This window comes from Saccostrea echinata, unplaced genomic scaffold, assembly GCF_033153115.1.
Source record: "Saccostrea echinata isolate AGI-Se365-2 ecotype Australia unplaced genomic scaffold, CSIRO_AGI_Sech_v1 ptg000029l, whole genome shotgun sequence".
NCBI classification, from domain to species: Eukaryota; Metazoa; Mollusca; class Bivalvia; order Ostreida; family Ostreidae; genus Saccostrea; species Saccostrea echinata.
The window spans coordinates 7,744,761-7,816,849 of record NW_026889778.1 but is presented as its reverse complement, the minus strand read 5'-3'; the positions used below and the strand labels follow the sequence as shown (position 1 = coordinate 7,816,849).

General features: G+C 33.2%; 4 protein-coding genes and 1 non-coding gene across 7 annotated transcripts; 3 read left to right on the top strand and 2 right to left on the bottom strand.

Annotated features, from left to right (window-relative positions):
* The first annotated feature begins 20,515 nt into the window (after window positions 1-20,515).
* LOC133194211 (uncharacterized) lies at window positions 20,516-23,318 on the top strand. The gene is made up of 3 exons (XM_061330216.1): window positions 20,516-20,801; window positions 20,903-22,399; window positions 23,290-23,318. The coding sequence occupies exons 1-3, from the start codon at window positions 20,516-20,518 to the stop codon at window positions 23,316-23,318; spliced, it is 1,812 nt and encodes a 603-aa protein (XP_061186200.1).
* Window positions 23,319-26,093: 2,775 nt separating this feature from the next.
* LOC133194438 (peroxisome assembly protein 26-like) lies at window positions 26,094-31,614 on the bottom strand. 2 transcript variants are annotated; one of them, XM_061330395.1, is made up of 6 exons: window positions 31,404-31,614; window positions 29,027-29,167; window positions 28,167-28,386; window positions 27,925-28,027; window positions 26,889-27,026; window positions 26,094-26,640 (listed from the first exon to the last, which is right to left on the bottom strand). In XM_061330395.1, exons 1-6 carry the CDS (start codon window positions 31,592-31,594, stop codon window positions 26,585-26,587), a joined length of 849 nt encoding a protein of 282 aa, XP_061186379.1. In that variant the 5' UTR covers window positions 31,595-31,614; the 3' UTR covers window positions 26,094-26,584. The 2 variants fall into 2 exon arrangements, with proteins under 2 accessions (XP_061186379.1, XP_061186380.1); XM_061330396.1 differs by having other exon boundaries at window positions 26,094-26,627.
* A 189-nt stretch (window positions 31,615-31,803) lies between these two features.
* Window positions 31,804-31,892, top strand: Trnay-gua (transfer RNA tyrosine (anticodon GUA)). Its single transcript is given in 2 exon segments — window positions 31,804-31,840; window positions 31,857-31,892. It is a non-coding gene; the product is annotated as a tRNA-Tyr (tRNA).
* Window positions 31,893-33,849: 1,957 nt separating this feature from the next.
* LOC133195547 (universal stress protein in QAH/OAS sulfhydrylase 3'region-like) lies at window positions 33,850-46,724 on the top strand. Of its 2 annotated transcripts, none has more exons than XM_061331421.1 (4): window positions 33,850-34,172; window positions 38,619-38,714; window positions 39,161-39,267; window positions 46,302-46,724. In XM_061331421.1, exons 1-4 carry the CDS (start codon window positions 34,088-34,090, stop codon window positions 46,500-46,502), a joined length of 489 nt encoding a protein of 162 aa, XP_061187405.1. In that variant the 5' UTR covers window positions 33,850-34,087; the 3' UTR covers window positions 46,503-46,724. The 2 variants fall into 2 exon arrangements, with proteins under 2 accessions (XP_061187405.1, XP_061187406.1); XM_061331422.1 differs by having other exon boundaries at window positions 33,853-34,172; window positions 38,619-38,699.
* A 19,015-nt stretch (window positions 46,725-65,739) lies between these two features.
* LOC133195544 (ankyrin repeat domain-containing protein 27-like) lies at window positions 65,740-67,544 on the bottom strand. Its single transcript, XM_061331417.1, has 3 exons — window positions 67,277-67,544; window positions 66,679-66,902; window positions 65,740-66,517 (listed from the first exon to the last, which is right to left on the bottom strand). Exons 1-3 carry the CDS (start codon window positions 67,534-67,536, stop codon window positions 66,324-66,326), a joined length of 678 nt encoding a protein of 225 aa, XP_061187401.1. The 5' UTR covers window positions 67,537-67,544; the 3' UTR covers window positions 65,740-66,323.
* Window positions 67,545-72,089: the final 4,545 nt, after the last annotated feature.

Below are 72,089 nucleotides of genomic sequence, written 5' to 3'. Positions count from 1 at the left end.
TATGATGTCAAAAAGCCTGGACTTAATTTAACTTATCGTGAGGAATAGTTGTATAGAGTGTTGAAAAGTCGTACGTATTGATTTTGATAAAATTTTGCGATTTCAAATTGTCTAAAAGTTCCTTGGAGTTTTTAAGTATCCACATCTGATTTATACCATTATTATATTGTTGAATATATTGTTGAACAGTACTCCTGAAGTTTCTCCTTCACTGTTGTCAGTATTGCACTTATTCAAAATTTGCCCTGTACCAAAATTGTATAACTCATGGTCCCTGATTCAGGCCCCAGCGCTGAGCTGAGTTGTTTCTATTAATATTGAAATTATTATTATTATTATTTTTTAAATTTTGATAATCTTCATTACTTCTGGTCATGTAGCAGACAAAGTGTTTGCACAATTATGATTCTTATTTATTTATTTTTATAACGTACTTGACTTTTCGCATGCGGATATTGTTTCTGCTTTTACTCCATTTTCTCACCCTGACAGCATTTTATTTTTTTAAGTTTTAAAGAACTTTAATTAAAGAAGTTTCATTAGATCGCAGTTACGCCTAAAATTATCATTTACTTGAAAATGGGGCTTCCCATCATGATTTGATGAAAATGTTCTCAAAGAGTCTTTCATTTTCCCTGTATAGAGTATTTTCAATATATGAATGCTCGCCAAACGGCATTCTTACCATATATATTTGCTGCACAGTCCGTAACCAAATTAAGCACTCACTTCTTACAGCTATTAAGCTTACGATATATCAAGTTTAGACATAAAGTTGATGCTAATTTAGCTTTAAAAAGGAGTTTCATGTACTCATCCGACATAAAAATACATGTAATATTCATAGCCATTTTTAAAAAAAGAAAAGTAATATACATGTTTAAGTTAATTGTAAGGTCAATATGACCATTGGTAATTGATGAACCTGAATTTAGACAATCAGTTCTACCGTTTGACGAGTCAGGTATTCGTTATCATCCATTTAAATTTTTATTGGTGAAACACGTATATATAAATCTTTTCATAGTAACTAAGGTAGACATACATCTAATACTTTCGATTTGCATTTCATGGAAAAAAGTTAAAACAAATATCCATAAATATTTTTAGGAGGTATGAATTTATATCCAGTTTCTAACTAGTCTTCATGCTATATATAAAGTTTTTTTATGATAAGGCAAATTTTCACCGTCTAAGAATGTGCATAGTTTTGTATTCCTTCATATACAGGCCCGTAGAACGCAAGGGGGGACTTTTTCTGAGTATAGTATTTTGTTATAGTAAATTTTCCGTTATATGCTGATTGCCCCCCCCCCCCCCCACACTTTTTGTTGCTGTAAGGTCGAGCACTGGCAAATTCCAGGATTTGGACAATTAATAAGTTGTTTTTTTTTTGCTTGTGAGATTATTTTGGGAAGTCCCCCTCACTTTTTGATCAGTTTAGGTTTTTTTAATTGCTTGTCAGATTTTCTTGGGAAGTTGGCCCCCACCACACTTTTGAAACCGTTGCTATAGACCTGATATAGGCATAATACATCATCCTCTCAATGTCAGGGGTCAGGCATGAGTCAACTCGTGGCTGTGAGACTTCGGAGTCCCAAAGCCATGAGTGGACTCAGGAATCCATGAGGTTATTGTATATTGATATAATTATGTGACGTATATATTTTGATGGATTTAAAGGGTTCTAAGTTTTCGACTTGTCCATTTATGAGTAGCATAGGCAATTGACGATCTAAAGTTACATATGAATGATCTAAGGGGAATATGTATGAATCCTCCCCCTCCCTCCCCCAGGGGCCACTTGTTTAGGATGCTGTTCATACAGTACAGAGTTTGACTGATCTATTAACATGATTAATTAACTCACCAATAACGAATTAGTGTCCTGGTGATCACAATTCTCGATCTTGTTGGGAATCGCTGCGCTACACGATTTAATCGTATTCTTTTTCCTTTTGCTTCTTGGCATTGCCTTTATCCAAAAAGAAAAAAAAACACAGAGTAAATATATGTGATTCTATCTTGTATGAAATCACGTGATAAATATTTTAATGTTTATCCCCCCCCCCCCCCCTTTGCCATTTACCTTCACTTGTCTTTTAGTTGTTATTTCTGAAATGTGATAGTTTTAAATAAGTTTTTGATTGAATAACTGTAGATGGTCCTATATATCCAATCCTAAGATACCTAACACAGCCCAGCACTTTTTGGAATGTGGCATTGAAAACAGTGAGAGAAACTGTAAATTTTTCTGCCATACTTGCGACCAACAGGTGTGTAAACAATTCAAAAATGAACATCTGAGGTGTCCAGAAACAAAACACCATGAACTGGTTCTATACCAATACGAGAAAGACAAGTTCCTGATAAGAAAGACAAGATCCAAGATTTATTTCTTAGACTATTAGTGGCCTGATGTTGTCAAGAAAAAAAACTTTCAAAGATTTTCTCTAGATACCTTATTATTTATGGCTCTCAATTATGCCCAACCTTGGCTCATACATTCACGTTTCTCTTTAGGAAAAGGGAGTTTGCCTTATTGGAACAAGCTTGAATTCCTTTTATTCAAGAAAAGTTTTAGCACAGGTTGGTTGAAATATACATTTAGCACATATATAGGGGTTTAGATTTATAATTAAACAGGGACAATTCTTCCCATCATTATTTGAAGAAAATGTTTTCAAATAGTCTTATTTTTCCCAGTATAGAGTATTTTCAATATATGAGTGCTCGCAAAACGGCATTCTTATTAAGCACTCACTTATTACAGTTTTTAAGCTTACGATATATCAAGATAAGAAGTTGATGCTAATTTAATTTTAAAAAGAAGTTTCATGTAAATTCTTCTCATCTGACATAAAAATGATACTAATAGCCTTTTTTTTTTTTTTTTTTTTTATTATTATTATTATAAAAAAGTAATATACATGTTTAAGTTAATTGTAAGTGCAAGATGACCATTGGTAATTGATTAGGAAAGAAAATGTATATCTTTTTGAAAGGCAAATCATCTATTAAAAAAAAAAGAAAAGAAAGAAAACGTAGTATGATAAAAATCCTTAAAATCAATAGACAGTATCATTAAACCTTATGGAAAATATTGTGTAAGAGCTTTAGGCTACCTTGAATTTTCAGTATAGATCTTTGGTTAAGATCACTACTTTATCATTGAGGTTTAAAATAAATATAGTAACTTACCTCATTTACTCTTACTTTGAGATTTATCTTCATTCTTATTTATTTGTTTTTATATAGGAAATGATTAATTTGTTATTCTTCCTTCCTAAATCACATTACAACCTTTGCCGTTAAAAAATGCCACTAAAACAGGTTATTTATGCCATATTAAAAGATAATGTATAGTTTTTCCATACTAAAACATCATCGTTTGGCTTTTATATGGCGTGTAAAACGTTGCTTTATTCGATAATCTTGTGATGTATATTCAATATCTTGTGATGTATATTCAAAATCTTGTGATGTATGTAAGAAATCTTGTGATGTATATTCAAAATCTTGTGATGTATGTTCAAAATCTTGTGATGTGTATTCAATATCTTGTGATGTATATTCAAAATCTTGTGATGTATGTGCAAAATCTTGTTATGTATATTCAAAATCTTGTTATGTATGTTCTATAATCTTGTGATGTATGTGCTATATCTTGTTATGTATATTCAAAATCTTGTGATGTATATTCAAAATCTTGTGATGTATGTTCTATAATCTTGTGATGTATGTGCAAAATCTTGTTATGTATATTCAAAATCCTGTAATGTATGTTCTATAATCTTGTCATGTATATGCAATAATTGCATTGTGGGTAATATTCGAGATATTGAATATACATCACAAGATTTTGAACATACATCACAAGATTTTGAATATACATCACAAGATTATCGAATAAAGCAAAGTTTTACACGCCATACTTTTACAATAAGTTAATTCCGTACTAGATGAAAAAAAGCTAAATACAAAAGATAAATGGTTTTTAGTCGGGGAAAAATGACGAGTGACACAATATTTGAGGGTTTACGGACACTTCTGTGTTTTGTAGTGTCCGTATAGCCATGTATGTGGATATAAATTAGAATTCATTAAAACATATCGTCAATGTAGTAGGTATTTACCTTCTAACTGAGGAATGAAAAAGGGGGCAACCACTTGATGAACGTTATCAAAACTAAATTATAACAACTGGTTATGGACCCTACATTTTTTCTTTTCCTAACATTTTTGAAAATAAATTTGGTAAAAAAAAAAAAAGAAAAAGAAGGCATCTATACATTATAATGTATTAATTATGTTTCCTCCAAGGACTACAACTTCTGAGCCATGAATTTGATCATTATCAAATACACGAAAGTACATACTACACTCCCCCCCCCCCCCCCGAAAAAAAAAAAAAAAAAAAAAAAAAAATATATATATATATATATATATATATATATATATATATATATATATATATATATATATATATATATAATTAAATGGTAAATTTTCAAATGCCACTTATATAACGAACCAACCTTTTTGCCTTTTTATGAATATTTTCAATTATTTAATTTCATCATTTAATTTCAACTGAACAAACACCAAAAATTGATAAATTTTCTATCTTTTCACATACACACAAGCTTCATCTTTTTTTTATTTCAAAGTCTTAAAAATGCTTTCATGAGGAAAAAGTACAAGTTTTGAAGTGAAACAGCATAATAAATGAGTCTTTGCAGAACAGTAAATTTGAAAACTATTTATCAAAGAGCCGAAGATTTTTTCCTAGAACTTCTTCATTTGTATCTCAATATAATGATTTCACATTCAAAGTAATTATCTCTCTGACAAGTAAAAATGTATTAAATTACTTCATATAACAGGAAAAGCATAGTTCATACCACGATTTTTTTTCTAGATCGATTTTCTGCAATTGTGTTTTATTTCATAATGCGTTAATAATATCAACGGATCTGAAGGGGAAAAACCTCAGGAACGAACCTCTTTAAATTGCATGATATCTTTGATATTTTTTAAACAATCAATTCCATCGTTTGACTAGTCGAGTTTTTTTTTAACGTCCATTTAAATTTTTATTGGCGAAACGTGTACAAATCTGTTCACAGTAACTATGGTAGGTATACACATTATACTTTCGATTTGCATTTTATGGGGAAAAAGTTAAAACGATCCCTAGATATTTTTACGCGGTATAAATTTATATTCAGTATCTATGCAAACAGTTGAACTATGGTCTTTATTCTATAATAATTTTTTATGTTAAGACAAATTTCCATTGTCTTATAATATATATTTTTGTACACTGTATTCCTTAATATAGGCTAATATATCATCCTCTCAACATCAGAGGTCTGGAATACGTCCACCCGTGGCCGTGGGACCACAGAGTCCCAAGGCCACGAGTGAGCCCAGGCCAAGGAATCCATGAGGTTGTAATGATGATACATGTAAAAATATAATTATGTGACTAACAATTTTGACGGATTTAATGGGTTGTAAGTTTTGGACCAGCCCATTTCTGAATAGCATAGGCAATTTTGAAATGTTTTTGTACCTCAGACAATATCTTTTTCACATAAACAACTTTAGTAATATTCCTGCCTTTTTTAATTGGAATTTGAGCGACTATCCCGACTACCCCGTTAGAATAAAAAAAAATAGATTGTATAGAAAACCTTCCTTACTGTTTTGCCACGTTTAGCAATGGTAGGTCGTTTACTTTGTTTAGTGAGCCATATTTTGTTTCCCAGTTTTCTCTCAGGTTCATAAAAATGTAGCCAAGTTTCATCCCCGTAACAATTTCATACAAACGTCTTTTATCACATTTTCTGTAATTTTTCAATAGAAATTTGCAATCGCTTTCTTTTTTGCTCATCATTTAAAATGTGTGGGATCCACCTCGCAGATACTTTCCTGACTCCTAAACGGTCTTTCAAAATCTTAAAAATGCTACCCTATGAAATGTTCAGCTTCTTAACAATCTGGTTCACGGTCACTCTGCCGTCTCTGTCGATAATGTTTTTTACTGCTGCAACTAATTTCTCATTGATAACTGATCTAGGCCATGTTTGATATTTTCAACTGAAACCCTACCAAGTTTTAAATGCTTTATCCATTGATAAACGGTGTTGAAAGATGCAACAGAGAGCATATAATGACACGAGTTCTTTTAAAATTTCTTTTCCTGTAATATTCATTGGAAAACGATATTTGATATACGACCTGATGTTCAAAATGTCCTTTCGGGACTTTCCTTCTGTCTTCATGTTAACGGTGTCCTCAGGGTGGGTCCGAAAAAGATGCTTATTTTGAAAATTGCTTTATAAATAGGTTGTGACTACGTGTCAAATCAATAGTATGGAAGACAATAAACATTTCAAGAGATGTTCCAATTCAATCAAGTGTAAAATTTAAAAGGAGTACATTTAGTGTCATTTTTTAGTGAATAGCCCTCGTATATCCCTGTAAGCTTGAAATAAAACATCCACAGAGTCTGACACATCTGTTTCATATTTGGATATTTTTCAAGAAAAAGACGTTAATGGTAACCTAACAACAAAGCTTTATGATAAATGTGGATACTTCAACTTTTCAATCGTCAAGTTCCCTTACTTATGCAGCAATATACCCTTATCACCTGCATACGTGATTTATATCCCAGTTGATTCGATACGCAAGAGCATGCTCTACGTATGTACAATTTCTGAAAACGAGGTAAGTTGTTGACAGACAAGTTGATGAAACAAGGATATCATTTCGTAAGTTCCATGATCGATACAATGACCTCGTCAGCAAATACAATATATTAGTACTGTCACGGTAGCTCAGTTTGTAGAGCGCTCGCTCCGTGATCGGAAGGTCGTGTGTTCGAATCACGGTCGTGACTGACCAAAGTCGATAAAAAATAGGCAGCAACTCCTCCTTCGCCAAGCGCTCGGTACTTTGAAGAGAAAGTTGTGGGTCCTTCGGATGAGACCATAAAACCGAGGCCTCGTGTCACGGTAGGCGTTGGCACGATAAGGAACCCTCACTGCTCAATGGCTCTGAGTGCCAAGTAAAGGACTAAATTTGAAGACCTTCACCGGTATAGTGACGTCTCTATACGAGTGAAAAGTTCCGAATGGGACATTAAACAACATACAATCAATCAATCAATATATCATTAAGTCAAATGCTGACTGATGTTTTTCATACTAATTGTTAGGCCTTTATTGACTCACTGAATTTTCTACGGACTTCCCGATCATAACAAGGAGCAAACGGTGGGTGTGACCGGTCGGCAATGGATGCTCACTCCTCCATGGCACCTGACCCCACCTCTGATGTTTTAGAGGTCCGTGTTTGCTCTGCTCCTGATTTGTATTGTTTAAATGGCCTTTTGAGCTTGAAAACTGTTCGTTATCTCTATACATATTTCACCTTTTAAAAATAGTTTCCTGTATAAATCTATACAAAAAAGTCTGACATTTTCAATGTTTAACTGTTTTACTGTCAAAAAATCGATGTTGGACTGCGGAGTGAGATACTGAACCTGTCGATGAGATATTGGACCTTTATGACTTTTTCACAGTGTAGGCGGAATCAGCCATATATCTTATTTGCATTCGTTGGTGTTCCACAGATATGGAATTAACATATTATTCCAAACATGGAACCCAGCGCAAGATATGTCAAAATAAAAAGTAAAAGGTATTCCTTGTAATAAAGGATGATTTGGCTGTGTTCTCTCGCAAACTGCGTTTTGTCGGCCTACAGATTATGTTCTTAGGTTCGACAAAACGCATGTTGCCCGCCCTCGAACCCAGTCAATAAATGTTTTTTTTTTTTACCTTGGTCCTGCTCGCCGTTTTTCATAAAATATTAAGATTGATTGATTGATCCCTGACAAAAAAGTATTATAGTAAACTATAGTTTTCTATGGTTAACTATATAGTTTACTATAGTATCAAAGTTTTAACTATAGTAAATCAAAGTTTTTACTATAGTAATCAAGGTATATTTACTGTGAATTTCAGATCGTTTTATTTATTCTTTTAAATTCATACAAGCAATTTTTTTTTTAATATTTAAACATTTAAAAGGAAATTTTACTTGTATATTTCCATATTATTTCAAAAATGTACATCATTGGTATGCAATTTAAGAAAAATTAAAGCTCTAAAATTTCATGAAGTTCTGGAGTAAAGTTTCAAAGTAAATCAAAGTATCAAAATATTTACCATAGTTAACTATAGTAAATTTTTGTTAGGGATTGTTTTTTGTTTTACGTCCCGTTCGAAAATTTTTCATTCATATAGAGACGTCACCATTTACCGGTGAAGGGCTTCGAATTTAGATCTTTACTCAAGGAAAATGAGCAGTGAGGGTTCTTTATCATCTACCGTGACACAGGGCCTCGGTTTTTAAGGTCTCATTCGAAGGACCCACAACAACTTTCACTTCAATGTGCCCAGCGCTCGGCGAAGGAACAGTTGCTACCTATTTTTTATCGACTTCACAGGTGCTTGGGGACTGGAACCCCCCCCCCCCCAACGTTCCGTACCCCAAGGAATCTTTAACTTTTTTTTAAAATAAAATATTTTACTTTGACACATTCGCAAAGTATTACAACTGAAAAATCCAAAATATAATCTAAAACTATAGCCTTTTATAAAAATTCACACTCTCTGATATCAAAGAGTGTGAATTTTTATGAAAGGCTAGTTATATATATATATATATATATATATATATATATATATATATATATATATATATATATATATATATATATATATATATATATATATATATATATATATTCGAATTGGAAATAAAGTATTCGGATGTAATAGGAATACTCCAAATGACTGTATCATATCGTCATATGCAAAGAAACTCCGAGAATCGAATCTCTGGCCGCAATGTTGATTATTATAACGCTTCAACGTCTTCGTGATGAGTTTTTTGGCTTAAGGGCAGATGATAAAAACCTTTTAGCTCACCTGAGCTGAAAGCTCAAGTGAGCTTTCCTGATCACATTTTTTCTGTAGTCAGTCCGTCCGTCTTTCCGTCTATTAACTTTTTACATTTTCGACTTTTTCTCCAGAACCACTTTGCCAATTTCAACCAAACTTGCTACAAAGTATATTTGGGAAAAGGGAAATCAAGTTTGTTCAAATGAAGGGTCATACTCTCTTTCAACTAGAGATAATTAAGAATTATTGAAAATTTGGTGGCATCATTATAAAATCTTTAAATCTCAAGAACCACATTGCCACAAGTTGAAACTAATGTGAAACTTTCATAAATAGTGTAGATTCAAGTTTCTTCAAATCATGACCCCTGGAGGTTGGGTTAGGCCACAATGACCCCGGAAGTAGGGCGGGCCACAATTGAAGATCAAACTTTTACTTAAAGATATACATGAAAATTCTTTAAAAATCTCCCAAAGCCATGATAGGTAAAGAAATGTGGAAGCATCCTCAGTGTAGAGTGAAGATTGTTCAAATTATGCTCGCCTACCCCTCCTAGTTCCAAAACCTGAGACCTCTTATATTTTTTTTTTCAAACTTTTCAATACTGGATCGGTTTCTGCTCTTCTCTAGTCAAAGTTCTCAAGTGAGCGGCGTGGGCTATAAGTCACATTTTTAGATTGCTGTGCCCTTCATACAGTATAGAGTTGATTAACCTATTAATTCACCAATACCGCGCCAGTGTCCTGGTGATTACAGTTCACAATCTTGTTGAGCATCGCTGCGCTACGCGTTTTGATGCATTGCCGTTTATCCATATAAAAACACAGAGTAAATATCTTCGATTCCGTCTTGTAAGAAATCATATGACAAATATTTTGATATTTTTCCTCATTGATATTTTACTTTCACTTGTCTTTTATTTGTTATTTCCAAAGTGTGATAATTCTAATTAAGTTTGAATAACTGTAGATGACCCTATCCAATCCCAAGATACCCAGCACAGCCCAGCACTTTTTAGAATGTGGACTTGAAGACTGTGAGAGAAACTGTGAATTTTTCTGCAACACTTGTCACCAAAACATGTGTAAACAATGCAAAAAGGAGCATCTGAGGAGCCCAGAAGCAAAAAACCATGAGGTGGTTCTATACCCACTACGAGAAAGACAAATTCCAGGCAAGATCCAAGATTTATTAATAAGACTAGTAGTGGCCCTGATGTTGTCAAGAAAAAAATCTGGATAAAATTTCCCTAAATACATTACTACACATGGCTCTCAATTATGACCCCATCTTAGATCATACATTCAGGTATCTTCAAACCACGGGTTTGCACTACATAAGGATTATGCCAACTGTTAAAAATGTTCAAATTTTTTTGTTTTTTTTTTTAGCAATTTCACTTTCATACTCTTACTTAAAGCTTGAAGGATCAGTGGTTCAAGTGAAGATTTTCAATATTCACTATAAATATATCTTCTGGAAGAGGGAGGTGGGCCTTATTTAACTTTTAGCGCAGTTTGGTTGAGTAATGCATTTAGCATATTTATTGCGGATTGAATTTATAATCGAACAGGGACAACAGGTATTTCCAAAAATATTGTTTCTGAGGACTCAAGAACCAGACGAGAAGCAGAAAATACAGATATCAAAATTTCAACTAGTCAAGTAAGTTCAAATACTATCTTTACTGTTAATTGATGACAACTCGTGGAATATAACTGAGAGCTGGGTGGTTAGGTTCTTTATTGTGAATGCTGTTAATGAAATTACATGTAATATATGGATATATGATGAAAAAAAAACTTCCAGTGTTTTAAATGTATACAAGATGTAAAGACTTTCATTGATATATACATATAGAACATACAATCTGTGTATAAATATGAGATATCGATTCCTTAGTCTCCGAAAAGTATTAATTCTATTCCTGGGAGTGAGGAACGTGAAGACATAATCTATGAGACGTTTTACCACAAGAGCGGGAAGGAATTTCAATGTATGTACATGGATGGAATGAGATTATACTTAGATGACTGGGGATCAAAGGTAATCAGCAATGGAGAACACACCTTATTTGAATGTTCATCGATATGTATCATTTTTTTGCCCCGCCATGAATGTGGCCGAGACATACAATAGTGTTGTCATGTCTATTTTCTGTCCTTCCGTCCCTCTGTCAAACTTTGCATTTAGCTACATTTCAAAGAAACTTTTCAATATATTTTTATTAAACCTTATATGCTGATACATAATGGAGAGAGCTGTTCAACGTCATCGACAATTTTGACCTTGACCCTTTCCTTGAACTTAACCTCTCTTTTCTCAAAGTGTTTAGCTCAGTTTCAAAGAAACTATTCAAGATATTTTTATCAAACTTTATTTTCTGATACATATTGGTGAGAGCTATTCAACTTCATCAACATTTTTGACCTCTCCTATGACCTCGATTTTACTTTTCTTAAATCAGCAATTGGCTCAGTTTCAAAGAAACTATTTAAGGTATTTTTATCAAACTTCGTATGCTGGTACATATTGATGAAAGCTATTGAATTGCAGCAACATTTATTACTCTGACCTTTCCTTTGACCCCAACTTTAACTTTTTCAAATTTTTGTTCAAATTTGTGTTTAGCTCAGTTGTAAAAAAGAAATCAAGATATTTTCATCACACCTCATTTGCCGAAACATTTTGATGAGTGCCATTGAACTGCATCAATTTTTTTTTACCTTGACCTCTCCTCTGACATTGACCTCAATTTTCTTCAATTTGCATTTAATCAGTTTCAAAGAAATTATTAAAATATTTTTGTATATAAGCTTATATACTGATACATAATTTGGTGAGAATTCATTAACTTTATCCAATTGTTTTATCTTTACTTTCCCAATGACCTTTGACTTTATTATTTATTGTGTATAAAACTCAGTTTTAAAGAAACTATTCAAGATATTTTCACTAAATTTCATACACTAAAACAAATTTTCATGTTACATTACACATGAACCCTAGGCAGAGCATCTATGTCCTATGGACAAATTCCAAGTTCCATGCTGTAACAAATATGGCTTACATTGGTACTTTTTTTGATAGCATCTATAAAAATTTGAGCATCATTTCAATTTTGCTACTTTGATGAAATCATAGGCACCATTGAGTTTTTCTGATCAAAATTTCTCTGGAAGTCTGGAAGTATATACTAAGTTTGCGTCTAAAGAACAAGAAAGCTCTCGTTTCTCATTTCACTTTGCAGGCATTCTTGTAATTATAAATTCATGCAAGTGATAGACCCATAGAGTCGGAATGGGACAAAATTAAGGGTCCAAAAATGTTCATAGGAATAAGTGATGTCCTTAAAAAAGGGGAGTTAAATTTGTAAATGTAAAGCTTCAACATAATTAATGTTACTATGAGGTTTAACTAAGCTTAGCATCACAATTTATCTGTTTCTTTTATCTGCATATTCACTTCTCAGGATGTTAAATTTTGACACATTTGAGTATTTTGGTTCCATGTACTCTTGTTTTTAAAATTGCTAGTTAGTTGTTCAGCTTGATTTATATAATAACTAACACTGTCTTCTTAGTATTGTATTTATGTAGGTACAAATTATTTGCTTATAGGACTGGCAGCCGTTTCCTAAGAGATGGTATAACGAAGGTTTACTCATCACTAACTCACTCGTCAAAGACCAAGAAAATGTAAGATTTTTAAAATCAAGGTTAACTTTTGTGCCTAAAAATATTTTCGAAGAATGTTTGTACCTTTTTTTCTGTAACTGATGTCTACTACGATATGATGATAACTATTGTCTACACTATGGAAAAACCAAGAGAGTAAATTTCTTATTTGCAAAATATAGTGACTTTGAATTCAACATATAAGGCATCTATAAAACAGATGTGTGTCAAAATTTATTTTATATTTTAGTAATGGACATATGAGAGTGTGGGTAACAGAAGTAATAGTTTACATCAGGATCTACCTGTATTGTTCTTTTGCAAGAGGATGCTCCATTTTGTAGTGCCCTTGTTAAATTTTGTTGTTTTGTCATCAGGAGAAGAGTCGTCGTCAGCAGCAGCAACAACAGTCGTCTGGAGCGGAAGCCTCAGGGAGTCGTCAACACCAGCCTGGTTATAAACAACAATCGTCCAGTGGTCAAGACGACAGGGAGGGGGTACTTAATCACCCCAAAATGGGCCGCATTCCCACCTATATATTCCAAGTATGTCTGGAGTTAAATGAGCTTTACTTAAAGAAAATTAATAAAAATAAAGAAGTATCTATCAAAATCTAATATTCGTGAGTAAATATTACTGCTTATTCTCAACTTTAAACACTAACATAACAATATATTTTGACAAATTTGATATGAAACCTTCAAGGTATCAATATCCAAGGTAATACAGTTGTTGATAATCTCCAGAGAAAACACAACATCCAGTGCACTGTTTCTATGACCACACTCAAGGTCAGTGGATGCGGCTACCAATCGGATGGGAACTTCATCATGAAATGGTGGGAAAACTAGTGGACCAAGTTGAGGAAGCCCTCCCAACGTGGGGGGACAGGCAGGATATCCTTGCCCTACTCAGGCAGTGTAACTATGACCCCGATGAATGCATGTCTACATATCTACATCTGGAAGGGGATCGTAAGTGAATATTTATATACGGTGATTATGATAAAAACTAGGAAGGCGTCTGTCCTCTCATCTGTAGATCTGTCTATACATGTTCTTATTTATAATGCATCTGGAAGGGGATCGTAAGTGAAATTTTATATACGGGGATTATGATAAAAACTAGGAAGGCGTCTGTCCTCTCATCTGTTGATCTGTCTATACATGTTCATATTTATAATGCATCTGGAAGGTGATCGTAGGTGAAAATTTATATACGGTGATTATGATAAAAACTTAGCAGGCGTCTGTCCTTTCATCTGTTGATCTGTCTACATATGTTCATATTTATAATGCATCTGGAAGGTGATCGTAGGTGAAATTTTATATACGGTGATTATGATAAAAACTTAGCAGGCGTCTGTCCTCTCATCTGTAGATCTGTCTATACATGTTCATATTTATAATGCATCTGGAAGGGGATCGTAAGTGAAATTTAATATACGGTGATTATGATAAAAACTTAGCAGCCGTCTGTCCTCTCATCTGTAGATCTGTCTATATATGTTCATTTTATAATGGTGTTATCTTGCAGTTTATCAAATGAAGTAAACGTTTAGAAAACATACAGATACAGAATGTTATGCATGTTTCGAGTTTTACCTAAGATGGGTGATACTGAAGCTTTTACTAGTCATAAAGCCGATCAAAATGCAATCAATAGCTACAATCTGTAATTTTATTATTCAGGCAGAGGCATAAGTGAATATGATAGACACTTAGAATCTATAGAATATATTTATTTCAAACTCTGCAAGGCATAAATAGCTACTTCTACAGATTTGCAAAGCACATGTTGTCGTGATCATAAAAAGCTAGATAAACGATCAAAAAATGAATAATTTAGAATATGTTAAATCACGTTATCTTCTAAAAAAATAGCCTTTACTTAATAGGCGCAAAACTAATGAGTATTTCTATGATAGCTTCACTCTATACCCGGTATAATTTCAGCATGGTTGAAAGCCCCCAAAACTCAACAAAAATCCAAAGCAGCTGAAAAAAAGATGAGACGATCGAACAACTCCGACAGCAGCTGAAGGAGGCGGTGAGTAACATATTAAAGTGTATTCAAACAAGCAAAATTAAGTTTCAATATTTGAAATGAATATTTTAGTTGATGAACAAGGGGCATTTAGTCTGATTATTTCGTTATCAAATTCTTAATGCATTACTAAATCCCTTTGATTTCAAGGAATAGAAATTTAATTGAAGAATTTCCTAAAACAGGAAAGCATTTTTTTTTCCTTAACCATGGTTCAAAATATATTCTGTCACCACAAAAGGGCAATCTCTCAATTTCAAAATGTGCAAAGTTGTTTGAAGTTTAGTGAAAAAAGAACCAAAATATTAAATTTGATATTAATACCTCTATAAGTTTGTTCCTTCAGAAACCAAAGATTCCGCAATAAATCAGCTAAGAGGACAAAATACAAGTTTGTTCAATATTTCATTCTTGAATTCAAAGACAGCAATCTTGTCCTCACATCTTCTTTAACATTTACTCTCATCAGAAAGAAAGGATTGTGCAGCTAGAAGCAGAAAATCTGCAATGTAAGACACAATTAATTTCCGTCCAGGAAAATCAGCCCAAATCGACCCTGCAGTAACACAGAGTACCCTGACAGGTAAGAGAAAAGTATAACAATACAAACTAGTTTTATAAATAATTATACCATCTTCTAAATAAAGAATGTTTTTATTAATATTTATAATTATTTGATTTTGACCAGATGTTTTAAGTTAGTTTGAGCAGAAGTGGTTGCTGGTTTGAATTTTGATTAAAATTCTAAGAATTTATTTTTATAAAATTTTGTTTCTCCATATGCAGATCTGTTTATATTCATTTTTATTTACCCGTCACGGTAGCTCAGTCGGTAGAGCGCTCGCTCCGTGATCGAAAGGTCGTGTGTTCGAAACCGAGGCCCCGTGTCACGGTAGGCGTTGGTACGATAAAGAACCCTCACTGCTCATTGACCCTGAGTGGCGAGTATAGGTCTAAATTTGAAGCCCTTCACCGGTGTATGTTGACGTCTCTATATGAGTGAAAAATTCTCGAACGGGACGTAAAACAACAATCAATCAATCAATCAATATTCCTTTTTTTTTAAATCCTACCTGGATTTGCTTACGCTTGGTGTACTCTATAGGGGAAATTTCCGCCCCGGTTTTATTTTCACCTCTTTCAATCAAATTGCAAGTGGGCAAATTTTAAACGAGTTGAATGTAAAGAATAGAGCATTCTCTACGCAACACATTTATGTCTTGGTGAATTTGTGATGGGGCAAAATAGTTTGCAAGCGTGAAAGGGCGAAAATTAACGGGCGAAAACAAAATTGTCAACTTTACACTATTTTACAAACAAATTAAAAAGAGAGTTATCCTGAAAGACCTAATTATTAAGCAGTTACAATTAATTATTTGTAAGAATTTTGATCGAAAAAATGCATCTACGCCTACTATATTTTCTCTCTGAACTCACATAAGCCTATAGTCTATTCAGAAATAGGATATAGTGTATTCTTCCTCCTGTTTTATTCAAATCAGACCAAAACGAAAGAAGGAGTAGCATATAAAAATAATCTAGCAAAACATTGCTTTTCAGCAACCATGGAATATCCAGAATAGAAGAAAACGAGAGAAAGAATCTGCATCAGGATTTGAACTTTCACTTTAAATCGAGGAGTGGATGACTGTGTCAATTGCACTTCAAGATTAAGCAGTGAATGGCACTGTAATGGATGATCATTTTGTGTTTAAGACTGACCTCATCCAAAAAAATCGAAAAATCAAACAAACACCCGTATAGAAACTAATAAAATTACATGTATTTGTTTATCTTCAGCAGGGAAAGATGTTCTATCGTAGTTATCTCATATCAGTAAAGAAAAATCGTAAAATATATTTAGTTTGCATTAATAAATCGTCCTCAATTCAAAAGTTGGAGAAGTAGGATGTTTTCTAATTGTTTCTCTAATGCTTGGAAGAAGAAAGTGTGTGGAAGATGAGCACATCACGTCACTTTCTCTTGAATCCACCGCCTTAGCACAAGTTGGGAGTGTACATGTAATAAAAAGGTATATATGAAAGATTAAAAAAATTATGGAACACCTGAAAATGAATGCCGAAAAGTATAACGTCATAACGACATCGGTAACATTCTTGTACTGCGGCGATAAAAAAAGATATTTTAAAAAAAGTATTGCATATATCTGAATGATATTTTAAGGCAAAGATACAAAAAGGTAGAGGTATAAGTATATAAAATGTTGATAATTTTGAAATATTGTGTAGCAGTTGTGATATAGTTACATTGATGTAACTTTTGGATCAACCTCGTATGCAGAACTTTTTTTTCTATAAACAAGAAAAGCAGGGTTATGAATAGTAATACTTATACGAGTATGTAACCATCTTCATTATGATGAACTAAGCAGCTTGAATATATATATATATATATATATATATATATATATATATATATATATATATATATATATATATATATATATATATATATATATATATATATATATATAAAGCACTAAAAATTACCAACGACACGAACAGTTAAAAATTGTCAAAATTTCGGGACGCCCTTTCCCTTCCTCAGGACAAAGAAAAAAAAGTTAAGAAGTCATTTAAAACTGTTCATAAACTTCAAATTAAACATGAAACATATATATAGTGTTTGGTAGTTTAGTAGTGCTAGTTTTTTGTTTCTCTATTTCCTTTGAATATGACTTCTTAACTGTTTTCTTTGTGCAGGGCGTCCCGAAAATTTGACAATTTTTAACTGTTCGTGTTGTTGGTCATTTTTAGAGCTTTATATAAAATTCAATCTTTGACCTTATATCTATTCAATAGATCCGACACATAGAATAAATTAATATATATATATATATATATATATATATATATATATATATATATATATATATATATATATATATATATATATCGGTGTGTGTATACTGAGTCTCATGAAATTTCGACTCTCCTTTACGACTTTTGGGTAAGCCGCTAAATAAAATACCTGTGTTGTCAATTATGTGGAATAGATAAGACTCTCTTTTTTGTACCGAACTTTTAAATCAATATCTTAAAGGCAACACTTTTAAGAAATCTAAATCTTGATGTGTTAAAACGTCCGACTTCTGATGGTTTCATTTTCCATTCTAAGGGTTGTAAATATCAATTCCAAGTAAGAATTATATGTTTAGATCCTGTAAAATCTTTTTATGACTATTAAGCTTGGAACATTTACAGTTCAAAATGATGTAAAATTAATATGATACTTTGTATTTCATGGAAAAATGGTTAAAACTAACACAATAATTACAATTCGTGATTTTTCCCCATCAGGTGGATAAATTTGTGCAATCTATAATAATAGGACAAAGCCTTTCGGATATTTTTATGACAATAGTATACCTTAAGTGCTCAAAATTCCATGCTCTAGGGATGTATATATGTTTGCATTGCTTGAACAGATACTTTATATGACGTACTAGTATACATTACCATTGAATCAGTAGCTTAAGTGATGAACCAGATTAATTCATTACATGTAACAAAATATGGTTCTCAGTTAAATGAATGTTATACTGTGGGGCGTATGCCTTATATACATATGCATTTTCCCCAAAAGAAGTGAAGTTCACATCCTATTTCAATTAGTATAATAACAAAATCACCTGGATCAATTAGTACGGCCGCTCCACCAGGGGTGCTTACTCCTCCTAGCACTTGATCCCACCTCTGAAATTTCCAAGAGGTCCGAGTTTTATGCTTCACTTTACCTATCCTCTTTGTGTCCGCTGGTACATAGGCCCAAATACAATGCCTCTAACTGCCTCTGTCTTTGGCTGCTGCCCTCGCTGTCGCCCAACTATTCCAACCCAGCTTTAATTGTTCTTGTTCTGTTGTTCTACTCCATGTATGTTGTTTTCGGCGCCCTATTTTCCTCCTTCCTTCTGGATGCCATGTCAGTGCGGTGGTACAAATCCTGGTGTTCTCAATCCTTAGTACATGGGCAATCCAATTCCATTTCATGAGAGTTATTATTTCATTTGGTCTGGTTGTTTTTGCTCTATAGGTTTCTCCATTTGATATTTTATCGGACCATCTCACTCTTTGGATTTTTCTCAGGCATCTATTCTAGAGAGTGTCAATCTCCTTTTTGTCTTTCCATGTCTAACTTCCATACATGACAATTGAAAGGACCAAGCTCTGAAATAACTTTAGTTTGAATGGAAAATTTTGATGAGCTCCAGATTTTCCCTAGCCTTCTTAACTGAGATTTGGCTTTTCAAATCTGTTGGTAATGTACTCCCCAGATCCCCCTTTGTTGTTATCACGTCTCCAAGGTAACTAAATGTTTTACATCCTACAGGTCTTGTCCATCAATCTTGACTGGCTCTCTTATAGCAGAGTTGAGTCTCATCACTTTAGTTTTCTCAGTGTTTAAGGCCAGCTGGACTTCATGTAATCTTTGTGTCTTTTGTTGGATGTTCTGAAATTTTGAGAAAGGTTGAGCAAGGTCATCTGCGAAGTCTAGATCTTCAAATTTTGTGGTGCAATTCCATCTTATTCCTGTTAGTTCTATTCTGTAGTTCTTTTCATTATGAAGTCTATAACCAACAAAAATAGGAAACCAGACGTTGTGCAACCCTGCTTCACTCCTACTGTTACCCGGAACAAGTCTGATTCTTCACCATCTTCTAGGACTGCACATTGAAATGATTCATATAAGAGTTTCATCATTCTGACTACTTTTTCTGGGATGCCCAATAAATTCATGATAGACCAAAGGTTCTCTCTATAAATGGAATCAAATGTCCTCTCAAAATCAACGTAGTTTTTAAACAGTGCTGAGTTCCATTCGGTACATTGTTCTGTGATGTAAGGGAATGTAAATAGTTGTTCTGTTGTACCTCTCCCTCTTCTAAAGACAGCTTGTTCCTCACGTAGCTGCTTTCCCACTCCATCTTGAATCATTTGCATCACTATTCTGGAGAATACTTTGCTTGGCACATATAAAAGTATGATACTTCTATAATTATCACATACCGATCTGTCACCTTTCTTTGAAATCTTCACAATCAGGCCTTTATTCCAAACCGATGGTATAGTTTCTTGATTCCAAATAGTTGTGATGAGTTTTTCCAAATATCTTGCTGTTGCCTCTGTGTCTGCTTTTAACATCTCAGCTGTTATCCCATCAACTCCTTCAGCTTTCTATACTTTAGTTTCTTTATAGCCGATGATTTCTTCTCTCCTTATGGGGCTTACCTATCTCATCTACTACTTGTCCATCGCCTTCCTCTTCTAATGAGTGTTCAGGTTGTGGAAGTGCTCTTTCCATCTTTTCTTTATTTCATTTTGGCTGCTCAGGGTATTGCCCACTTTGTCCTTTATTGCTGCTGTCATTCTTTCCTCTCATTACTTAGCACTCTAGTTATCTCATACATTGTTTTTATGAGTCTTTTCCCCTTTTTCCAACTCAAAGTGTACAGTCTATTGTCTCGGTGTAGCCCTTTCTCATACTTTCCCAGATGTCTTCGACACTTTTCAATTCTTCTAGAACATGGAATCTATTTTTCAGCTCCATCCTGAATGCTCTCCCTTTCTCTAGTTGTTGGAGTTTTGTGACATCGTCTTTCTTTCTTCGTGCATGTGCATTTTGCATTAAAGTTTACAGTGTAAATAGAAACATTTACAAACTTCCTTACTACTTCTTATTACTTTAAATTCCATAACGTTGCATTGTATAAAAAGCCTACTATACGTTGTAGATTGCGGTGGTAATCTCAATGTCAGGAGAACACAGAATTCTACTGTAACACGCGTAAACATGATCTGTGTCTACAGAGTAAAGAGAGGCATGTTACAAAGTCAACATTCAAATATCATTAAATGGTGTTCCATAAAACCTCACCGTAGTGAAAGGAGCTTTACCAAACAATGTAAAGTACGACAGTGTTCTCAATGTCTGGAGGACACAGAATTCTACTGTAACACATGTAAACATGATCTGTGTATACAGTGTAAAGAGAGACATGTTACAGACTCACCAACCAAATATCATAAAGTGGTTTTCTATAAGGCCCACCGCAATGAGAAGAGCTTAACCAAACAATGTAAAGGTGTTTTCAATGCCAAGGGGACACAGAATTTTACTGTAACACATGTAAACATGACCTTTGTCTGAGGTGTAAAGAGAAACATGTTTTTGATTTAGATACCATATACCATGATGTTGTGATTTACCGTGAGAAATATAAATACACCACGAAAGAAGAGTCTTGTGTGAGACATCCAGACAGAAACTATGAAATGTTCTGTCTCTCATGTGAACTTCCGGTATGTTTCCAATGTAAAGAACACATAAAACACCCACTACTAGACAGCAAAATAGCATATGAAACAAGCCGTCAACAACACAGAGAAGTCATTCACAACATAAGGAGTGAGGCTCTCTATAACAGCTGTTTTCTCCTGGTAGGAATCAAAACTGATGTAAAAGCCTGCCCCAAAGAAGTCTCCAACCATCAATCAGAGATGTCAACAAAAGCCACGAGACTAAAGAGACTCATTGACACTGTGATATGTGATGTTAAAACCAGACATACAACTTATATAAAAGATATGCATAGATTTGAACTACAGAAGAGTAAAATGAACAGACACTTTGCCATAATAGAGAAATTTGAAAACAGATTTGAACAGTCAGCAAACAGATCAGTTAAATTCCTCTTATTTCTGAAGAAAACCCGCTTCCCCGAGAGAAGGCCCACTCCTAGTATGACAAAACCCGCCTTGCTCTCCCTATCTCAGGAAATCAACATACAGGATGTGATTAAGCTACTGAATGAAATTCAAATAAAAGAGAAAGGAAGACGACATGTCAGATATGAACCCATGCTACACAAATCTTTCACAGTGACAGAAGTTCATGATGTAAGACACATTTCTTGTGTGATGACAAACCGCTCTTGGATCAGTAATTGGATGAACATTCTCGTCTTGACAAACACAGAAGGTGAAACACTACAACATCTGACAGTTATTGATAGTTATTACAGAGGAGCACACACAGTGAATAATTCATGTGATCTTATTTATATACACAAGGACAAAAGTATCAAAAAACTATCTAAGGATAACACAAGGGTTACGCTGAGAAAGAAACAAAAAACATGGATACCGCAATGTGTCTACTGCTCTCCCTCCAGTGGAGATCTACTGGTTGGCATGCAAAATACAATGACGGCCATGGTAAAACGATATAACGAAAGAGGACAACATATACAGACCATTTCACAAAACGAAACAGGTCAGAAGCTGTACAGTAGTCCTAACTACATCACAGAGAACCGCAATGGGGATGTCATTGTGTCTGACGCAATTGCCATTTTCAGTGGTGCTGTAGTGGTGACAGAGCATGGAGGAAGACATCGTTTCTCCTACACAGGACCTCCATCAGGATCTGAACTAGATCCACAAGGAATCTGTACTGACGCGCTGTCACACATCCTGATATGTGATCGTAACACGCACACAGTACAAATGATTGATAAGAACGGTCACTTTCTGTCACTGATACTTACGCAACATGAGATTAGCGGACCACAGGCCCTGTATTATGATAGGAATACACACCTTCTCTGGGTTGGGTCATGGAGACACAACATAGTGGGTGTATACAGATATATAAATAAACAGAACTATCTTACAGGTAATTATAATTTTAGATACGTGTATACACAGAGGGACAGACACGGGACTATATAATAGGTCACTGAAATTAGCTAATTCGATACAAGTTCACATAAATACAAATGCAGTACTATCCTTAAAACATCTACAACTTTTTGGATTGTTTAATTAAAGCTGAACACGATTCGTAAAAGGAATGTGTCCGCCATATTCGATTGGATTTTCGCTATATCTAAGGGCCCCTATATAAAGCCGCTGACTTGGTCAGTGTCCAGTGTAATCAATCGTCACCGGTGTAGAAGGACGTATGCTATACAGCACTCGGTAGCGACAAAATATAACTATGTACCTATTCAAATGCAGGAGAAAAAGATACCAAAGAAACTTACAACAGTTACACAGGTCACTGCAGTATACAAACAAACACTTGTAAATACACGTAACTGCAATAAAATGTAAACAATTTAAGGTAATGCAAGATAACCAGCACGAACACGGGTCGCCATTCCACGCCGATACCCGTGACAATAAGCAGTCAGGTGTAACGAATGCGAAGAGTATACCCCGATGCTGATATCGTAGATAGTAATATTGAAAATGGCGTATGCCTATTTACGAGTCGTGTTCAGCTTTAAGCACTCACTAAAATCAAATAAATGATATTTTTGCAGGTTGAAAAAAAAAAAACTCACGTACTGACTTCGACGCATTGAGGTTGAAGATTCTGGGGGGAAAAACCCTATTTTCGGTACTAGTAAATCTGTGCAGTTTGGTATAATAATTCTTTAAGAAAAATAATTTTTCATTTTTTTAATTGTTTTACGTTTTAAAATTTGAAGTACTTTATTTTCAACTGATGTAAAATTATAAACATTGTAAAACATATACTTTTTCTTGGTTATTCTCTAGAAGCAGAAATGGATCCCTCTGGATATTGAAGAGGGGAATTCAATTGATTCATCCAATATGTGATCAATTCAAACGATCAAATTTCAAACAGACACGGGCTATTGAAAAATAAGTTGGTTTATAGGGCTTTCTTTAAACTTGTATTCCATTTCTTTCAACTAAAACCCTGATTAAACGTCATCCCTAAATCCTTTAAACAATAACAATTGTGAACAGATAAGAAAAAAATGCTGACCCCTGGAAACACTACAGGTGGGATCAGGTGTCCTATGAGGAGTAATCATTCCGTGTGAACCATGTTATAAATCAAAAATTCTTCTTAATGGACAAAATAACCAATTTATAACTCAATGTTCATTTTTTAAAGATGGAATTTTATTATTTCAAGAAAATATGCACGAACAAAAGTAAATTTATGATGATGCAGAGGAAATTCAGACTAAATTTTATTTTATTTTTTTTTATTTTTTTTTTTCACAAAACTTTTTTCTTGCAATATTATTCAAAAAGTTTAGCTTCTATATATGTTTTTAACATCGTTTTTCAATTATAATGGGTGCTGAAGCTCAAGTAATGTTTCAAATAATCGAATGGCATGTAATAAAGAATTCATAAATATGAACAAAAACCATTCCAGTTGACAACATACCTTAAAGTAAGAGTTTGATCATTGACCTCATATAATTTTAATACTAACATAATGAGGGCAACAAAAGTAAGTTTGGGCTTTAAATAGTTTAGAGTTCTTATCAATAAGACTTTTGTAACATTAGATTTTAAATGTCATTGAGTAAAAATTAGAAAACTGGCAGAGGAAATTCGAACTGAAATAATTAAGAAGTTCTGTAGTTCAAACTCAATTGTTTATTTATATTTCGCTAAATTATTCCATTTACATTATTATTTCATTATCCAAGGAGTTTTGTTATTTCTAATACATGTATTTTGTTAATAAAGAAAATATTGATCACAGTGTAATAAATTGAGGTATTTTCCCAGAAATACTCAGGGGCCCCTAACATGAAAAGAGGTCATAGACCTTGTTATTTTAATGTGAATTATAACACTTCAATCATAGGTCTACAATGCATAATAGATGGTTTTTTTCATTCTTATCAGCAGAATTCTTTTGGCACTCTTTTGTTTGAACAATTTTTGTTTTTTGTTAATACAGGGATTAAAGGTTGCGACATTGCTAAAAAAGAAAAAAATTACTTTTTTCTGCAATATTGCAACCGTTAATCCACGTATTAACAAACAAAGACAGACATTTAATTGTTTATATTTATATCTGTTTAAATCGGGTGAGAGTACGTAAAATATTGCAATATCGATCTGTATTGATAGAAGATCCCACTTCAGAAATCTTTCATAAAGAAACCGGTTCTAACTAGTTTAGCGTTAATCAATTGATTAACGGGAAACAATTTTCATAAGAAATAAAGGAGAAAATATTCGGTGAACGTAAATATATTGTAATCTGATCACATAATTTGAAAACAGAAGAATATTAAATAATAATCTGCCATACCCGGATAATTAACAGTTAAGTCTCTTAATTGTACTCTTTTCTTCTCAAGTTAATAAAGCAAAAGTCATCATTAAAAAGTATAAGTATATAGTAAATGAAATTCATAACAAAGACACTGTCTGTGATCTAGAGGATCATGTAACTAAATTTTTGCTTCCTTTTATCCTAAAACTATACTCTGGCCATATCCCAACATCGAGCCCTGTCTAAACTAGAAATATGTCCAAAGGACATGAATGCCCCGCTGCGGGTATATTAGTAATGCAACATGAAAATTTGTATTAGTGTATAAGGTTTGATGAGAATATCTTGAATAGTTTCTTTAAAATTGAAATCTAAAAATTGGATATAGATGATAAATTCTCACAGATATAGATGATAAATTCTCGCCAAATTATGTGCGTAAGTGCATAAGGTTACATAAAAATTTCTTAAATGGTTTGTATAAAACTAAGCAAAAAGCAAACTAAAGAAAAGTGAGGTCAAGGTCACAGGGAAGTTCAAAGTCAAAAGTTTTTGAAGCAGTTGAATAGCTCTCACTACAGTGTAATACGTATCAGCATACAAAGTTTGATAAAAATATCTTGAATGATTTATTTAAACTTGAGCTAAACACTAATTTAAGAAAAGTAAGCTGAAGGTCAAAGGAAAGGTCAAAGTCAAAAAATGTTTATGCAGTTGAATAGCTTACTTCAGTATGTACATGAATCAGCACAAGGTTTGATTATATCTTGAGTGGTTTCTTTAAAACTGAGCTAAACACGAACTTAAGAAAACATGAGGTCAAACTCAAAGGAAAGGTCAAGGTCAAAAAATGTTGATGCATTTGAAAAGCTTACATCAGTATGTATCAGTATATGAAGTTTGGTTACACTATCTTGAAGGGTTTCTTTAAAACTAAGCTAAAGACTAATTTAAGACAAGTGAGGTCAAGGTCAAAGGAAAGGTCAAGGTCAAAAAATGTTTTTGCAGTTGAGTATGTATCAGTATATGAAGTTTGGTTACACTCAAGTGCTTCCAATGACAAGATTTAGAGATGACAGCTGCATTACTTTTACTCCCGAGACTTAACGGAATATGCATCTAATGCTCTTTCATGATTTGTCTGCATTAGCAGCTGATAAGCCAAGAATTGTGAAAACCAATTCAATAAAAAGCTCTTCAAAATCAAAGGAGATTCGAAATTTTGCAGCCAAATGCTGGTTTCCATTTACGATGAACAGTGAACACGTGATGACATCTACCCTTTTTCATAAAATTAAAACAACAAAGATAAAAAGCAGGGATTTATTGCACATTTATAGAGTTAGTTCATTACATATATTATATATTTCCCATTTCTAGATAAATTCTGTCTTCCCTTCTTGTTCCACTGACATTGCCGTTGAACTGTACAACTCATAATAATATTTAACTGTTATGTTTAACTGAATAGTTATACATGTATTCACATTTTTTATTGACATTAATGCTTCTTTTTTTATATTTCCTGGCAACTACCTACTTGATTCAGACTCCACAACTGGGGGAATTTACAAGTTTCGGGAAATGACAAAATATCACAAATCCTTCAGTTTTCATTTGACCCTCCTAAATTCTTTCACATATCCTTCAATATTTTTCAGCAGTTTTTTTTTTTTTTTTACATTTTTTTTCTCGGTAATTTTCTGTCATTCTTTTGTTACATTTTAATTCTTACATCTCATTTCACCAAATTCATCTCCTAAAAAGGAAACCATTTTGTTAACTCCTCTCTCAGCTTGTTCAGACTAATCGTTGCCACAACAATAGGACTGCACTCTGAATCCTAGAAAAAGGGCCTAAAATAAATTATATAGAAACGTAATTATCTGTAATATAGGGATATTGATATATAGATACATATTATCTGTAATTTTGATATATATATATACATATTAACATATATATCTACTTTATAGATATGTACATGTACATTTTTGACTTTTTGACATCATTTTTATCAAGATAATTTACATTTTTAATAATGTCTATTAATGTATATAATGTTAAATTGTGTTTACACTAGAAACTCTGTATGTTTTTATACCTTTGTTAAATCTGAGGGAGAGGAAGGCCAGGAGAATGACAGCGACTGAAATAATGGCAGACAGACTGTAGGGCTTAATTCTCTGGAACAACAGGGCGCTCAGTCTCTTGATGTAGGCCCATACTCCTTCTGGCTCACCTGTTAACACAATCTTTATATTTACTGCTTGTACTTGTCTATACACCTTATATAATTATATATAAGGGACATCACTGTCAAAAAATATTTAGTAAAATTCTAATGAATATGTAACATGCATTAATTTAATGAAATTGAAGAAAAAAAATAACCCTCTATAAGTTTTGCAGCTAGATATTTCCTTGTTTTTACAAGCTTAAAGTTCTGATAGGCACAAACTTTATTCTGTCAAAAGGTAACAGAATTTTACTTATACAAGTACTTCAAAATTATTGTTCAAAAGCAATGATCAGGTTGAATGCAGCATAAATTGGCAAGTTTAATTAGAATCTTATATTCTTAATTTGTTATGTGTCATTTGCAATCCCTGTATTTCAGTACATTTACATTTGCTGTGTTTTACTACTTTAGAAACTATGGAATACATGTATACTCACACGTAGAAATATATATGGAGAAACTTGCGCTAAACTGAATGTCACAATAAGGATATAGAGACGTTAATAAAAATATAACGCATATAAGGCATTGAGAAATTCAAACCTTGAGTATATGTTTGGTGCTTTTAAACATGTAAAATGTAAATATAAGGAATGTTTTTAAGTTCTGTGTGAATTATTGGTGTGTAAATCACACAGACTTGCACATAGGCATTTTTTTCTCATAAAGCGTTAGCGTGCTTCATGAAATATGCCTATATGACAAGTCTGTGTGATTTACACACCAGTAATTCACACAGAACTTGAAAACATTCCTTAATTGTATTATATACAATCAAACCTCATTAATTCAAAATTATTTTATACCTGATGCCATGCTGCTTCGGTCCAAGGTTATGAATTCTCCAAAAACAATTTCTTAATTTTTTTTAATTAATTGAAATAGTTGTATTACTTACCATTATCATCTTCTCTGACAACATTTTTATCAGCTGATGTTGTACCTTTTGCATTTTCTTCATTGACACTCTTCAATTCATTTTCAATGGAAGTGGCATAATGCTATTTAAACAGAAACTTCACATTTTATAATGACAACGATCTCTTAAGGTTTAAATTTATGAATTATGACGTCATTATGATCAAAAGGTATGAAAATCAAGCAAGATAAAAAATTAAGCAAAAATCAGATTGTTGGTACCTGCATCATTTGTTGTTTTTGAGAAGCAGTCAACCCATGACAGGTATCCAAGAATGCTGGGACTAGACTGTGAAGTTTCCGTGGAAACATAGCATGCTGCACATAAATATCAACAATATGTGGGTACTCAGGATCTGTGTAGTTTTCTTGGTTACGGAGCCAAATGTTGGCAAGAGCCTGGCATTGTGGGTAATCTTGAAGTCTGGCATACAGCAGTAAACTACAAACAAAATCATCTAACTCAATTTTTTACATAATTATTTAAAATGACAGTTTGATATTTAGTTTTGAAATCCAAGATACGTAAAGGCTTGAACTAGTAAAGTGTGAGGGAGGTACATGTACCTATATGTTTTTACCTGGTAACTTGGGGAAAACAATGCAGATGACCAATGTATTTTTTGTGCCTAACAGATACTTTAAACATCACTTTCAATAAATCAAGACAAAAAATTCAGGGTATTAAACACATTTATCACTCTAGTCTAAAAGGGAACTTATTTGAGTTCTAAACTTTGCTTTTTTATTAGCAAATTAGATAAATTCACATCCTATCTTAGTAAAAATATAGATGACCTATTTTTGTGCTTTTGAAATACATACGGTATTTCTTACTGTAAATCAAGATAAAAAAAAAAGAGGGGGGCAGACATGGTATGTATACTACCTCTTGCAACTTAAATACTTGAGGATGTATTATAATATCATCCTGAACTAGTAGTTATTACCTACCACAGCTGTAACACTGTTGCCAGGGAGTGTTTGATGTCCCTGTAAACTTTCTGAACATGTATACTACCTATTGCAGTTTAAATGCTTGAGGTACATTATAAAATCATCCTGAACTAGTAATTACCTACCACAGCTGTAATACTGCGGCTGGGGAGTGTTCGATGTCACTGTAAACTTTCTGAACAAACGGCAGCACTTCCTGCCAGGTGTTTCTCTCAGCGTGAGCCTGCACAGCCAGAACGCAAAGTCGCTCTATATACTCCTTAGCACTAGCAAAATAAAAATATATAAAATCAAAAATGTTAAATCAGCAAAGTTCTGTTCTTTAGAAATCTATTTATACAATAATGTCTCAAACATAATTCTTCATCAATTAAACATTACTGAATCGAAAAGACAAAGGTTTTCTTTAAATATTTTGTCATAATTATATCTTGTATATGCTGGACAAATAATGCATCTATACATACATGTATCTATAATACCATGAGTACTCTGTTGTAATTATAGGTAACCGGTTTTAGGTTAGCCATATTAATTCTGTTAAGCTACAGACAAGTACTTGTAATATTATCCAATTTGAAATTCTTTCAATATGTTGACCTGTTTGAACTTTGAAGCTTATCCATAGTGAAAAATGGGTCTGCGTGGTCGAATGCAGCCCTGATCTCTCAAGATGGACAATCAACAGTCATTCAAATATCGTGAGGGTGACAGTTATAATTTTAATCATTACTCTAAGATAAAGTACAATTGATGCCAAATGCATAAAGATAAAGGTAAATACAAAATCTCCTTAACTTTTTCATACACATTGTTTAATCAGTAGAAATCTGTTTTGTCAGGGACCTACTTGTATTTACTTAGAGTTAGTATATAGTTCTCTGGTTTTGTTTAATGCACTCTATCGTATCGTTTACAGTTTACTCTTTAGGGTAGACTTTACTTTACCGGTCCCCAGATCCGCAAGATCCGCGTGCTCATTGCACTATGACGTAAGACTTACGTCACTCAACTGATTAGGGTTGGTTTTGCACATTTTTCGACTGGTTAAGGTTAGTCTTGCACCCACCTGAAAGATTAGGGTTAGTCCTTCCATAAGTTTTCAACTGATTAGGGTTAGTCCTCGCACATGGGTTAGTCTAGCATCCGCCTGGGAGATTTGGGTTAGTCCTCGCATACCATCTGAGAGATTAGGGTTAGTGTCTTGTTCTTTTAGAGTAATTAAGAAATTCAGTTGCATCTGTATTTTTTGCAAGATCTTAATTCAGCTTCAACGACATCTCGTTGGTTTGTTTACATGAAAAAAAAAATGGCTAAGTACAAAAGAAACGGCACTAAGCATGCGCCGCACGCGCTCCGTTCACAATTATTTTGTGTCTCCTTTTCACTGATTAAACAATAGTTATTACTTTTTTCAGAGAACGAGGTTAAAAACTTCGTTTAAAAACGAAGTTTTAAACTAAACTTTTAACCGTAGAATTCGATTTTGGGGTCAAAAAGGCTTAAAACCTCATATTTTAAATTTTTTTCGATCGCTCACGCGATCTCATATATATTGAAGTCGCCTACGGCGACACTATACAATTAATTACCCCTTATGCGGTCAACATGGTAAAATAAGGACCCGAGACCTGGCCCACGAGGTGACCTGACCTGACCGAGGCCGCGTAGCGGCCGAGGTCAGGTCAGGTCAGCGAGTGGGCCAGGTCGAGGGTCCTTATTTTACCATATTGAACTCATAAGGGGTAATCAATTGTTTTATTATACCGATATAAGTTAAGGCAATTTTTGTAAGCTTAATTACTAAAATAATCAATTACATGTATAAGACCTACGAACTGTTATCAGTGTTCCATCGGGATCGGGATTCGCTAGTGAAGTTGTTTACTTTTCGGCTGCTAGTCTTGTAAGTTTTTGCACCGCCGATTTATTAAAACACTCTGTGATTGTCAGTAACATTGCATTTTTATAAATTCACAGATACCATTCCCGACTACAATGACAATCTGGTGTAAACTTTAAGTGTACAAGAGAGCCGAGTCTGCGTTCGTTGAATTTGACATTGTATTGTAACGAAAGTTAATTTCAATGAAAACGATAAATGTTATGACGCATCTAAAGGCCAATCGTGTTCCGTATCCTAAAAATACTATACATATTTTTATAACGGCAATTTTTGTAATGTACAATCATTACTGTATGCATATTTTTTTTTAATTTGAATGGAATTTGGAGTAACAGGTCATTTTAAGCGGTCATTAATTTTATTGACCGGTCATTATACCCCACGTGCAATGATTCCTAGGTCATTATTGCTGTAAAAGGTACTTTTTGGAGTCATTATTGAGTTTAAAAGCCTTCTAACAAGCCAATCAAATTTGAGTATTCTTAATAGAGGTATAATAATATATTTTAGCGCGTTTTTCTGGGGACCGGTAAAGTCAAGTCGTTCCACTCTTTATGTTTATGGTTTATGCTTAATGTTAGTCTGTTAGTTGTTACCTGAAATTCTCCAGTTCCGAGCATAATTTTACTCGACTCAGTCCGTTTTCACAGTTTTCAATACATGCATCAAAGTTTTTGAATAGTAAAGCAGCTGTTGCATTGTCTAAATATTGCTTGAGGGTCGCCTGATCTGCTAATAATCCTGTCTGATAATTTTCTTTTGGATGAGGGACTTCCATGGAGGCCATGTTTTGATCATGTGACTAAGCTTGACTTTTGATGAGCCCGAGGTCAAATGACTGTATTATCATGATTATAATGATTGTTTTATTTTAACTGAACGTATATTTAAAAATTTCTTGAGATTAAGTTTAATAATTATAATAATAAAAACATGTTATAAAGTAGAATGCTATTATTTCTGTTTATATACTACATTAATTCAGGTAAAACATATCCCGTGATAGCTCAGTTGGTAGAGCGGAGGACTGTAGCGGTTAATGAGTTGTAATCCTTAGGTCGGTGGTTCAAATCCGCCTCGCGGGATGGAACTTTTTTTTTTTTTTTTTTTTTTTTTTTTTTTTTTTTTCTACCGTGTTTTTTTTCTTTTCCAAAACAACGAGCACATGGACTATCGAATGTAAAAGCCTATGAATTTTTTCAGATTAACATTTTTTACACTTTCGGAAGAAAGCTCCTGTGCGTAGAGCAAAATAGGAATCTACGCACGAATTTCTCCAATTTACTTTAGTCAGATACATGAAAACTATCGGCAGAATTATGCAAGAAATCTTGAAAATTTGATTTGCAATGGAATTCCGAAATTTTTATCTACTATAAATTTTTACTTCCTTATGTTGAATTTTCTTCTTCCTTTTTTTTCTTGGGAAAATTTAATTCAGTCATGACATTTTTAAATAGAATGAGAAGTAATTTAACAAATGACTGAATTCACATTTTCTGATTACCATCTTTCCATTGTTCCAGTTTCCTTTCGCCTGACACAGTTTAGCATAATTTAAACATCGATCATACTTAATTTTGTGCAGTATGAAATAAAAGCATTTTAAGCGTCTTTAAGTAAGATCTCTTACTTATCAATTTTACTAATTAAATTACTGCGTAGCATTTCATCCTTCAACATTTCATTTATACAAACGCACACGAACATATTGTAATGTTTACATGACAAATAGGGGACGGTACACCCAGTAGGGGTAGGCTTTTATCCCAGCTATAGAGAAAACAATATTTAATGTACTATACATCATAATTGTGGAAAAAAAAAGAAGCTGAAACCCTATTTCGCCGAATATGTTATTAAGCAACAATTTTAAATTTGATTTTTTTAGGAAGGGTTTTTTATGATGTTAGTTTGATTAAATAATAATTGGCAAAGAAGACATGTACCCCCCCCCTCCCCCTCCGCGTTCACACACAGTGAAGGGGCATGATCCCCGCTGTTCTATATCAGGTACAACCTTGATCTTTGTTATCTACCGTATTGCACGGAGTGCATCGTCAGAGAACGCCTGGCAATTTCCTCAAGCTATTTTACACTGGCAATGAATTAAAAAGATGCAGCTTCGTTATAGAGGCGAGAGAGAAGGTGCTCTTGGCTCAGTACCCCTTCTACCATATTTTCCTCACTTATAATAAGAACTATTTAGAAACATCTTCCTAAATGTAATTAAGTCCTATATCCTGAGAGGCCAATCGGTAATTGTGTTTACATGCCGCCATCGCCCAGTTACAGGATTCTAATTTGTCGATATTAAAGTTATAAATATTTATTCGTAGAATGAAGTGGCAATTAGAGAAATACCTAAGCATGCACAAGTCCCTACCAGAATCCGTATAACCTTAATCACCACTGTCGGCTTAAAACATTACCTATCTTGCAAAAGAGCCCCAGCTAACGCACTTAAAAAATATGCAGATTCAGTTTGATCTAAAGCAAGAATTTTTCAGCTAAAAGGTAGCTTTAAAAGTTAGGTTAAATCCTTCTCTAGCCACAAGGTAAGGCCGGTGCTTATACCCGGTTTCTGTGGTGCAAAGCGGATGCGAGTCATACTCCCCCAGTCCAACGCAGGCTAACCCTCAGCGTAAGCTGGTATACCCATTGAAGCTGCGGACTTAGGCAATGCAGATAAAGTGCCTACCTTGTCTGTGAGTTAGGACACAACACATAGCATCAAGTGGCCACAACAAGGCTTGAACCAGCTACCTCCGGGTTACTGACCAAAAATCTGTTATAATGACAACTGAGGCATGTGCTCCAGAACTTGCTAATCCTTGTTTTTTTCCCTCTTTTTTTTTTTTTTTTTTTTTTTTTGATAAATATATATTTAGGCAATTCCTGAGAATATCTATCATTGAATCGTGTATTCTGAGATAATATGTCAATGTCTGTTTATATCAGTAATGCATCACGATAGGTTGCAATAATATACGAGAGGACAATCCTTTATCGCGGACACGTAATCGATAATCGAAACTATAGGGCGGTGATGGGGTGTCGGGGAGGGACAATAATGTGTATACTTTTGTTATCGATCGCCAGGATCTCCCAGAATATGGCAGTTCCTATCCGCCTTCCAGCCTTACTGCACGTATAGGACCAGTGGCTCTTGGCTTCAGACACAAATCTGCAAAGATACTAGGGCTTGGACAATCTTTACATGAATGTATCTCTTTAAGTGAACTTGTGATTATTTTTTGCAGAAAAGGATATAAAAAAAATGGCCGAGGTTCCAGAAACCAGGTTACCTAAGAATGTTGTTATAGCCTTTGATGGGAGCGATCACGCTAAACATGCGCTGAAATGTGAGTACTTTTTGTTGATATATTTATAGAGATATATGAATAATTCTGTTGTTACGATTGTCGATGTTAGTATTATACGATCTGCACTGTAACAGCAGAAATAGGTTCAAGTAAAAAAGTCTGCATTATGTTAGTGTTTAGCAGACATATATATAAAGTATATATAGTAACGAGGAGGAGAACACCCCCTCCCACCTCCCCTTTAACTGAATCCCTCGTCTCTCACATTTTAATGCTCTGGACGTCGAATGTTGTTTCATTGTGGGATTAAAGCTTCTGGGAAGAATGAGAGGATGCATACATACAATGTGTTACGTTAGAAAATACTCTCTTCCTCTCTCGACTCCCCCTTCATTATAGAGTTACATTGCATGTAATGTGTAATAATCATATATCTGTGAAAGATCTTAGCAATCAACAAAGCGATAAACAGCTAGGCGACAGAAACATCAATAACCCATTATGAAATTCCCCGCAGTGCAACAATGCTTGTTCTTAAATTAATCCTAATGCATTTCGCAAAAAAACCATGACACTAAACATCAGAGCTAATATTTCATGTATAAAAGCGACAGCAAACCTAACTTTTGTGGTGCTTGTCTTTGGAGCGATCTTATGATGGAAAGATACATATACTGACGTACGGAATACCATTTCTTATCTTTTTTTGAAAAAAAAAGGAATTCCGAGAGTTCTTTCCTTAAAATTGTTTGTTATTCTACTTTTGTTTGTTTGAATTTAACGAGTTGCTATAAACCATCAAAAAGAAAGTGGAGTTAGCTGAGACGATTTGAGGAATTGGCGACTCGTATGCACTAAATTTCATTCCACGTAAATTAGGACAGTTTAAAGAAGGAAGAACGAAAAAAATCAATAAATATGCCAATTCCTAACTGATGTCTGATTCAACATTCTTTTTCTGTGTATTGTTCGCGCACCTTGAGCAAAGTGAACGTGGTTACTTAATCACAGAATGTGTACATTCTCTTATAAATATATACAAAGTATGTACAGCAACAATGTGTAATGATTGACACCAGATGAAGATTATAGCCACACATCTGATATCCTCTCTACCTCTCCGACTCTAGAGGGTTATTTATCTTGTTTTTATGGTAGAGAGTTAAAGTACTCAGCTAAAAACGAAATTCTTAAAAAACTAAAACATATTTTCAAATTCTTTCATGGTTCAAATCACTGCATGATTTAGATTCTTTTTTGCCTTACAATCTTTCTATTTTTTATTCACATTCTTTTTTGCTTTACAATCTTTCTAATTTTTTTTTTTTAATAGACAGGAACACTTCGTAGATAGTGAATGAACATTCGAAACATACATATTTTTACAGTCTGCAGATAAGCGAGTTTTATGAACATTATGCTTATACAAATAATAAAATCATATATCACTAGCAATATTTAAATTTGAGAATGAAAACAATGCTCGCAAAATCTTCGACAATTCCTTCACAATAGCATCATAAAATCGCATGACGTCAAGGTAGATGCCACTATACTATTCATAAATCTCGAAAGTTGGGAAACCAAGGAATTTTGTCTTAAAAAATCGAATAAATGGAAAAAGTGTTTATTCTTCAGCGGGAACTGACGATGACATTCAACCCCAGGAAAGCACCTCAGAATTCTTGCATAAATATAATAAATTCTGGGTATTATGTTCTTAATTCTTGGTAACGGTTTTTCATAAAATGTACTGATTGAAAGGGAAAAATTCCTATTTTTATATTCCTACATAAGAATTTCACTACTTCACGCAATTTAATGGATTCTCAATTCATGTTTGTCTAAGACGAGTTGAAATCAGTTCCCATGACATTCGCAAAGCTTGGGCTTAGACTTTCAGTTCTATGAATAATGGATATTGCTTCACTGTATTAAGGATAAATGTATTCCCATTTAATTTCAAGGATGACTTGAATAGATCTAGAGCAACCATAATTTGAATTTAAGACTCTGACGATAGCTTGAATTGCTTTTTATCTATGAAACGCGAGATGTGCATAGTTCAAATGTTAATTAAACAATAAATCGATCAAATTTTATAGGATGTATATCCGTGAATTGTATTAAAAAACTGATAATGCCTTCTTATTCTGAAATTATCAGAATTAAATAATATTCTAGATAATACTTAAAAATTCAATATACACTGCTTAATCTTAATTCAACCAAGCCTCTCTCTCTCTCCCTCTCCTGAAGAAACCAGGAAATGCAAATGTCGGTACTATATATCCATCAGCTGCTGTGTATCTATAGAGTCTACCTCTGCACACCGTTAAAAAAGACAAGTTTTCCTTATCACAAAGTCGATCTGCTTATCTGAGTAATAGAGGTTGACTTTAAAGAGAAAACATCCCCGGGACTTAATGTTATTTTTATGGCGATTATTGGAGGTAGAATAGATAGTAAGAATATGAAAATAAAACTAATATTGTGGTATCCTCAGGAAACCAGCATGCAGCTGAGCTCTAACCTTGAACAAAAATGTTAAAGGTTTAATTTGGAAGTGTTATTATCTCATGAGCTCTTATTTCGTGAAGCTAATTAAAAGACAACATAATTTTCTGTCTTATCCCTAATCCAAAACCATCCCTCCAAAAAATAAATAAAAAAGTCTTGCATTATGTTTGACAAACAAACATCGACAGCAGTTGCGCAAGATTTGGTTCATAGAAAGCATACCGAATGCATGTCTGTTTTTCTTTGCATTGGTTCTCAAAAAAAAAAAATCAAAAAAAAAATCTGCACGTCAGCATCATGCAGTTTCAGCGAATTCAATATCATAATACGTAGTAAAATACACAAGAAAGGGGTCTGCTCTGACAGCTATTCCGAAGATGAAGAACGTTAACAGAGAACGATTTCAATCTCACCAAGAAGATAAAAATAAGCCCCTTATACTTAATGGTTCTAACGACAAGCTGATTTTACCAAATCCCCAGGATGTACAGAAAACCTGAGAGAATGAACATTAAATTAATACATCTGGTGTGTACTATACGTAATACTTACACCTAGCTGGGAGTTTATAAAGTGACGAAGGTCAGAGATATAGGATCAGTTCATAAAGTGGACTGGACCACAGCCACTTCTTCCTAGTAAACAAACAAACAAACAGACATTATCTAACTTTTTGTAGTGTCTGGGAATCTGTGCATTTATAGATAATATAGAGAACAGTATATTTAACAAATTTATAAATGGTTGAAAATATTATATGTATTGTACATGTTGGAAGTTAATATCATCATTATATGTATTAAAATATATGATTTTAAATATTGTCTATGAAATGTATGTCTCTTGACTTTAATAAACTATCAAGTTAATAAACTATCATTGATAAAGGCTGTTCATAAAAATACCATTTCACGCCCCTCCTCAATGGACTGATCTTTATGTGTGACCCTTACTTATATGATTGCCAATTATGATAGTATTACTATTGCTAAATCAAACAAACTTGCCAAATCACTTAATTACTAGTATACAGCACGCGCATTTCGTGACTAGGAATGCATATGCTGAGTAGTTCGGAATCAAAAGTACTGAAAGTACTGAAAAATGCTTAATTCTCTGTTAGGCAGAATATCATTATGGGTTTCTCACTCAGCTTTCCATGTGTTTGGTGTAGCTTTCATAGTGAGACATTGCGGGTACTTTTTGGGTATCGAACTATCAAATATAAAATACCATGAAAATGGGTCATAACTGAGGCAGAGGATGTGGAAACACTAGATATTATGGAGCAAAATCTTGAGCAATCTAGAAGGGGGGAGGAGGTGTCTAAAGTTTTAGGTAGCACTGTTAAAGATATTAAGAGAATGCTATAAGGTTGATATCATCATTTATTATACCTCATTTTAATTATTCTACACAACGCGTTATCTGATTGGTTCTAGATTATCACGTAATCTGGCCATAAAACTTCATATTTCACAGTCGTCGGCATGCTTTTCATCATATTCCCCCTCTTCGGATACCTAGTGCATTTTCCCGCAATAGTTATCGTTCGTTGAAAGAAAAGTCCCGAGAGTAGCAGACGTCACAATAACCTGGTTTACGTCACAAAATTGATGATTAGTGATGTGTCAAGGGTTTCAGTAACTTTACGTTAAAAATGAAAGTGGATTTGAGAGCGGTGCCGAATTTGAAAGTTTATGTTTATTTCAAAGTTTTTGCTTGTTTCGGTATAATAAACAATTCATTGCATGAATGTTCGGGAAACATGAAGATTTATTCAGCCAAGAAATATCATATTCCTCTCGGGGAATATGATATTTCTTGGCTGAAGAAATCTTCATATTTCCCTCACTATCATGCAATAAATGTATAATGTGTAGACATCAACTTCGAGATTTTTAGAAATCTTTATAATAATACATGCACATAAGGTATAACTCATATTATATTTTAATTTTGTAGTTTATGCCGAGAAGCTGCACATGCCCGGTGATCATGTATTTCTTGTGTACAGTGTCGAGGTCAGTGACGTCATACAGCAAGGTAAAGTACTATCAGGTATAACACACAACCACAGGTACGTTATATACGTATGTCACTTTATTCAGTGTCACTTGTTGTTGTTGTGACGTATGAATATCACGTGTCTCGTCTTGTGGTAGTGTTCGACTTAAATGTCAACTTTTATTTTCATGAATGGCAATTTTGTGGATTTGTTGTCAAAGAGATCTACAGAAATGTGCAATTGTTTTCAAACCTTATAAAATATATCTGAGATAGATAACGATTTAGGGAAATTTCAGGGCGAAAACTTATAAATCTACGAAAAAAGGAGATACAGCTTGGCAAAGTAATCTGTTTTCCTTGTGAAACTTTTTATATTTTTTCCTCCTAAACGTGTCGATGTGTAGGTATAAGCTGATCTTGATACTTTTAAAGAATGTAATTGATGTTCATCTCTCATCAAGAAAAATGTATATCTATCACATCTTTGTTTTATTAAGCGCCATTTAACATGGACCCGGAAGTGTTTAAAGACCTCGTACAGAAAGAAGTCAAGAGAATACAAGGGGAATTAATAGAGTTCGCTAAATATCTCCGACAAATGAAGGTGAGAATTTATAGATTTAACTAATTAAAGCTTTTTACAAAAAAGGCTGCTTAACTTTCCAGACTGACGAAGTGAAGACTTATCGATATCACGACAGTCTAATTATGATCATTAAATACACGAATACTTGGTAGCGTGTTCGATTTTCTGGCATAAAGATGATAAAATTGAAAGACCTTTCTTCATAGAAACAAACAGAAGAAAGTAATCGAAAAAATCATTAAGTACCTTAAAACTTCCGACAACATTGATATAATTTGAAGAATAATGAAGATTAAAACCTTAAGCTCGAGAAGATTAATTAAATAAACTGAAAAGACTACAAGCGCATTCAAAAACAGTCGGTAATAATTCTTTAATGAGAATCATGGTCCTAGGATAGACATCTATAGCTAATATACAACGTTACTGATGGTAATGATTTTAAGAATTTTTAATGATACTGTATTAGAAAGAAAAGTAAATAAACGAGCATTCCGAGAGTATTGCATTAACAATGCTAGTCCCCTACCGGCAAGTGTAATCTGGTTCCCTTAAAAAATTGAAAATGTCATAATTTCGTCAAAAATCATTGAAGTGGAAGGAAATGCAAACAAAAATCAGCTCAATATCTGCAAGCGTTTAGGGGGGAAAATGCAGAAAACCCTAAAAAATTGAAATTCCCTAAAAAATTAATGAAGCGGAACGAAATGCAAACTTGATCTGTAACTCATCAAAATACACTCACATATCAAAAATCACCTCAATATCTGCAAGTGTTTAGGAAAAAATTGCGGAAAACAAAGTGGGACAGTCCGACAGACAGACAGACGGACGGACGGACAGACTCAGAGGAAACCTTTAGTCCCCTCCAGTTTCACCGGTGTAGGGGACGTATAATCACAGACTGTCGCTTAGACATGGTGCATGCAGGGATCACGTTGCAATGGAAATTGATACATTTGAAAACCCTGGTGCAGGGATTATGGCTCAATAGAAATTGATATGTACATGTACATCAAATTGTCTTTAGTTTGTTTTTTAATTTTGTTGTTGTTTTGTTTTTTTCCTTTTTGTAAGTTTGTTTGTTTTGATTTTTTGTTTTGTTTTGCTTTTTTTTAAATATATTTTTTAATTAAATTCATGTATTTGAGAGAGAGAGAGAGAGAGAGAGAGAGAGAGCAGCGTTAATTAATATTATACTAGAGTATCGGAGTAAATTAAAGTAAACATAACTGAAACAATGATAGAATGATTTCTAAACAGAAAAATATAATATATAGAACCAATTCTTGTCGCCATTGATTACAAAGCTTTGAATGACGTTAACCAGAAGGCAAATTCTGGTTGATATCTGCGTATTCACCCCGTGGTAGCTATTTGCTGATTTTATTACGGTTAATGCTATTTTATCAGCGAGAGTAGCGTGTCTCTATTTCGTGTGGAGTGATTTAAGAAGTCGATATCAAATTTAATCATGTTATTGATATTGGAAAAGATAAATTCATGATAAAGAAGCTGAATAAATTGTTTGTTGCTTTACTTTTTATTCATGTCATATCGAAATGAAATATCTATTTTACAATTCATTCCAGTATTAATGATATTGCAACTTTTATAGCGTGCGCTTTCAGTATTCCAATTTTACGCGTCACACCCAGCTGACGAATACTAACATATAATGCTGTGCATTTCACTGGCAGTTGTATCGTTTTGAAAAGGGGGAGGTGCAAAAAAAAAAAAAAGCCCATGGGCGCTCGGTTTCAGGATGGTGTGTTTTGTGCAAGTATGGCTTTCCAGAAAGCCTGAAATGTCATCTCTTTGGTTTCATTAATGTCAGAGAATAAACAGTAGAATGTAACATTTTTACCCTCAGCTATTACTAGTCGTATCGTTTTTGAAAAAAAGGGGAAAAGGGGTGGGGGGGGGGGGGCAGACAGAAAAAAAAATGACAAATTGCTGAAAAATCTTTTACAAGGGAAATATGGGGTGTCAAAACTCGAAAATCCTATTTGGTGGAGGGGTAAGGGGAGATCAAAACTTGTTCAACACATTTTGTTTAAAAATTCCAATTGGACGATTTGTGTAACAAAAATTGGGGGGGGGGGGGGGGCAAGTGGCCTTTCAATGAACATTAAAAGGTTATGTTTGGGAAAAAAGTGGGTGGGGCGATCCTTACGTGCCTGTATTATTTAACCTGTGTGAAAATATACTTTATTCATTTTATTACTACAATATCTGTAGAAAAATTGTAACCACAGCTTACTCTGACAGCAGCCGCCAAGTTTTCAAGTGTTAGCTTAAATTAGTCCGGCCCTCAGTTGATTTCCAAAGATTTTCCTTATTCTTAGCCTCGTAGCTAAGTGGCCATCGAGCCACATGGAATATCAAGGGAAAAATGAACCATTCCTGCCCCACCACCTTCTGCTACCCAGATGAAGTTTTAACGCTCTATATAAGTACATGTTCGTGTACAAGATACTGGAAAAATAGCATAGGAAAGTGAAAAAGGTCATCAATATACTTTTCTTGCAATACACATATAGCCTACTTTTAAAACATGTAGCTCATCCAAAGAAAAAACGTCCTCGTGCATTCTAACAGAGGTAAATAAATTTTATTACTCGCTATCGTCTAAAATTAAGTATCAAACTGAAAAAGAGTCTTAATCTACCGACCCTGATTTTTAAGCTGTTTCAGGAAACAAACATTTAAAATAGTAATTTTGGCTTTATTTCAAGAATAGGAGGAATAATTTCATGACTTTTCCCCCATAATCAACAATGCAATTTAAAATTGCATATAAAGAAAATGTTAGCAGGTGCTTTGATTAAAAGTCCTTGAAAAAATCTGAGCTGCGTCTTTTTCTCAAAGTTTTATCAGGGTTAAAAAAAAGAAAGAAAAGTTCAGACATCTGTGAAAATACAATATGTTTTTTTAATCTTTATTCCAATGTGTACAGTTACTTAAACCAGAAACATTTTTGTCTCTGCTTAAATTTTGACTTTAAGTTCTAAAATCTCTTTTCTCCGAAATACATTTGCTGAATAAGTTCTATTTTATTTTACATATGTAACAGGGTTTTCTTATGGTATTAAAGAACTCCTGCGTCTAAGGTTCGATCTTTTTTATTTTATATCGTCATGTTGAATGTTGAATAAATAAAAACATCAATAAAACCCTAAAAATATCAATAACAAATTATAAGTATTTAGAAAACAAACAAACATATTACATTTATAATGATATTCATGAATTTAGGCATGAATTACTTTATAATGATAGATCATAAAAGTTATACTGAGCATTGAAATAAATACATGGAGAAGTAAGAGTTATTTCCCTTACATCAAGGTATTGAAAACGAGAATATAAATCGAATTATTATACCTCAGTGAATTTTTTCTATATAAAAATATGACGAATAAACATGCTATTTTTTCCGAACAGCTCCTACCGTGGAATAGTTTTTGTGCTATTTGCCCATGGTGAAATAGTCATTAAACTATTCACCGGCAGCATTCTGTTTCCCTCGCTTTTCATCTCGGAACTCTTCTGCTTTTATCCAGATTGTGACGTAACACAAGTAAAAACTGCTTCGGTATAATAAAACACCTATTTACTGACTATTCGGACAATAGCAAGTTTATCGTCCCCCTCGACAGCAACTATTTCCCTCGGCTGCGCCTCGGGAAATAGTTGCTGTCTTGGGGAACGATAAATTTGCTATTGTCCTCATAGCCAGTAAATAGGTGTATACTATTACAAATAGAACTATTACAATCAAATGAATAGTTCACAAATCTATTTACAATAATATATACACAATAAATAGAAAATAATAATAGGTATACCTGATTGTGGATCAGGGCTCAAACAATGGACCACCCGATAAAATAACGGGTCTTGATATATAGACTCCTATTAAACAATAATTATATTCTATATACACTTCTGCATAATTGATATTTCAGTTACATACTCAAAGAATTTATACTTTAGTTTCATTTAATAATGATAAAGTTGAACTCAGTATATATTCATAAAATTACATTAAAAATCAAAGACGATGAATTATCGGAAAGTATAGAATAAGAATTAGTATAGATAAAAGAAATAGAAGTCAACTTACAGTCTCTGTCCCGAGGTCTTGTCTCAAAATTAATATTGTATATAATGATGACCAAAAATACTCAACTCACTTTCTCAATGGTCTATAGATGTCTGACCGATACACAAAGAGATCGGCGGGAAAACGTCCCTAGCCAATCGCAAGCTTGGTTATTAAAACTGACCAATAACATTATATACCCTCAGGATAAGTAAGAACTTCTAGAACATAAGTAAAGATTAAAACCAAATGAAGTTGTAATATTTTATTAATGGTGCGCGCAAAACTCCGCGAAAACGAAATGCTGCGCGATGCTAAAAATAAAATATATATACATTATGTATACGTGAATATCAAGTCACTGAACTATATAATATTCACTTAATAAAATAAATTAAAATATCACTCTATCACACATACGGCAGTAAGTTATCGATGACTAAAGAACACATTAAAGAAAAGTAAAGCTTCTCGTCATTCATTCAAACCATTCAAAATGTATTAATTAATTTAATGCTAGTATTTATGTATATGTTTTCACTATGATCTCAGCTTTGTTAAGGAAGGTAATGGAAAATGCAATCTTAGTACATTCTTAATAGGTATTATTTTTAGAAATCTTTGTAACAAAGTAACTTTAAACATGTATGAAAGGTAATATAGATATCCATAATGGATAGGTTTGTGGCTTACTCAGTACCAGTTACATGGGCATGTATCAGCTGTGTGTCACGTGACTGGTATAAAAATAGAATTGTTCAGCTGAATGTTAAAAAATGAGGCTAGTGCAAGGGCATACGCATGTTTTTGGAGAAAAAATTGATACAAATTAAAAAAAGATTAACATTGACTTCCCGAAAAGTGCTGGAAGCTAGTTTGAGATGTTTCGGAAATATTCGTTACTTTGCTGAAAACGCGTATAATATCTCAAAATTCCCACTTCGCTTAAATTCTGTCATGAACAAAAATAATGTTATGCCGACTGGAATCAGCTCCCAGCTCTTTTCAAAATATACATGATATAAGCAATTGATATTCCATATTTCAGCTCAAACAGTCTAGTCTATGCCCTTGCACTTTTGAGATTAATCAGGTATACACTTATCGTGTTAGCGATATTTTTTACATTCTCGGACTTTGTGCAGCTCCGTAGCACTAGAGATAAATTAATAATCGACATTATAGTTTTAAACAAATTATTTCCTTTTAATTTTATTGATTAAATTTAAACATTGGCGATGGTTTTGTATTTATTTAAGCATTTTTGTAATTAATAAACCAATGGATCCACCCCTCTGGATCTCTTGCACTGCGTCAAGTCAAGGCTAGTGACTTCATTTATGACACAAGATTTGCTTCTTTTAGCTCGGCATGCAGTATTGCTATCAAATGTTGTGATTTTACAAGCTTTTATAAATAATTGATAAAATAAATGAACGCAAGTTGTTATTTACGCATCATCATGTGGTTAAATATATTTTTGTCGCTTGTTAAATTTTTAACGACGTCACAATGAAACATCCCATACGGTGCATCACAGATGTAAACTCATGCCTTCCGTAACGTAGCTGAGATTTCTTTATTCTGTAAATTCTTTGACCCACGCCTTGGTTGATATTCAATATGCCATGTTTAGTATTTCGATACCCGCGCGCTGACGACCATCGGTTACGCAATATGACTACATGTGACGCGTATTTTGAAGACCCATCACCCCCAAGCGATCTTACATCTCTTGCTCTTATTGGGTCATGTCTAGTTTTTCTTTAAGATGGTCCATTTGGTTTAAATAATCGTAAGACAGATCTCTCGTTCTTCAAGAAGTTCTCTTTATATCTCTATATTTAGAAATCGCATCATTATTAGATGACATTTGCCAGACCAACCAGCTTATCAATGGCAGCTTACACTAGAATTTCACTTCCGGGTTTCAAACTTAATGTGTCATCTCCCTCGGGAGATGACAATAAACATTTTTACAGCCGATGTCGGGTAAGATCTAGCTTTAAAAATGATTGAGTTCCTTCTATCGTCTGCCGATTTGCACATGCCACTTAAAACACGCAGTGAACAAAATCTGATATTTAGCACATATTATCAAAAGCAATGGAATTTATGATTTCTAACTATGAAAAATGTAGAGGTGTCCTGGAATTGCACGGAATATATATAGAGAAAACAGAAACCCGGCCAAACTTGTTTTCTCTAGATTTTCCCTTCAATATTTCTATATTTAAAGCTGCTAATTTCAGCTATTTTCGACTTTTATTCTTAATAAGTTATTTAGACAGACATAGGAAATGTTCACACAAAACACACCATCCTGAAACCAACCGCCTATAAAAACATGAAAGTTACAAAGAAAGTCAAGTGTATATTCTTTGATAAGAAAAAGTAAAATCCAAAAGTTCTTTAGAAGGACAGACCTATGCGGTATAAATTTATTGTAAAACATTGTTTTATTACTGGCGTAATTCTATGATTTGATTACTAAATTATTCAAACTGCGCAGCCCAGTATTTACTTTATTATGATTATTGATATTATCTTCTATCCTTGTTTACGCGATCAGTCCCATTCTTACAAAATAACAGAGTACTGGGAACACTGCTCCTTTTGTTGGCAAAGTATTGATCAAAGTTTCTATTTGTTAAAGAAAAGGGCTTAATGACGAAATCGTACACCAAAATCTAGCAGGCAATTTAATCAAGTGTCGCTATAACAGATCACTTTTATCGAAATTGGTAGTTAGACTAAAACAGGACTTTGTCTGTTAAATCTTCCCTCTGCGATGTAAATGCACCAGTCCTGTTATTCTTTAGCCTGTTATGGGAGTTTGCATGAACACTTCGTGCCATTTGCAAAGAAGTATATATTTGTTCATACCTTTTTTTCTATATATTAAGGCATTTCATGTATTTCTTTAATAATTTTGTATTTGTAGCTGGAAGGCACAGTTAAAAGCACTCACGCAGAAAAACCAGGAGAAGGAATACTCAATATTGCAAAAGAAGTGAATGCGTCGCTGATCATCACCGGAAGTAGAGGACAGAGCAAGCTGCGCAGAACGTTTCTGGGCAGTGTTAGTGATTACGTCATGCATCATTCTCCCGTTCCTGTTCTTGTATGCAGAAAAGAGAACTGACAACGGCTGATATTTTACGCGTGAAAGCTGATTCGCATTAGGAATGTGTTCACAAGACTTTGTCCGCAAAAGTTTTAAATTATGGGTATTCTGAACTGCCTCTTTTTGTTATTTGTTCGTTTATGTTTCCTATTTTTTGTAAGGCCTTTTTTATACAAATATTTATGTTGACTTCGCATATTCTACATCTTAAACATTCTGAATAAAGTTGATAAGATGCAACTTAATGAATAACTCTACATAAAACTTTAAATACACATGTCTTATTGCAATTGATCTGGCACTTTCTGGTAAAAAGAAAAAAATCTCAGCGTATTGAAATAATTTTTTTTAAACTCTAGTGAAATTGTAACTTTTAAGGCTTAGAAAACCTTTTTGTTGAACATGTTCAGATAAATCTGCCTTATACAAATAGAACACCCAACGAGGGCCAAAAACAACAAACGCTAACATTTTGGCGCCATTTTTGTCTGACGCATGTCCTCTGCTTTGGATAATTACAAAAACATGGAAACATTCGTTCCAGATTACACTGCGATGCTCTGTGTTTTCTTTAATTGAAAATGAAAATAGATTTTAAAAAAACTAGAATTTGAAGATTCTAATCGAAGCCTTCTTGGAGAGAAACATGGCGTGTACATGTTATTATCTTTTGCTTTGTAAAACTGAATTCAATATAGTTTATAGACATTCGTGTTCTCCTCCTACATGTACAGTGTACCTGATATAATTTCTCACAAATAAGAACTTTGGCTGTCTCCTCTGTTTCCCACTTCTCACAAATAACCGTGAAAAGTGAGAAACAGAAGATATACAACCAAGTACAATCATCAGTAGTATTGCTTAGATTTAGTATCGGTAAGATAGGCTCTTTGAGTCTAACAGTATCGTACTTAGATTTGATATATCACCGAGACACCACCTCCCCTTTAGAAATACGACTTAGAAATTCGCTGACGAAGACGCCTTATCTCGTGATAGCAAACTAGAGGTGCTGGGGGAATATCGAGCTATAAAGATCGATCGAAGTGTCAGATCCTGACAAAGGAAACGTTTTTATTCTGATTTTTATCTCAATACAAATATTTATCAAATAATTATATACCAAATATTTATCAAACTACTTATTTTGATAATTCTCAGAGTTATTACATTAAGTATTTACAAATATTAGTATATGATTGGTTATAGTGTCGCCCTCACTTCCTGCAGAAAAAAAATTTCGATTTCATATAAACATTTTTAAGAAAATAAATATAAAATTGCTTCCAAACATTGAACTTCGCTCTTGTCTGAATCGTGAGATGGTACAACTGTATTATTTCCTGAGCGTATGGAAACAAAATACATTAATAAGCAAAAGAGTGCATGCATGTGGAAAATCAATTGATTGCTAATATTTGTTTATCTGTTGGGAAATTTCGCTAATTGCTTTCCATAAGACATTGAGGATTTTTTCTTCAAGAATGCAATTTATTTATCTGATTGGAAAATGTCTGTACATCTTAATTTTGGTAAAGCGTATGCAGAGGAAATATCATGTTTACCTGAACTTGATAAACAAACAAAAACAAACAAAAAAGGAATCTCGGCTGGCGACCAGTCCTCCAACACTTTTTGTTCTCTTGACTTGGAAAACTTGGGAACTTGCCTAAACCTCATATCTCAAATACAGTTTTTATTTAAAAAAGCACATTAATTTAAAAAAAAATGTATTTCAGATTTCTAAGTTCACGAAAGAAGGTTCAATCATGCAGGAATAAAGAAGCGTTAGCATTTCATGACTAGTATACATGGGTAAAAAGGATCAGGGCGTATCCTCAAGTATTTTAAAACCTATTAAATACATCAATTTCATAATAATATATTTGCATTTCAAAGTTCATTTCATTCACTAACCCCCCCCCCCCCAACCCACACACTCCTCAATATTGCTTGAAATTACAGTTAGGCTAAATACTTGTCTGCAAATACAATTAACTTAAGGTCAGATGACAGGTTTCTCAATATTATATATTTTTTCCCAAGAATTTTTCATTGAAGTATTGCTACTTTACAAGTTTCCTCACAAAATATTGAGGTACCTTACCAGGCATTTGTGCAAGATACTAGAAGACGTTATTTCCTATTGGAAATCACTGGCATTGCCAATATCACAAATTTGTGGTGTCTATATCTACGAAGATATTTTGAAAACAGTTTAAAAATCACAAAATAATGGTAATTATGATTAATTTGTTATATATTTTATGATGAGAGGGAAAAAAAAAAAAAAAAACAGGTATTCGAGCAAGGTGTCGTCAGACCTTAAACAAAAATTTAGGAAAAGAAAAGTGTTGATTGTTAGCATTCCGACCTTTGCCATCTTGATATGAATTATTTGAAATGAAATACAACTATTATAAAATCCGCTGATTTCTGGTTTTAAACTGGTCTTTATCAAAATAAATCGCTACTTGATTCTAGTTCTTCACATGCTCCATTACAATATCATGTGAAACCCCCCCCCCCCCCCCACCCCCACCACCACCACCACCAGAATCACATGCACAATAAATAAATAAATATTATGCCTGAAGATGTGCTGTTAAACTTTTGGTATACGTGTATGTGATTTACTATGAGCAAAGCAACATAACAAGAGAAAGGATAAATTGATTATGGTGTCTCAGAGTAATCTCTCTTTGCCTGTACTTAGGAGAACCCATTATATTTATATGCTTATCTGGTGCGAGTAACAACCATTATATACCTGTCAGATGGGTATATATTTACATACACTGAAATAAAAACTATTAAGAAAAAAAGAAGAAAAAAGCTACCAAGGGACCATTACAGTCGCATGAATCTATTTACGCGTTAAAGCGTACGGGGGGGGGGGGGGGTGGGTCAAAAAAATGTGCACACTGCATTTATGCTTGACTTAATAACAAAGTTAGCCAACAACGAATCTTACAATGTGCACAAAACACGGATTAACTTTGTTATTCACGTGAATCTAAATTACTTAACACTAAATTAATCAGAGGCGGATCTGGTGGGGTGTACACGGTGCTCCAAACCTTAGAAATTTTTCATTAATTTTGACCTCAAATATGTCCTATATTTCTTATAAAGATATAAAAAGCTAATGTATCTTAAACTTTTTTTTTTTCAAATGAACACGAGGCATAACAACATATACAATCAAGAAAAATATATAACTTTATTTTTTGGTATGTTTGCCAGTTTTGTTTTTGCTGGTCTAGATTTGAAAATAATTTTCAAGGTGTCTTCCCTCCTTCACTGAAAATTAAACCTTAATCTGGGAGAAAAGCAAAATAAGTTGCTGAAAAATCCTCGAAAAAAAAAAAAAAATAAATAAATTTTTGCATTGATTACCGCGGGTTTTGATGACCAGTTTAGTGATAATGTATAATTTGACCAATAGTACAATAAACCCCACACTATGTTAACTATATATAATTATATATGTTAACAAGAATTTAAAAATAGTATTATCTTCCATCTGAAGTTTATTATTTTAACAAGGAAATGCCATAAAGTTTGTTAATGACAATCAGTGTAGATACTTTAGGAGAAAAGTCTTGTTGTATTCAGCATTTAATTCTTTCCAATGATGGCGGTACAACAAAGTGTCCACAAAAAAGGTGATGCATAATTTTTTTTCAAAAAAATCGGGATATAAATGTCAGCTCACAGGCGAATTTGTAAGAAACATATAAAATGCACGTGTGCGATGGCATCCCATAGGATCAGAGCGTCGGGTGTAATGACCATTCAGCATCTCCTCGACGATTGGTTGATCAATTAGCCAATGGGAACAGAACAAGCAAGAAGCAAGATGTTACAAGAGGTTATCATGAGGTGATAATTGGGCGAGAGGTAACATACTCTCCATCAGCTGTTTTAAATCTGATAATGATCATAAGCTTCAACAGGTGCAGTTCGATAATATTGAAATAGCGGAATGCATCAAACGATAAACAACATTATGAAATCAAGATCAGAAATTATATAATTTTTTTTTCATTTCAAGCACAGTTTAAAGGTAAAGTACATACATATACATATATGTTTATTCACCATTTAAGGGCCCTTAGGAGGGCATTTACAATCATATCAGTATGATCACATTTAAATATTATAAAATCATTTCTACAATGCAATAGTATTGCAAGTGAAAATAGAAGATGTACAATGCCACGTTTACGATACACGTGAAACTGCATGTAATTTTTTATAAACATTTCCACAATTGTCTGAATCTGGGTCAAAAATATTGAAGAGGTAGAAAATCACATGAAGATATAGGTAATGATAATAAAAATAGTAGCATAATATTGTATAGAGTAAAAAAGATAGCTTGAATAGAGAGGATACCAAGGGACGATACCTGTGCACAACTGGCAAACCTGTACTCTATGTATTCAACGCACTGAAGAAAAATAAAACTGTTGCAACTTTCTGAATACCTACGTCTAAAAAGTCGAATTCACTCCTTGATCAACGAAGCAAATCAAAACGCTATTTCAGAATCTGTAGTTTTGCTAATGAAAAATGTTTAATGTAAATGTTTACTCAGCATTAGAATCGTCTTTGTCAAACCCTCCAGTATCATCTTTTACGTACGTTACACATACACGCACACACACATGCATATATATATATATATATATATATATATATATATATATATATATATATATATATATATATATATATGTGTATATTTGACAGACAAGTCAGTGTCGACAGCATATATATTTCTATAAGTTAGTGTTAATTGAAAGTCTTTTTCCACCTAATAATTTCTCTCTAGCGTTGGGAAACACAACTGTTACATGTGTGACAAACATTTCTTCTTTATTCATTCAGAATTAGGTATATATATATATATATATATATATATATATATATATATATATATATATATATATATATATATATATATATATATATATATATATATATATATATATATATATGAACAATATTGCTTGCAATGTTGTCCGAAGTAGACTTGTGCTCAGCTGGGTTCGATCTACATATCCCCTCCCGATTTTTTTTTTTAAAATCTCAAAAATTTTAAATATAAAATAATTGCATTTTTCATGCATATAAACTTTAAGTAATGCTTCTAAACTTTGTTTTGTTTTCAGAATACACAACATTCTAAGAAAATCGCACCCTTTTATTAAAATTCTCTGACTTTGAAGAGGGAGTGCCCCTTTCTAGACCCTCCCTGCATCCCCTCTTTTCAGAAACCTGCAGGTGACGTCCCTGAATTGTTACATGTTTTAAAGGTTTTCTCTTCAATCTCTGTTTTAGAACTTATTTCTCAATTATTCATGACTTTTATTCGGAGAATAACATGTTGTTGCAGTCCTTAAATATATATATGTACTTCTTTATTTGTATTTTACAAATGCGTCGCTCATTTTATTTACTATTAACTTCGACACAATTGTGTGCTAAACATTGATCTTTATAAGTGTAACATAATATCTAGTCCATTATGCTCTTGTGGTAAGGTAGAAGACACACATCATTATTTTTTCTCATGTCTTAATTACACCGAGGCCAGGAAAGAGTTCTTGAGATTTAATAAAGTTCATATTGTTGACACTCATACTTAACTCAGGAGGGATACTTCACTCAGTAATGCTGAAAATGAATATCTCTTTAATTTTCTATTGTACATTCTTATATTCAGCATTCTGGCAGATTTAATTGATTGTTCTTAAAATGTGTATAGACGATAATTTAGCAGTATATATTTCTATGTTGTGAGTTAATTTACTCTGTACATACTGTTGGACACGTCTAATTCAACTTTTTGTGATATCACATGTAGGGAGAGGGCGAATTAAGTTAACTTTGTAGAACTTGTGCCCAATCCCATTGTATATATTTATTGCAATAAAATATGTTCAAATCATACTATTAACTATCAAAACATCTATTGTTATTTGCAAGTAGGAATAGGTGGAAATCACAGGCACTTGGTGTATTGAACCCCCCCCCTTTTCCATTTTTTTTCTTTTTAAATCTCTTTTTAAATTCTCTTTTTATGTGTCAGTCGAAAACGATTTATTTAAAAACAGCTTATAGAGACAAAAGGGTTTCATTATCGATACATATAGCGCATATTAGAATACAAAAAAAAAAAAAAAATAAGAAAAAGGTGACATGATTCCAGATTTAAAAAGAAAAAAAAATGAAAAAGATGGGGGGGGGGGCGGGGGGTTCCATACCCCAAGTGCCTGTGGTGGAATAGAGAATTTTAAAATGTGGGAATAGGTAGAAGCCGCCTTTTCGACTATTTTTTTTTAAATTGGCCTTTTATTCGGTAAGTTAATCCAACTAAATTCAAGTCTAAAGACAGAATATAAAGTTTGGAAATGGAAACCGGATATGCCGATACTTATATGTAGCTGATCATCATGAAATTTTATTGATTACAATAAATGTGTTTGAACAGTTTCAACGGAATACTGTAGTATATTTTTCAAGTTATTTAACGCAACCCTTGTATGGATTTTATAAGAAAATATTTTAGATCTATAAACCCCATTTCTGTGGATGTAAGGAATATACAGATTATCTAATGGCCATGTTGTAAATTTTGAATACACCTCCATCAAGTGTTTTAAAAAACATTAAAAAATCATATTACGAACAACTCAAACATTTTGAAAAATTAACTGCTTTACTTCTCTCATTTTTTTTATATTTTATATATATTTTTTTTTTATATTTTTATATCTAGTGATTATTTTCATTTTTCTGCACTGAACGCACACCCTTCCCCATTCAACCAAGTAGGACAACGTACATATCTTGTATGTTTAAAGAAAAAGCACAGGGGGAATTCGGTACATCTCAAAATACCTCATAGTTACGAGGTAAGGGTATTGGAGAAAATTTTCAAATCGTAAGGGTATTAGAGAAACTTTTCAAACCTTTGAAATGACGCTCTTAAATACGTAGTAAATTTTAATACCACGCGTTTAAAGCTCTCTATATGAAGTATGGTTACTGTGTTGTTTACACAGATAAGTGCATGTAAACAAAATACAGACAAATGGATGCTTATAGGTATAGTTGATATGTTATTACACACATGAATTTGATAGGGTGTTTTACATATGACGCACACACACTGGTAGCGCTCGACTCGATATAATGTTGGGGAACACTCAGTATAATATATCACATGTGGGCGCTTTGTCGTTGGATAATCTGTCTTTCGGTACTGAATGTTAATGTTGTGAATAATTTTTCTAATAAATTGTTACATGCACGTAATTACAGTCGACTGTATCAAACAATGACGACTTTACAGTTTATTCAACATTTCTTCGTTCAATCGAATTCCTTCAAAATTTGCTCGTCACTCTTAAGTACAGATCAAATCTTTTTTTGTTTTCTGGCTTACGAATTCCTTCATCTCTTACTTTAGCTATACAAAATACAAATTCACGATAGTTTTGGTAAGAGCGTATACTCTCTCAGTGAGAAAATATCACATAAGATATAATTTTTCATTGACTAAATCAAAAGGAGGGGAGATAACACAGTAACATACAGGAATTTATAATATATCAACAACTTTTTTTGCTTCCAGTATTGTCTTCCCTTATCCTGCTTTGACAAATAAAAATAACAATATTTGTTTTTACTGTCATATAATAAAAAGTTACATTTGTTTTTATTGTCATATGTTCACAAAATACTTAATTGTTATGAATATGACACAAAGCAAGTTCTTGTAACTTACAAGTTCCTCTCCTTACAAATATTACGATATTCATGTGTCTTGTAACTTAAATACTAGAAAAGTGAATTTTACAAGTAATACGAGTGAATCCAATGGAACTCGGTTTGATAGCATATAAACTTTACCCGAATCTTCAAAATTAAGGCAATATCTGATTTTTGTAATTAAGTTTATATTGAAAATGAATTGAATGATTTGACTTCTACTTTCAATAAATTATAATTTTTAAGGCATCTGATACGAAAAAATTCTTATCTGGATGTTGGAACAATACATTGTGTGTTCTTACGGAAATTATATTTGGATACATTGTTTGGGACAATTCAACCACCATCTTCCCTTCTCTCTAGGTGATTTTTGAACATGGTAGTCATTTAGCCATAAAGCGCCTGGACTTAAAGTTTTCCAACAAGTTTCGAGGGAAATGTTTCTTCAGATCCTTAAGACACAAAAATAGGAAGGCCAATAACAATTCTAGATAGCCTAATTGTACTTTCTCACAGCACCATGTTTGGAGCAACTATCCCAAGTGTATTCAAGGTATCTAAATGTAGTGTACAATTTTGAAAGGATATTCCTACCAATTTTAAACTTCATTTATTCCTTTTGGAGTTTTTTTTTTTTTTTTTTTTTTTTTTATCTAAATTAAAAGTTTTCTCCATTTACAATACCATCAATTTATTAGAGCAGCTAATGTTTTTTGACAAAAACAAACTTGCGATATGGACTGGAAAACACTCGAGTTTGTCGTCTTTAAAATTCTTGTAGACAAAAATATTTTGGATTGAATGAATTTATAAAGCCACTTTTTTTTTTTTACCATAATTCCAAAATATGTAAATAATAATTTAACTAGTATTCAATAACTAATATAAAGTATAAAGATTGTCGAAGATATACTTTGTGTTAGATAATGCAGGATTTAAAACGGCATTTAAAAATTCTCAGGAGGAACATAATTATTGAAAGAAATTACTAGAGAGGAACGCACTTATCTCTCTTAATAAATAGAGGGTCAAAAAGTCTATGTTTCCCCGGATTTTGACATCTTAATTTCATGGGGGCGTTACTTATAATTAAATGTTAAACTAAAATGATATTTTAGATATCACGTAGGTTTGTTCTCTACAGAAGTGTTATCTGATTTCGTTGAGATTGAGGGATAATTGTGTCACGCGTAGGCGCCTAGATTGTGTCTTTTCATCGAATGGGAAATCAGTACTTTCATGCTTTCTTTTGTATCATTCCAGCACGTAGGAAGTAATTTCAGCTTTTGGGCACAACCGAACAGAAACGGATGAGACACAACCTAAATAAGTAATGCTTTTCTATTGTACAGTATATACATGTACTTGCAAACTTAATTAGGGCACGCTCCTCCCCCTCTCCCACCCATTTCGGCTCCTTCAGGTCCGTATTTAAATATCACAAGCCCAAGAGTAATTAGTAGGGCAGCAGAAATCATGTAGCCTCAATTTCACCGAAACATCTTTGAACGTTTTTCTTAACCAATTCTAGTTAAAGTTAGAAAAGACTTGTCCTGGAAGTTTTGTACATGTGTATGGCGTGTAGTTGTAATTGTGTGTGTGAGTGTGGAGAGAGAGAGCATTTACACATATATATGGAGTTCCACTGCACAGCCAAGTATATACATGTAATATAAACAGGGTACTCTACTTCTGTCAGCCTTATACACTACAACCTTTTCGTTAGTGGTGTGTACGTAAATATATGTAGAGTGCAGCTGTACTTGATTAACCTCTTGTTACAATGCAAGTGCAATTCTAAATACTTTACAAGGAAATTAAAATCATTGTAGCTATTAAAGTTTTCGTCAATTAAGTTTCTACAAAGGAAATGTTTAGTTAAGACAGATGATACAAACATTTTCTATTCAAAAATTAAAAAAAAAAAAAGGAAAACTAAATTTCTGGTTATATAAGTGAAATGAAATTTAGCCCCAAATTGTATAGGGGTGATGGCAAAAAGCTGAAGGAACAATTGAACATCATAGATTGTCTACTACATAAAAATTGATATAATTTGCAACACTGAAAACCAAAATAAATCCTAAAATATATACCGATCCATGCATCCTTTTTATGCCTCCGTATCGAAGATTCGGGGGTATATAGTTTTTGCCCTGTCCGTCCGTCTGCCTGTTTGTCTGTTTGTCCGCAAAAACTTTAACCTTGCCCATAACTTTTGATTGGTTGGAGCTATGGCTTTCATATTTTACATATGTATTCTTTGTGACAAGACCTTTCTTTGGGTACCACCATATTTGACCTTTTGACCTTGGAGTTTGACCCAGTTTTGCAAAATTTTACCAAACTTTAACCTTGGCCTTAACTTTTGAACAATTGGTGCTAGGGCTTTCATACCTCACATGTGTAATCCTAATGACAGGACCTCCCTTTGGATACCAACAACATTGACCTTTTGATCTTGACCTATTTTTGAAAAACTTTAACCTTGGCCATAGCTTTTGAACAGTTGGTGCTAGTGCTTTCATTCTTCACATGTGTAATCCTCGTGAGTGACAAGAAGTTCCCTTGGATACCAACAACTTTGACCCTTTGACCTTGACCTAAGAGTTTGACCTACTTTTAAAAACCTTTAACCTTGGCCATAACTTTTGAACAGTTGGTGCTAGGGCTTTCATACTTCACATATGTAATCCTTGTGACAAGACCTTTCTTTGGATACAAGACTTTGACCCTTTGACCTTGACCTTGGATTTTGAACTACTTTTGGAAAACTTTTACCTTGGTCATTACTTTTGAACGATTGGTGCTTCGGCTTTCATATTTCACCTGTGTATTTCTTGGGAAAAGGCCTTTTCTTGGGTACCATTAATTTTGACCATTTGACCTTGACCTTGCTGTTTGACATACTTTTGAAAAACTTTAATCTTTTCCATATCTATTCAATGGTTGCTGCTAGGGCTTTCATATTTTACAGGTTTATTCCTCGAGACAAGACCTTACTTTAGGTACCAACATATTTGATTGGCATTTGAGAAAGTTTAACCTTTGCTATAAGTTACCATAGGGGGCATCAGTGTTTCACAAACACATCTTGTTTAAAATTGTTTTGCTTTGTTTTGAACATATTTTTATTGAATGAATCAAAAGGATTAGAAACAAGTTCTTACAACTCATTGGTTCCTCTCCTGAAATATAATAATATGTAAAGCGAAATAATAAATAGACATGTAAATTTAACAGGTAAAAATTTTGTTCAGTAACATAGCAATTTAAAATGTACAGGTTTCATCAATAAATTCATGGACAGCGGCAAAAATATTGTCATATTAGTTTTTAAAGGCAAATTTATATCACCCAATAATAACAAATTTGTGCCAATAGTAAGAAAGTCATCAAACATATACAGACGGTTAAATAAAAAGATTGTTTCTAGCATTACGATCCTGAAAATAATTTCTACAAACACTATAAAGAAATGCTTTTATATATCTTTGTATTTACCACATGAGAAAAGGATTATTGATATTAATACTGCGTTCATATAGATCATCTTTAAGTAGACAGTTGTGCCTTAATTAGATTGGTCTGAGTTATGTTTGTATAGCGTTTACCAAAAGAAACAAGATGTGTTTCTGAAACACTGATGCCCCCGTATGGCAGCTTATGGCAATGGTTAAAGTTCTCAAATGCAACTCAAACTCCAAGGTTAAGGTCAGAGTCCAAAAATGTTGTTACCGAAAAAAGGACTTGTGTCAATGGATATACCTGGTAAATATGAAAGCCCAAGCACCAACCATTCAACAGTTATGGTCAAGGTTAACATTTTCCAAAAGTCGGTCAAACTCCAAGGTCAAGGTCAGGTCAAAATTAACATTAAGCAGGAGAAAACCTTGTCATAAGAAATACACATGCAAAATATAAAAGCCCTAGCAACCAACTGTTCAACAGTTATAGCGAAGGTTATTTTTTTACAAAAGCAGGTCAAACTCCAAGGTCAAGATCAAAACGTTAAAATTGTTGGTATCCTGAGCAAGGTTTTGTCACAAGGAATATACCTATGAAATTTGAAAGCCCTAAAATTAATCGTTCAAAAGTTATGGCCAATGTTAAAGTTTTTTAAAAGTGGGTCAAACTATAAGGTCAAAGTCAAAAGGTAAAAAATATTTATACCCATGGAAAGGTCCTGTCACGATAAATACACGTATGAAATACGCAAGCCCTAGTATCAATTGTTCAGAAGTTAAGGCCAAGGTTTAAGTTGGGTAATTTTTTGCAAAAGTGGGTCAAATTCAAAGGTCAAGGTCAAATATGTTGGTACCCAAAGGAAGGACTTGTCACGAGGATTACACATGCGAAATATGAAAGCCATAGATCCAATCAATCAAAAGTTATGGGCAAGGTTAAAGTTTTTGCGGACAAACAGACAGACAGACGGACGGACAGGGCAAAAACTATAAACCCCTGAATCTTCGATTACGGGGGCATAATAAAATCAGGATGTGTTTGTGAAACACTGATGCCCCCGTATGGCAACTCATAACAAAGGTTAAACTTTCTTAAATGCAAATCAAATATGTTGGTACCCAAAATAAGGTCTGGTCTCGAGGAATATGAAAACCCTAGCAGCAACCATTGAATAGATATGGAAAAGGTTAGAGTTTTTCAACCATTGAATAGATATGGAAAAGGTTGGAGTTTTTCAAAAATAAGTCAAACTTAAAGGTCAAGTTCAAATGGTCTAAATTAATGGTGCACAAGGAAAGGCCTTCTCACAAGAAATACACAGGTGAAATATAAAAGCCCTAGCACCAACCATTCAAAAGTTATGGCCAAGGTTAAAATCTTTCAAAAGTAGGTCAAATTCTAAGGTCATGGGTCAAAGTTGGTATCCAAAGGAAGGTATTGTCACAAGGATACATATGTAAAGTATGAAAGCCCTTGCACCAATTATTCAAAAGTAATTGCCAAGGTTAAAGTTTTTCAAAAGTAGGTCAAACTCCAAGGTCAAAGGGTCAAAGTTGTTGGTATCCAAAGTAAGGTCTTGTCACAAGGATTACATATGTGAAGTATGAAAGCCCTAGCACTACCGTGAAAAAGTTATGGCCAAGGTTAAAGTTTTGCAAAAGTAGGTCATACTCCAAGGTCAAGGTCAAGGTCAAAGTTGTTGGTATCAGAAGAAAGGTCTTATCACAAGGATTATATATCTGAATTATGAAAGCCCTAGCTCCAACCGTGCAAAAGTTATGGCCAAGGTGAAAGTTATGCAAAAGTAGGTCAAATTCCAAGGTCAAGGTCAAAGGGTCAGAGTTGTTGGTATCCGAAGGAAGGTCTTGTCACAAGGTATACACATGTGAAGTTTGAAAGCCCTAGCACCAACTATGCTAAAGTTATGGCCAAGGTTAAAGTCTGAAAAAAATTAGCAAAAGTGGGTCAAACTCCAAGGTCAAAAGGTCAAATTTTTTGGTACCCAAAGAGCGGTCTTGTAACAAGGAATACACATGTGAAATACGAAAGCCATAGCTCCAGTCAATCAAAAATTATGGGCAAGGTTAATGTTTTTGCGGACAAACAAACAGACAGACAGACAGACTTACGGACGGACAGGGCAAAAACTATATGCCCCCGAATCTTCGATTACGGGGGCATAAAAAGTCTGCGGATTGCTGACATTTATACATGTACTTGAATTAACTGAGATGGCTTTCTCTCGCTTCCATGCACTGTTTCACAGCATCTGGTACAAAGAACTTTTTGCATAATTCTTATCTAAGCATTGGAACAATAAACTGTTCTTTATTAATGGTTGTGTATTTTGATACATTTTCCTTTTTGTTTGGGACAACATTCCTCTAATATTCATGAACATTCCTTCTTTGAATTTTGAATATAGTAGATAAATAGCCCCTGGATTTGAAAGTTTCCCAAACAGTTTCTGAGTTTCTGAAGGTACAAAATTAGGAAGTCCTGTGACAATTCTAGCCGCAGCTAGTTGCATTTTCCAAGCTTTTCAGATTCATGCTTAGAGCAGCCATCTCAAACAATAGAAGTGTATTTAAGTATATGTCTAATAAATGTAGCGTACAATTTTGAAGGATTACTGGTATATTTCTACTAAGTTTAAACTTTAGCTTTTTTTCCCCAAAAGTCCAAATGTTCAGAAGCATTGTTTACATTACCATCAATAAGTGCAGACCAACTAAGGTTTCGTGACAATAATAGACCTAAGTGTATAAGTCAACTGGAGCGCACTCCAGTTTGTTGCCTTGTAAAATAATTTAGGCATTACAGAAATATTTTTTTTGTTTTGTTTTAGATGCGTTAAATTTTTAAAAGTTACTTATTTGACCATACTTCCAAAAATATGTAAATCGTGGTTTAACTTGTACTCAATATCTAATACATTGTGTATTGCATGAATATAGTTGAAGCGAATTGCCACCAGCAAACAATCTACACCATTCATTGATCATTTATATATATCTGAAACAAAAATGGCCCTAAGACAGAACCCTGGGATGCACCTACAAATATATCTAGTTTTGACAATAACAAATCTACTTTTTGTGACCTATGACTTAGATAACTAGAAAACCACTGGGGAAGATCACCGGGTATACCGTAAAATCACTAATTTTTGTTTGGGGGTTAATTTTCGTTGTTTTCGTGGAATAAAGAGACCTACAAAATTATGTCCCCTACGTAATGTATGATTTTAAATATACAGACCCTAAAACGTGCTACTACACCTCAGAAACGAACCGTACCGTTCCGTGCAAGAAGCGTACCGTACCGTGCAAGAAGCGTACCGTACCGTGCACAAAGCGAACCGTACCGTTCATGAATAATTTTTGAAATAATTATGCAAGCCACGCCCAGAAAGCATTCCGAATCTTGCAATGACCAATACAGTAAGTAATTTTCTTCTATTTCTTTCGACACAGCGCCTGTTAAAGATGGACGGAAAATAACCCTAGAGATTCAAATTATTATTATTAAGTACCATGCTTCTGGACTTACATCTGTTAATATAAGGAAACTACTCAAAACTAGTTACGACTTCAAAACAGCTCGACAGAGTGTGAGGCGATTCCTTATTCGCTATGCATGATCCGGTTGTGCTTGACTAACATTTTTTTTTCATATAAAATGCAGCATCGTAATATTTTCGTGTACAATTTATAATAAATAAAAGTGAATTAAATACTCTATCGTTTATTTCTATAGCTTTTATCTACCCTATTCTTGTCTCTATGAACGTTCTCGGAAACAAAGACACATTGAAAAATGTATACAGATTCTGTGCTATTTTCAGAAACCAACCCCTTAAAATCAGTTTTTATTCATGTAAGTAATAATTTTAGGGAGAAATGATTGCAGATTTAGCAACAACAACAATAACAAAATTTCAAAAAAAAAATTACGAACTAAATTGTCAATTTGAAAGCGGACATGTTAAAATGTAAACGCCTCTCTATCACTAGAAAAAAATAAATAAAGGCGATGTATACATTAAATAATGTGTGTTGGTTTACACTCTTCTGACCAACTCAAGATGTTATCGCCAATATAACATACTGTCAAAAAGTTTGATCGCCACGTTTTCACATGGAATTTTCAGTTTAATACACGTAATCAAAAAACATATCATATAAGTCAGAATTAATTTTTATTCAAAGCATTTTTCCATTTAATTTGCTTTATTCACTGAAACCTGCAGGTAAAATATGTTATCTGGAATTTACTCATAAAGCCCAGTTTAATCTAAAAAAAAAATGCTTAGTCCGTGCATGCGTGTTCATCCAAGTTTGTTTTTTTTTTTTAAGAAACACTGTACATTTCTTGCCATAGTCTCGTTATCTAGACTGACGTATTTCTATACTTTCGTTATTTACTCTAAAACATTTGAAAATTTCGATCAAGTATTGTCTTCACACGTACACAGGTAAAAACTTGAGCTGTGTATATTGAACCGTATCTAATCCCGTTAGTCCAGATATGCCTACATTCACACATGTATCAACAGTTTGCTGTCTTAAACAGTAAGTCTACAACAATGAACCAGTTTTAATCAGCATATATATATAGAACTTCATGTGCAGTCAGCTTTTCTTCTAGATCTTCAATAAAAAAAAGTTTGAGTTTGACAAGGAAACAAATCAATTGGGGGGGGGGGGGTTACCACTCGGCATGGGCATATTATCCATTTTCAAAGTTTTTGAGGACATATCATGGCTGCATATTATTTATTTTCAAGGTAATGGAAAACGGACTATTTATTTCTAACATTTTGACATTATTTATTTTGGAAATCTGTCTTTGCAGTCAATATACGTGTATATTATATACATTTATACATTGTAGATGGAATTGTAGCTGTCTTAACCTTTTTTTTTTTATTGTACCTTCACTTCAAAAAGCGTGTTTACACATTGATGGAAAATTTATGTAAAAAGGAAAACAATTACGCGCACAAAAAATAAAGTAATATTTTGCACTAATTGTGTGCACTTCTACCGATTTCTATTCAATGTATTTTTCCTAGCGAGCCAAACACCTAAGAAGTCTATGTAAAAAAAATATATATATATAATTCCTCGCAAATAAAAATAATAACATTTTTCATTGTTTGTTTGATCATTCGGTCAAGAGAAAATTTTTGTTTGTTTTTTAAAATGAAGCAACAGTGACAAGAATGTAAAAAGAATGGTAGACGAAATGAAAGCATGAGGGATTTATAAAATCAATCTCATTTGTTTTAAAGTGTGATAAGTGAATATTTAAAATAACAATTATATTCAATTAGGAAAATTTAAAGTGAAAAAAAAGACCCATATGTACGCTTATTCTTTAAAAAAAAAAAAATACAGAAAGACCTTTTATGGCGACGCAACCAAAATATTTTTGTTCATCCTTGTTATACAGTGTTTGTTGATATGTTCGATTTATTTCCGAGTTACTGAACCATAAGACGATGGTGTATAAAATGAGATAATAAATAGACAACTAAAATTATTTTATCTTAAAAATTGAAAGTAGTTCATACAGAAAGTAAATTTAAAAAAGATACAGTTATTAAGACGACTAGTTACATGTAATAACAAAAATACAGCTGTAAAAAGGAAATATTTATAACAGCTTAAACTTAAAAATAACTTAGTAAAAAATGCTTGCGATATCGTCCTTCCATTTATATAAAATAAAGAGATTATAATAAAGAAAAAACGACTTTATGAAGTAGCCAATCAATAACTAAAGCGTAAAGGCTCCGCCCACTTAATTTACATACCGTTCACCAAAGCGTACCGTGCACAAAGCGAACCGTACCGTACACAAAACGAACCGTACCGTGCAAGAAGCGTACGTACCGTACCCTGCACAAAGCGAAACGTACCGTTCACAAAGCGTACCGTTCCGTGCAAGAAGCGTACCGTACCGTACACAAAACGAACCGAACCGAACCGAACCGTGCAAGTGGTGTAGTAGCACGTTTTAGGGTCTGTAGTACAATTCCCTGCACCCCCACCCCAAATTATATATTCCCTAATGTTATGTTCACCTGAGTGGAAGTTGGTAGCATGTGAAATAGCTTTCCAAAACTATTTGTATCAGTAATTTCCCGATCTATGTTTAGACCAATGTAGAGAAAATAAATTCTTATATTCACCTGGAAGGTCACGTGCAGGTGAATATAACGTAGTATTTTTTCTACATTGTTAGATCTCAGCCAATCAGAGAGATAGGAATTATTCGATCATATAATAAAAGTATCAATTAATATTAAGTTAGCTATTATCGATTTAGAATCCACAAAAGAATGATTATTTACTTTATATTTTATAGAATGGAGGTTATTTTCATATAATAAGTATGTAAAAATATGACAGAAGTAAATTTCTTTTCCAGTATATGTACATAAAGCCATTAGTTTTGTACGTACATATTCAAGTTACGTGCCCCCCCCCCCCCCAAAAAAAAAGAGAAGAAAAATCATAGGTTTACTCCTTTATACAGTGAAATAGCTCATAGGATATTGTTTTCATATCCACGATTGTGACGTCACAAATGGTTTTTGCGTGAATTTGATCAAGTCAAATATTTTGGATAAATTTACATGTGTATAAAACAATGTACACTTGAAATAGCTATGTGTAAAACATGTGATAAAAAGAATCTCCCATGGACTGTAGTTGGATTTGATTTTTTATCCAACGGGTTGTGTGTTTTTATCCCTTCGCAAAGGCTTGATGATAAAAAAAAATACAACCCGTTGGATAAACAAATATCCAACCACAAACCATGAAAGATTCTATATAGGGGCGTTTTTCTTTAACTTTCATTTATATCAAATGTGCGTCATAATATAAATTGTATTCTTTAAGGAAATTTAATAGAATTAAAATTATTTGGAGCAGCAATTTAAATTTAATGAATTTAAATATTATTTCAATATTTTTCAACACTTTGAAGCATACTGACAAAAATGAAATAAATTTATTACCTCAGAGAAGTAAATATATACTTTTTAAAATACATGTGCATTTTATATCTTCTTTAAATGCCTTACATACCAAACTTAATTACCATTACAACTATCTGCAATATACTAGTCGCTTTCTTCACAACTTAGTTATATAAAAATTGAGGAATCAAACAGCCAAATGTGTGCAAAAATATGAAACCTTTTGAAATGATATCTGATATTTTAGAGAGATATTCACTGATGAATTTTATTCAAGAAAATATTACATTATGAGAAAAACTGGTAGTTTTCTCCTATTATTATGACTATAACTTAAAAAAAGTAGATTGACATGTGTATTTGCTGATTTTAGGGATATTTTCATAAGTGAATTATATATCAAGAGAAACTGAGAGATGGCAGATCTTACATTGGCATAGACATAATACAAATGGACAGAAACTTCTCTATTATAAGCTATGTACTTTATTCTCAATAAAATTACGTAACTATAAAATTATTTATTATTAATTTTGCAGAACAGAAAAAATAATCCTCTTACACGTATTTAAACAAAACGTTGATGACTAAATGTTTATGAATGTATCTGATAGGATATAATTCATATGACGCGTGAATTAAACATAACAAACACTCCAACGTGGTTCGTCAAAGTCGTTAAGTAGGTCACATTGTTCATTAATACATTTCCATATATCTTACATTAAGGACAATTTTCTTGTCTATTCCTTTCATTAAATGCTTTTATTTAAAGTCACGACTTCCCTACTTTAACGTAATAGGCTTAAAATGTATAATATACAATACTAAAAGCTAATTGTTTAACTAAATTAAGGAAGAATTGATGATATATCCATCATAATACTACCGGCCAAAAAACAATAAATGTAAAAGCTCATAAGTCAAAGTTTAAACAAAGGTGACAAAGACTTCCTGACTGTGTCGGTAATGGGAGGCTATCTAAAAGAATTAGAAGACAGAGGAATGAATTTTAGATTTTATTACGTATAACAATGTTGAAAATAGGTAACAACAGTATGAACACACATTGTGCATCCAATAAATACAATATATATATTAACATCGGAATTCAAATGACTTAGAATATACACTTGAAAGACAAGGGCCTCATATAGCATTAAAATACAAGGATGTCGGGGACTCTTCATATAAAATGTTAGCACCATTAAAAACAACAAGAAAATAACAACATCCATAGTTAAAGAGGGGAAAAATCGACAAATGTCGAAAACAAATCACTGAGCAGTGTCAGAAGAGTATTTTCTCCTCCGGCGCGAAATCAAAAGGGGAATGACTGATGCCATTGATCAAATAATCAATGAACATCATTATGTAGTGCCGCGAAAGATCACTCTCCGACCCGGAAATTAACTGGAAAAATCCAACCAATCAGCGCTCGTTTAACATCCTTGTTGTACACAATTGAGTAACTTGATCCAATACCAATCGGAAAATATCAACAAACTACCTGTTATTGAATTCTTTAGGATTTCGCTCAAGTGTTTTCACAAAATTGTAAATTGTTAATGTTAACTCCAGGAACAGATTTAAAGATTCCGGAAAGTCATTTGTGATGAAGGTCCGTTATGGGATAAGAGCGATAAATTGTTTTCTGGTGGAACTGAAAAATCCGAATTTGGTGCCCAGTAAAATCCATTCCCGTTGTCGCTGGCATATAGATGTTGCACAGTTATCTGCGATTCCCAGTCTGTCCTTGTATAGGAATATTGTGATTCTGAGCCTGCAATTTAATAAAGAAAAATTATTGCCTGCAAGTTAAAAATAAGATTTAATAAATGATTTAGGAATACACATGTTTGTATATCAACCAATGAACATGTTTAATAACTTTTTAGAATGACGTTTTGTTATCATCGTTTTAATGCCCTAATTTATACTTACGGATATTATTAACCGCTGAGATGTAGCGAGCAATATCTTGGTGACCCTTATTTTGAGCTTCTTCTAACGGCGTTCTCGACTTGTTGTTGGTGATTCTGAGGGAGGCCCCGTTTTCCACAAGGAGCTGGACCAGGAAGGAATGTCCCCTGTAGGCTGCTAGGTGACAAGGGGTATCCCCGCTCTTTGTCTGTTGATTAATGTTTGCTCCATATCTTAAAAGCAGTCTGAAAGAGATAAAAAGAAATCGCATAAATTACAGTGCAAATGGCCAGTCTTCATTAAATTATACACATTAGTATTTGCATATTCGGCAATTCTTGGCTGCGTGTTTTGAAAAAAAAAATATTCATGGAAGTGTCATTTTTCTTCCGAAGTTTAGGTATGCATAAAATACAAATAAAATAAAATAGCTACCGATCGAAGGTTACTTTATACCTTAAAAATATAGCCTTTACTAATTCTAAGATTTTTATTTATAACTCATCTTTAAAATTGCTTGAAAAGAGTGGATAAAATTTTAAATTACAAATAATGCATTTTAGTTAATATTTGAATTTATCTAAACATTTTTTTTTAAAAAAGTAAATATTCAACTTACTGTGTCAATTTCACTTGATCGTTGTCACAGGCTGCGTGTAGGGGGGAACCCTTCCATGAGGTAAGGATGTTGGGGTTCGCCCCTTGCTCCAATAAAGACTGCGCTAACTCTAAATATCCCAGACAACATGCCCAGTACAGGGCCGTTCCGTCATTCCGTGCAGTTTGTGAATTCAAACACGAAAATTTCCTCTGTGCAAGTAATTTTTTTGCTAATGTAACATTGCCACTACGAATTGCTTCGATCAGTGATATGGCCATCTCGATCTCAAACATTTATCGTACTGACATCAAAACGCGAGACATTACGCTTATAATCTAGAAAGTAGGCGGAGCTTAAAAAAATACCGCGATCATTAGCGTGCCCTCTATCCAATGACAAGCGGTAAAAAAGTGGGTCACAGATAGAAGAATGTCGATATACTCTGACAAACACTAGTAAGTAAAATAAAGAGACGGTTGTTTACTATAAGAATGAAGTCACTGATAAAGTATTGGCAAGTATAGCTGTTTTTGCTAATCTGTAAGTGTTACATAAATGTGATCATGAGGTGCTATTCCTGAATTTTGTGCATCCTTGATTTCAACAAGTGTTATTATTATATTCTAGACTTTTGTGTGCATTCTTGATATTTAACGATAAAAGTATATTGATCGCGTGCCTGAACTTCAGCGTATTTATTCATATGTATTTTAATGTACATGTATTTGATCGAGATATGCAGCATATGTATAGCTGTTGCCTTGGGTCATCAAAACCGCACGCAACATGACATTAACATGCAGATTACATTCTAAAACCAATAACATAAACATTTAGCAAAATAAAATTTAATTTGATCAGTCCACAGAGGTATTATTTAGGTTCAATTTCTTGGTGATCAATACCCCCCCCCCCCAAAAAAAAAAAAAAAAAAAAAAACACAAAAAAAAAACAACAAAAAAAAAAACACAACAACAACAACAACAACAAAACAAAAACAAAAACAAAAACCGGAAAAAAAAAAAACAAAAACAAAAAACAAACAAAAATGTGCCTTTAAAATAGGTAGTACATATAGGTCTAAGCTTTATAAATTATCAAAGATTAGATACCATTTTATGTCAAAACACAGTAATATTTTTTTGCCTGATCTACTTACATGTACCAACCTTACCCTTATCTATAGCTAACTACTACTATAGGCCTTTTACGTCAGTCAAGTTTCTTGGTCAAACAATAAATAACAATTTTCTAGATTTTCAGAATATCCTTGTTTTCCAAGGATTATACATTGATTGCAATTTTAAAATAAAGTGGTTTAATACTAGTATTTTAAAATTGCATGGGAATTGATATAAAGCGAAGACACAAAAAGCAGATATATTTCAAAACCATTTCCCCTCTCCCCAAGAAGATTGACTATAGTGAGCAAAAACAACAACAGTTGCTTAACGAGCACTTGTATGAATTTGAAATTGCTAGTAAGCCACAAAAAGGAAAAAAACACGACATCACTCAGTAATACACTTCCTGTATCAGCAGAAATTGGCGGGAAATCGATCTTACTGGTCAATAAGATCTGAATCGCACTCTGTCGCCAGCTACAGTAACAGATAACGCGCACTCTCCTGAACGCGGAAGACTATTACACCGAATCGATGAAGGACTTGTGACATTGATCAAGTTGTTTGTTTACTTTGCTGTATTCTGAAGGGAAATGATAGCTAAGCATTTTCCAGGAATTCCTCAAATTTACGCAGTTTGGAAATAAAGAAATAACGGGGCTCCAGAACATATCTGTTTAAATTTGTGCTTCTTAGTTCGGATGAAGGAAGATTAATATCCGACGTTCATTGCAATATATACGTCAGTATACAGGTACATGTATTAAAGTTCATTCATATACATGTACTTTCAGTTAGTTAACGACAGTAACATGCGAATATAAATCTAGCATTTTACTTTAACCAATGAATACGTATATCTTCATATAAGCTGGAATTTGACAAGTATTTGCGGAAAAGATTGTATTGATACATGTACCAAAAAGCATTGATTTGTAAACTTTGTACTTTTGGTACTAAGGATGTACGTATGATTAGTATTCAACACATTGATTGCATTTAGACAGATTTACGAGGAAATCTCTTTTTGAACATTTTTATGTGTTAGTTTTACAGTTAATCTTTTTGGTGGCGCGAATGAAATATTTTTTCTTTACATATATTTAGAAAATTAATTTAACCTTGCCAAAAAAAACCCCAAACAAACAAACAAACAAAAAACAAAACAAAACAAAAACAAAAACAAACAAACAAAAAACAAAAAAACAAAACAAAACAAAATAAATAAATAAAAAATATTCTCTTCAACTTCAGTTCACCCTTTGATCTTTCCGTTAGAAGTGCAACACAAATTAATGTCTGAATTGAGAATTCAATTTTGACTCGAATCGATACACTTTTCCACAGAAGAGATAACGCACTTAAATGTATATTACAAAAGAATTAAAAAAAAAAAGAAGATATGTGGCGTTTGAATAATTTTTCAATCATTTATTCAGATAACGAGATCTTAGAGAGATACAGTTACTTATATAATCATAAAACCCTGACTTTAGGGCAACAAAACCGCCATCGAATTGAAATGAATATGTAAATGACTTTTTTGAGCCTGTATTGGAGATAAGTCTAGAGTCAACGCGGAAGATATATATTCAGATCATTTTGATTTGATAGGAGATAGATAAACTCGGAGCAATGTACATTTTTTTTACAATTTTGAAAAAAACAAATTTTAAACAGTGCTTAAAGTTTATGTGAACTAAGATTTAAAAGTCACTGAACAGATTCTTCGTACACACAATAAGTGGTTTTCATCGTTGTCTTTGAGTTTCGATATGTTAATTCACCATATTACTTCAATCATTAAACCCCCTCCCCAATTTTTCCTATTCAAACATGCTTTATTATTCATACTGGTATGAAAAAGTATATTAGAAAAACACGATGTTTATTCCGGCTTTTGGTTCAAAGCAATTTTCACCAATAGTCGTATCTAATCAAATAAAATGATGTTTTAAAAGATGGATTTCGTAAATCAGATTAATATCGATTGCAGGAATTCGTCTCTAAAAACACAGATGTAGTCAGCCAAATTGTATATAAAGTTAACATTTGGTTGCTTTTAACATATTGTATTTAATCATGTTGCAGATTAAACAAAATAAGCTAGCTAGAAAGAACATTTCGCACAGTTAACTGTGTTAGCTGTTGTTTGCTTCTTGATCAATAAGTTTGAAGCATTTGCGCGTTTCAAACATATCCTGGCCGTATTCTACCATTGCTTTTTATTTTTACAGTCACCGAACCGGGATAAATTGATTGATTTGTTTATGCAAAAAGGGTAATTTGAAACGAATAAGTACTGGAAGTTACAATAACGATTGTGTGATATGCATTTATTTCAGTTTATTGTCGCTTGGTAGTATCTACATCCAATCATGTACATTCTGGACATAAGATCAAGGTAGGATATTTTTTGTTTAATCACGCGACAGAGTACCATGTCTTAATCAGAAAGATCTAGTGTCCAGCAGAGTCGATTTCCCGCCAACTCAACCCGGAAGACTAACTAAGGAAGACCACGTGACACTGTATTATTATTTTTATTTGTGACCCCAGAAGCTGTAATATCAAAACACTCCATGGGGAAACGTTAAAATTTTTTCGAAATTCTAGGGGGAAAATGAGACTTAGTAAGTACTGTAGGAAGCTCTAGTCTTTTGTCTTCATGTAGAAGGAACAAAAAATTTACCGATAAATTAAATTAAACATTTTCTGAAAGTCGAGAGTTCAGTTTAATCAGGACAATTTTTTTTGGTATGTCACTGACTTACTTACTTATATATATATATATATATATATATATATATATATATATATATATATATATATATATATATATATATATATAAATGTTATTGTTATTGTGTAAATCCTTATTTCACATGCTTCATGCAAGAGACACAAGCTTTGACCCATCGGTACACAACATAAATGTTTTTCGTACAAACGCAATGCTCTTGTTTATCAAGTAGTAAAGTATTTCTCACAAGCATTTCCAAAATCATTGATATGAGATGAATGATTTTGAAAAAAAAAAACGCTTTGTGCTTTAAGCTAATGCACGAAAAATGAGGGCGATAAAATAATCAATGCTTTAATTGGTATCAGAAATTGAAATAAAAAAAAATCTGGTTTTATTCTAGTAAACAGGTAAATATTTTTTATCATTATTACTTATATCACAGATATGTCATATAAGTCGAAATTGGCAAGGGGTGTGTTAGGGGATGCGGGTGTGGGGATGAGAGGTTGGAGATGGGTTTTACTCTAAGGAAGCTGTCTTGTTTTTTAAGGTAACATTTGATATGCATTTTTAATTGAGAATAGGGACATACTTAATTTTCTTCGATACGGACTGTAACAGAAAGGCTCGATATTGGAAGTAACAAGGAAACGGATACTTGTTAGATAACAATCCGGAAAAGTAACAATATCCAATCGAATTTCAACAAAAATGTGCTATTATGAACTACTTTACACTGTCACGATGCACAGTTAAATATATACAGTTTTATTTTGCAAATAATGCAATATCTAGATATTTTTATTTAGCTTTAGCCTATATAGCTACATTTTTATGCCCCTTTATCAAAGATTCGGGGACGTATATAGTTTTTGATCTGTCTGGCTGTCTGTTTGTTTGCAAAAACTTTAACTTTGACCATATTTTGAACAGTTGGCGTTATGGGTATCATATTTCACAT

Bases quoted from the DNA above. Each gene is read 5' to 3' on its own strand.
- LOC133195547 (XM_061331421.1), top strand. From the start codon at position 34,088: ATGGCCGAGGTTCCAGAAACCAGGTTACCTAAGAATGTTGTTATAGCC. The intron at 34,173-38,618 runs GTGAGTACTTTT...TTAATTTTGTAG, and splicing joins CGCTAAACATGCGCTGAAAT to TTTATGCCGAGAAGCTGCAC. The intron at 39,268-46,301 runs GTGAGAATTTAT...TTGTATTTGTAG, and splicing joins AATATCTCCGACAAATGAAG to CTGGAAGGCACAGTTAAAAG.
- LOC133194438 (XM_061330395.1), bottom strand. From the start codon at position 31,594: ATGGCCTCCATGGAAGTCCCTCATCCAAAAGAAAATTATCAGACAGGA. The intron at 28,028-28,166 runs GTACCAACAATC...CTGTTTAAATAG, and splicing joins AAAAACAACAAATGATGCAG to CATTATGCCACTTCCATTGA. The intron at 26,641-26,888 runs GTATAAAAACAT...AATTTATTTTAG, and splicing joins CTCCCTCAGATTTAACAAAG to GCCCTTTTTCTAGGATTCAG.
- LOC133194211 (XM_061330216.1), top strand. From the start codon at position 20,516: ATGATCTGTGTCTACAGAGTAAAGAGAGGCATGTTACAAAGTCAACAT. The intron at 20,802-20,902 runs GTAAAGGTGTTT...TTTTTGATTTAG, and splicing joins GAAGAGCTTAACCAAACAAT to ATACCATATACCATGATGTT. The intron at 22,400-23,289 runs GTAATTATAATT...GTTATTCTCTAG, and splicing joins TAAACAGAACTATCTTACAG to AAGCAGAAATGGATCCCTCT.
- LOC133195544 (XM_061331417.1), bottom strand. From the start codon at position 67,536: ATGGCCATATCACTGATCGAAGCAATTCGTAGTGGCAATGTTACATTA. The intron at 66,903-67,276 runs GTAAGTTGAATA...TATCTCTTTCAG, and splicing joins GATCAAGTGAAATTGACACA to ACTGCTTTTAAGATATGGAG. The intron at 66,518-66,678 runs GTAAGTATAAAT...ATTAAATTGCAG, and splicing joins CTCAGCGGTTAATAATATCC to GCTCAGAATCACAATATTCC.